Consider the following 72,089-nt stretch of genomic DNA (forward strand, 5'->3'; position numbering starts at 1 on the left):
TGCGTTATTTTTATTGTTCACTACGAAAAAAAAAAGACTATATATATATATATATATATACATATATATTTATGGGTGTATCGAGACTAGATGGTCATTATGGATAACTAAGGTGCACTAAAATTGGGTGAGCAGGCAAGGCATGTCACCCAGGTTGTGTGACAATTATTTTATATATATGTATATATATATTCCATCCACCATCCCTCCTTTATGGAGAACTACGTTATTTTTATTGTCTATTGCAAAAAAAAAAACACAAAAAAACTATATATATATATATATATATACATATATATTTATGGGTGTATCGAGACTAGATGGTCATTATGGATAACTAAGGTGCACTAAAATTGGGTGAGCAGGCAAGGCATGTCACCCCGGTTGTGTGACAATTATTTTATATATATGTATATATATATTCCCTCCACCACCCCTCCTCTACGGAGGACTGCTTTATTTTTAATATCCATTGCGAAAAAAAAACACAAGAAAAAGAAAAAATATCTATATATATACATATATATTTATGGGTGTATCGAGACTAGATGGTCATTATGGATAACTAAGGTGCACTAAAATTGGGTGAGCAGGCAAGGCATGTCACCCCAGTTGTGTGACAATTATTTTATATATATGTATATATATATATTCCCTCCACCACCCCTCCTCTACGGAGGACTGCTTTATTTTTAATATCCATTGCGAAAAAAAAACACAAGAAAAAGAAAAAATATCTATATATATACATATATATTTATGGGTGTATCGAGACTAGATGGTCATTATGGATAAATAAGGTGCACTAAAATTGGGTGAGTAGGCAAGGCATGTCACCCGGGTTGTGTGACAATTATTTTACATAAATGTACATATATATATTCCATCCACCATCCCTCCTTAACGGAGAACTGCTTTATTTTTTTTGTCTATTGCAAAAAAAAAAAAACACAAAAAAAACTATATATATACAAATACATATATATTCATGGGTGTATCGAGACTAGATGGTCATTATGGATAACTAAGGTGCACTAAAATTGGGTGAGCAGGCAAGGCATGTCACCTAGGTTGTGTGACAATTATTTTATATATATGTATATATATATTCCATCCACCATCCCTCCTTTATGGAGAACTACGTTATTTTTATTGTCTATTGCAAAAAAAAAAACACAAAAAAAACTATATATATATATATATATACATATATATTTATGGGTGTATCGAGACTAGATGGTCATTATGGATAACTAAGGTGCACTAAAATTGGGTGAGCAGGCAAGGCATGTCACCCAGGTTGTGACAATTATTTTATATATATGTATATATATATTCCCTCCACCACCCCTCCTCTACGGAGGACTGCTTTATTTTTAATATCCATTGCGAAAAAAAAACACAAGAAAAAGAAAAAATATCTATATATATACATATATATTTATGGGTGTATCGAGACTAGATGGTCATTATGGATAACTAAGGTGCACTAAAATTGGGTGAGCAGGCAAGGCATGTCACCCAGGTTGTGTGACAATTATTTTATATATATGTATATATATATTCCATCCACCATCCCTCCTTTACGGAGAACTGCGTTATTTTTATTGTTCACTACGAAAAAAAAAAGACTATATATATATATATACATATATATTTATGGGTGTATCGAGACTAGATGGTCATTATGGATAACTAAGGTGCACTAAAATTGGGTGAGCAGGCAAGGCATGTCACCCAGGTTGTGTGACAATTATTTTATATATATGTATATATATATTCCATCCACCATCCCTCCTTTATGGAGAACTACGTTATTTTTATTGTCTATTGCAAAAAAAAAACACAAAAAAAACTATATATATATATATATATATATATATATATATATATATATATACATATATATTTATGGGTGTATCGAGACTAGATGGTCATTATGGATAACTAAGGTGCACTAAAATTGGGTGAGCAGGCAAGGCATGTCACCCAGGTTGTGTGACAATTATTTTATATATATGTATATATATATTCCCTCCACCACCCCTCCTCTACGGAGGACTGCTTTATTTTTATTGTCTATTGCAAAAAAAAAACACAAAAAAAACTATATATATATATATATATATACATATATATTTATGGGTGTATCGAGACTAGATGGTCATTATGGATAACTAAGGTGCACTAAAATTGGGTGAGCAGGCAAGGCATGTCACCCAGGTTGTGTGACAATTATTTTATATATATGTATATATATATTCCATCCACCATCCCTCCTTTATGGAGAACTACGTTATTTTTATTGTCTATTGCAAAAAAAAAAACACAAAAAAACTATATATATATAGTGGACCATCAGTTGTCTGCGTGGATTACGGACTACCTCACCAGGAGACCCCAGTATGTGAGACTCCGGGACTGTGTGTCTGAGGTGGTAGTCTGTAGCACGGGGGCCCCACAAGGAACAGTACTCGCCCCTTTTCTCTTCACCCTATACACTGCGGACTTCAATTACAACACGGACACTTGCCATCTACAGAAGTTTTCAGACGACACTGCCATTGTTGGTCGGGTGTCAGAGGGGAACGAGCTGGAATACAGGGGGGTCATCGATCGCTTTGTCAGCTGGTGTGAACTGAACCATCTTCATATTAATGCCAGCAAGACGAAGGAACTGGTGATTGACTTCAGCAAGAAGTCTTCTCCTACTACACCGGTGAACATCCAGGGTCTGGACATTGAAACGGTGAAGGAGTACAAATTCCTGGGTGTTCACCTAAACAACAAACTGGACTGGTCTACAAACACTGAGGCAGTTTACAAAAAGGGTCTAAGTCGTCTTCACCTGCTTAGGCGGCTAAGATCCTTTGGGGTGAACAGGACTCTCTTAAGGTCCTTCTATGACACTGTGGTAGCATCTGCTATCTTTTATGCTGTGGTCTGCTGGTGTGGTGGAATTGCAGAGAGGAACAGGGGGAAATTGGACAAACTGGTGAAGAGGGCCAGCTCTGTCCTGGGCTGCCCACTGAAATCCATCGAGCAGGTTGGGGATGAGAGGATGCGGTCTAAGCTAACATCCATTATGGACAACACCTCCCACCCCCTGCATGAGACTGTACGAGCTCTGAGCAGCTCATTCAGCAATAGACTTCTACACCCACAGTGTAGGAAGGAGCGCTACCGCAGGTCATTCTTACCAGCGGCTGTCAGACATTATAACAGTTTAGCGTGAGTATTTTTTTACTCATATATGTTTAACTGACATATCACATGCTGTAACCAGGATCATTCACACCCCACCCCACCCCCGCACTTGTGTACATATCTCTGTACATTTTGTACATATCTCTGTACATCTTTATTTATTTCCAAAACTTTTGTACATTTGTATTTATATCTTTGTGTATCTACCTGCTCCTATTGTTCTATATTACGTTTTGTGCAAGAGCTCTGTAACACCTAAATTTCTCATTCGTGGGATAATAAAGGTTTATTCTATTCTATTCTATTCTATTCTATATATACATATATATTTATGGGTGTATCGAGACTAGATGGTCATTATGGATAACTAAGGTGCACTAAAATTGGGTGAGCAGGCAAGGCATGTCACCCCGGTTGTGTGACAATTATTTTATATATATGTATATATATATTCCCTCCACCACCCCTCCTCTACGGAGGACTGCTTTATTTTTAATATCCATTGCGAAAAAAAAACACAAGAAAAAGAAAAAATATCTATATATATACATATATATTTATGGGTGTATCGAGACTAGATGGTCATTATGGATAACTAAGGTGCACTAAAATTGGGTGAGCAGGCAAGGCATGTCACCCCAGTTGTGTGACAATTATTTTATATATATGTATATATATATTCCCTCCACCACCCCTCCTCTACGGAGGACTGCTTTATTTTTAATATCCATTGCGAAAAAAAAACACAAGAAAAAGAAAAAATATCTATATATATACATATATATTTATGGGTGTATCGAGACTAGATGGTCATTATGGATAAATAAGGTGCACTAAAATTGGGTGAGTAGGCAAGGCATGTCACCCGGGTTGTGTGACAATTATTTTACATAAATGTACATATATATATTCCATCCACCATCCCTCCTTAACGGAGAACTGCTTTATTTTTTTTGTCTATTGCAAAAAAAAAAAAACACAAAAAAAACTATATATATACAAATACATATATATTTATGGGTGTATCGAGACTAGATGGTCATTATGGATAACTAAGGTGCACTAAAATTGGGTGAGCAGGCAAGGCATGTCACCCAGGTTGTGTGACAATTATTTTATATATATGTATATATATATTCCATCCACCATCCCTCCTTTACGGAGAACTGCGTTATTTTTATTGTTCACTACGAAAAAAAAAAGACTATATATATATATATACATATATATTTATGGGTGTATCGAGACTAGATGGTCATTATGGATAACTAAGGTGCACTAAAATTGGGTGAGCAGGCAAGGCATGTCACCCAGGTTGTGTGACAATTATTTTATATATATGTATATATATATTCCATCCACCATCCCTCCTTTATGGAGAACTACGTTATTTTTATTGTCTATTGCAAAAAAAAAACACAAAAAAAACTATATATATATATATATATATATATATATATATATATATATATATATATATATATACATATATATTTATGGGTGTATCGAGACTAGATGGTCATTATGGATAACTAAGGTGCACTAAAATTGGGTGAGCAGGCAAGGCATGTCACCCAGGTTGTGTGACAATTATTTTATATATATGTATATATATATATATTCCATCCACCATCCCTCCTTTACGGAGAACTGCGTTATTTTTATTGTTCATTACGAAAAAAAAAAGACTATATATATATATATATATATATATATATATATATACATATATATTTATGGGTGTATCGAGACTAGATGGTCATTATGGATAACTAAGGTGCACTAAAATTGGGTGAGCAGGCAAGGCATGTCACCCAGGTTGTGTGACAATTATTTTATATATATGTATATATATATTCCATCCACCATCCCTCCTTTATGGAGAACTACGTTATTTTTATTGTCTATTGCAAAAAAAAAACACAAAAAAAACTATATATATATATATATATATATATATATATATATATATACATATATATTTATGGGTGTATCGAGACTAGATGGTCATTATGGATAACTAAGGTGCACTAAAATTGGGTGAGCAGGCAAGGCATGTCACCCAGGTTGTGTGACAATTATTTTATATATATGTATATATATATTCCCTCCACCACCCCTCCTCTACGGAGGACTGCTTTATTTTTATTGTCTATTGCAAAAAAAAAACACAAGAAAAAGAAAAAATATCTATATATATACATATATATTTATGGGTGTATCGAGACTAGATGGTCATTATGGATAACTAAGGTGCACTAAAATTGGGTGAGCAGGCAAGGCATGTCACCCAGGTTGTGTGACAATTATTTTATATATATATGTATATATATATTCCCTCCACCACCCCTCCTCTACGGAGGACTGCTTTATTTTTAATATCCATTGCGAAAAAAAAACACAAGAAAAAGAAAAAATATCTATATATATACATATATATTTATGGGTGTATCGAGACTAGATGGTCATTATGGATAACTAAGGTGCACTAAAATTGGGTGAGCAGGCAAGGCATGTCACCCGGGTTGTGTGACAATTATTTTATATAAATGTATATATATATATATATTCCATCCACCATCCCTCCTTTACGGAGAACTGCTTTATTTTTAATATCCATTGCGAAAAAAAAACACAAGAAAAAATATCTATATATATACATATATATTTATGGGTGTATCGAGACTAGATGGTCATTATGGATAACTAAGGTGCACTAAAATTGGGTGAGCAGGCAAGGCATGTCACCCAGGTTGTGTGACAATTATTTTATATATATGTATATATATATTCCATCCACCATCCCTCCTTTACGGAGAACTGCGTTATTTTTATTGTTCACTACGAAAAAAAAAAGACTATATATATATATATATACATATATATTTATGGGTGTATCGAGACTAGATGGTCATTATGGATAACTAAGGTGCACTAAAATTGGGTGAGCAGGCAAGGCATGTCACCCAGGTTGTGTGACAATTATTTTATATATATGTATATATATATTCCATCCACCATCCCTCCTTTATGGAGAACTACGTTATTTTTATTGTCTATTGCAAAAAAAAAACACAAAAAAAACTATATATATATATATATATATATATACATATATATTTATGGGTGTATCGAGACTAGATGGTCATTATGGATAACTAAGGCGCACTAAAATTGGGTGAGCAGGCAAGGCATGTCACCCAGGTTGTGTGACAATTATTTTATATATATGTATATATATATATTCCATCCACCATCCCTCCTTTACGGAGAACTGCGTTATTTTTATTGTTCATTACGAAAAAAAAAGACTATATATATATATATATATATATATATATATATATATATATATATATACATATATATTTATGGGTGTATCGAGACTAGATGGTCATTATGGATAACTAAGGTGCACTAAAATTGGGTGAGCAGGCAAGGCATGTTACCCAGGTTGTGTGACAATTATTTTATATATATGTATATATATATTCCCTCCACCACCCCTCCTCTACGGAGGACTGCTTTATTTTTATTGTCTATTGCAAAAAAAAAACACAAAAAAAACTATATATATATATATATATATACATATATATTTATGGGTGTATCGAGACTAGATGGTCATTATGGATAACTAAGGTGCACTAAAATTGGGTGAGCAGGCAAGGCATATGTCACCCCAGTTGTGTGACAATTATTTTATATATATGTATATATATATTCCCTCCACCACCCCTCCTCTACGGAGGACTGCTTTATTTTTAATATCCATTGCGAAAAAAAACACAAGAAAAAGAAAAAATATCTATATATATATACATATATATTTATGGGTGTATCGAGACTAGATGGTCATTATGGATAACTAAGGTGCACTAAAATTGGGTGAGCAGGCAAGGCATGTCACCCGGGTTGTGTGACAATTATTTTATATATATATGTATATATATATTCCCTCCACCACCCCTCCTCTACGGAGGACTGCTTTATTTTTAATATCCATTGCGAAAAAAAAACACAAAAAAAACTATATATATATAAATACATATATATTTATGGGTGAATCGAGACTAGATGGTCATTATGGATAACTAAGGTGCACTAAAATTGGGTGAGCAGGCAAGGCATGTCACCCAGGTTGTGTGACAATTATTTTATATATATATGTATATATATATTCCCTCCACCACCCCTCCTCTACGGAGGACTGCTTTATTTTTATTTCCATTGCAAAAATAAAAAAATGTAAAACACAAAAAAAAACAAAACGAAAATAATAATAATAAAAATAATGTGTTTGAATGTGTGTGAACTATATATAGATGTATATATCTATATATATATCTATATATACACATACATATACAGATACACACACACACACACACACACACACTCACATAAACACATACACACACTGTGTACAGTCTTATGCAAAAGTTTGGCACCCCTTGACAAATAACATCTTTTCAATTACAAAAGCAACAATATCAGTTAATACAGTCTCTTTAGGAACTGGGGGAAAAATACACAATATTTTCAGCAAACATTGATGAATAGTTACTTTTTATGCCATAAATTGAACAAAATTACAAAATAAAAACATTATTATGGCACTCTGCAAAAGTTTGGGCACCCTACGTAATCAGTACTTAGTAACACCTCCTCTGGCAAATATCACAGCTTACAAGCGCTTCTTATAGCCAGCTGAAAGGCTTTCAGTTCTTGTACTTGGGATTTTCTCCCATTCTTCCTTGCTAAAGGCTTCTAGTTCTGTAATATTCTAATATACCAAGGGCTGTATTGTCAAATAGGAGATCGCCAGCATTCTCCCACCTGAGAAAACTGTACTACAATGCCCTTGATAGTGTGTAGAAACACACTCGTCAGTTCTAGTCCTCCTGTAACAACGCAAAAGGACTGGCAACCCTCAGGTATTTATGCGTGCGATTGTATGATAAATTCACCCTGACAGTCTCACACTTCTCTTAGCACCAACAGGTCTCATGGAATATATAAAAGGCAACTGCAACAATTATACTCGGCACTAAACATCGAGGCACGGAAATGCAGCAGAGCTTGTGTATTTCTCAGGATGCATTCTAGTAAAATGCCCGGAAAATGAGCTAAAGACATATTTCAAGGGGCACTATATAAAACCGATGGAAATTTTACTGATTAAATAAAAGGAAAAGCATCGTTTGAAAAATGTTTCTAAGATTCAATGCATCGCTTTTTGACCACATCATAGCGATGAACACATCATTGTTCCTGACAATGCCCTAATACAGAAATAAAACTTTATGTTGGTAAACTCAAAAAGCCTTCACCTGTCACACTGGCTAACGATCTCAAACGATTATAAAGCAGCATTTTGAAAAGCGCTGTTTTAAAATAACAGGTACAACACTTACCTTGTCTTCTGGCCAAATGCTTTTCACGGCTTGGCACTCCAACGGTGCTGAAACGAAATTTGTATTTCCTCCCACTTCGTTGGCCCTTCAGTTCTTCTTTTCTCCCTTTGGATGTTTTTTTTACTTTGCATGTTTTTCCTTCTTCGGATATTATTTTTTTTGCTTATTTTTTTCGTCTTCTTTAAAAATTGATTTTTTTCGTCTTCTTTAAAAAATTATTTTTTTCGTCTTCTTTAAATATTGTTTTTTTCCATCCTTTTGATGTTGTTTTATGGAACAAGAGCCGTACAGTGTTACTTTATCAGGAGGTAGCGCCAACTGAATGCCTTGAAGCAGTACCCAGCTCTTTTATAGGGAGCGTCAACCCGAAGTCAAGTTCTAGAACGTTGCACTCACTTTTCATTGGTTTCCCAGCTATGCTGTCAGAATAATGTTTGCTGATTGGTCGAAAATGTTAAAACGTACCCGAGTACTGTAAAAAAACTCAAGATCTTGCTACCCTACGGAGCACCCATAAGGTGATTTTTTTTTTTTTTATACGTTATATGGAGCTATTTGTAGCAGGCCGTAATTAGACTAATCCACCCTTTGTCAATAAAGCCAACAAGAGAACAGGTTGCCCAAAGTTTGCTCAGGTACACGCCACAGCACAACCTTAAAAACACATCCAGCACAAATCACACTAGTGAATGACACAGCAAATCACAGCAATAAAAAAGACCCCTATGGGCAATCCAGCACCCAGACTACAGGTGCCAAAAGGCCCAGCCTGCCTAACAATGAACCCAAAATATACATACAACAAAGAAAAAGACACAAACAAAAAAGAAAATAAAACTAGCCAGCTGCTCCCACTAAACCCCGCTCCCGAGGCCACTAAGCCGGCTGGCTTGATAATACACGATACAACCTCAGATAAAACATATTAAAGCAACACCAGGGAGGTTTACATCCAGATCCTTAAAATTATCGACCCGTAATTCCACCTTGAAAACCCCTAAAGAACAATAGTTTACCCCATAACTCACTGCCCCATTCAAACAAAAAAAAAAAACAGGTTTTTGGGGTAACCTTTAGGTCAGCTCTTCAAAACCAGGTATGAGGACTCTTCAGCTAATCAGTCCTCTAATTAGAAATCTAATTAGGGAGTTGCAGCGAAAACCTGCATACACACCGGCCCTTTGCGGATAAGATTAGTCACCCCTGAAACAAGCAAACAGAAAGGCTGCTACACTGCAAATTCAATATGCCCGCCGATGCTCCACCAAATCTATCAGGACCCTGCCTGTCTTTCCCGTGCCTGCTCCTTTGCCAATATGCCCTACCATCGGAACATGCACAGCCATCTCGCCCCGGCTATGCCTCCAGTCCTAACTGCAGTTCCTATACCTGCCTATAATTGCCTGGCTACAATCCATCCCCCAAAATGAAATTGATGACCCAACGATCACAGCTAAGAATTCTATCCTCAAACCACTGGTCTTCCTCCCCAACTGAACGATCATTCACTGACCGTGGTAACTTATAAGGGTTGGTATGATGACCAGTGGTGGACCACACCGAACGTTTAACTGGTCTCTACACCTCGGGGGGGACATAACCTCCTCCATTATATGAGGCCTACTTGTGGATGCTCTATTGCGACCCCTCCCACCTGCCCTGTCCCCGTAAAATCACAGAGTCCTCATCCGATTCCATTTCTGTTGCCCCTGTGGGCAACCCAGACTCAGGAGACATTACCAGAACATCTTCCCCTGACATAACAACCCCCTGTGGTACTGGACGCAACTCTGTTCGGTGAACTTGACGGACAACCCCGTCCCCCTCCATTGGAGTTGCAGAGTAAACTGCACCCTGATCTTGGGGACACCGAACTACCATATACAAACAGGCATCCCAATGATCCTGTATTTTACCTCGAACATGGTTCCGCAAACACACCAGCTGACCTTCATCAAACCCCTAATCATTAACCAACTCATTGTGTTTTCGATTTCGTGGTGTGGCTTGTTCCTCCAACTAAGCCTTCACATACTCTTGAAGCACCTGCAAACTTTCCTGATGGTTTTGTACCCATTCCTCCAAAGGTCCACCATCCTGACTGATCCCGGCAGGAGCCTGAAGATAGTGTACCGGTAATCGAGGTTCACAGCCAGACCTTAAATAAAAAGGCATCATCCAGTCATTTGGTGGGGTGTAGTATTGTAAGCTTCTCTGCTGGAGGAAGTGTGCGAAGCAAATTGTGCAAAAAAAATATTAAAGCAACACCAGGGAGGTTTACATCTAGATCCTTAAAATGATCGACCTGCAATTCCACCTTGAAAATCCAATTACCATATAAAGGATACAAGATGTAAAGATGACAAATGACATGGCACACATTTGTTGTTTAGACTGTTGTGTCAGGTTAATTGAAAGCTGAAGGATCTTAGTGTTTACTAGTCTAAGTAACAGAATGTCTAAACACTGTGCTTGCCTTTATGGGTTTTTAAGCAGAACACATAGGTATAGAAACATATTAACATTACGTTTCACGATTCACTGACTGGAGAATAGGAGAATATACACATCAATATTACTACTTAAGTTAACTAACCCTAATCCCAACCCCTATTGGCAGGGAGCCCGCCAGGGTTCAGGTGAGATATAAATCTGTAATCTGTATCAACGGTTTTGCTATCCATACCCACCCTATTAATGTTATCTTCCCAGGGTTTCTTGTTAGACAAGCTCTGTGTCTCTCTATACCCCCATTTACTGCGCGACTGATTGTCCATTTATAAAGAATCAAATAGGGTGAAGATGGTTTTAGTTTACAATTACTCTGGAAGGTGACCAGATTTGAAAAAAACTAAATACCATGCCTACGTGTATGTAATCTCCATCACAGTCCCCATTTTCTCCATAATCCTCGTTTTGATAGTGCCAATTTGTGTAATGTGAGTTGTTTTTTTTGAAAAAACTGTTATAGAAGAACATACTGGATGCCACATGTGTACAATTACCCCTTTCTAATTAGTGGGGTCCGTTGTGTCAGCTACAGCCTTTACAAACATACAGATGAGTATACAGTCTTACAGCACTTTTGTTTTCCTTTTGTATTTAATGGTTTTCCATTTAGGGGGCAGCATGGTGGTGCAGTGGTTAGCACTATTGCCTCACACCTCTAGGGCCTGGGTTCAAGTCTCCACCTGGGTCACATGTGTGTGGAGTTTGCATGTTCTACCCATGCCATCGTGGGGTTTCCTCCGGGTACTCTGGTTTCCCCCAGAGTCCAAAAACATGCTGAGGCTAATTGGAGTTGCTAAATTGCCCATAGGAGTGTATGCGTGAGTGAAGGGTGTTTGAGTGTGCCCTGTGATGGGCTGGCCCCCCATCCTGGGTTGTTCCCTGCCTCGTGCTCATTGCTTCTGGGATAGGCTCTGGACCCCCCGCGATCCAGTAGGATAAGCGGTTTGGAAAATGGATGGATGGATGGATAGTTTTCCATTTGAGGAATTTGCAAAAAACTGCAGTGCATGATGGGTAGGATCTAAAGGCTGCCTAACGTCCTTAATTTGTTTGCAATTTCGCCAGGTAGGCTACCTTCTTTAAACTGCGTTTTGTTAGACTACACATTTCGAGATGTTTTATTGTAGCCTTGGTAAATATATATATAGTTTAGCCTAACCCAGCCACTTAAGGGAGCAAGCCAGCTCAGGTAGGTGCCAGTCCCAAGCCCGGATTAATAGAGAGGGTTGGCGTCAAGAAATAAAGAGAAATAAAGACAACTAATACTCCTAGTTTGCGAGATCTGACTGCAATGGCAGCACTGCTACAAGGGCGTGGATAAATCTATACAAATATCACCTGCATGCACATTACTTCTTTTACAATAACCAACTCCCGATCCATACTGTTAGTCGTGAAAAAAAAACTATCGTGTACATAGAGGCCCTGTGTAAAAAGATAACTGCCAAGGAAAAGATCAAAAACATTTATTTCAAGGATTCAAAGTTTTTATGGTCATGTACAGTGTACAATGCAATTCTTATTTGATTAACTTGAATGTCTCCACAGACTAGACGATTAAACAAATAAAGCAGCGCAACATTACAGTAACTAATAACAAATAAACAAAGCTCACGAGTACTATTACAGTATTTATATCATTTATTTAAACTTAATTTTACCAGGTAAATTAACTGCAAAGCAGTTACCACTGCTTTACCTGCTTCTCAGGAGAAATAGCAGATATACAAACGTCATGTATGTGACTAAATTCTTAAGCCAATAAGGGCAAAGTTGTGTCGTCATGAAGACGGATCCAGTTTGTGCAGCCGGTTAAGAGGTGCAGCGTGATCTGTCCTGCTCTCGCGAGGTTTTTGTACGACGTGACATGGTGACATAATGCAGCGGTTGATAAAAATCTAACCATGATGCATTGCGTCAAGACCAGAATGTATTGCTTTAGGCCAGCGCTGTATATGGGTACATGAAGTGGAAAGCACCCAATAACAAACATAACATTTAAAAAAAAATCTACAAACTAGTGGGAATATAAAATAAAATAAATGTGTCTGGGCAAATTGGTAAGTTAAATTAAATCGTTTTAAGCAGTGTTAAGCAGTGTGTGGTTTTAAACACGAGTAGCATGTACCGTGTTGACGGCGCATGAACGTATCTTGGCAGCACATGTAAAACTTAGATTTGCAAGCGGGATGTGAAACAGCATTTAGGTGTTTAAAACAGCGATAGAGTGCGTGTTTGTTCACGCAGTTACAATGTTTGGTTGTTATTTCTGTGGAACATCAGTGCAAACCCTTAGGGAACATGTTTTACATGTCAAACTTCACCGTAATGAACCACGATGCGTGTTCAAGTGTGGCGCTACAGATTGCCACAATACGTTTCGTTCATATGGGGCATTTAAAAGGAACATATAGCCGAAGGACGTGTTGTGACATGTCCGGTGACAGGATGCGACCATACGTTCACTGTAAGGTCGTCGTTTACAGCCTACATGTCCAGGAAACACAGACAATGTTCTGTGGACAGTATAAGATATCTTTATAAGGAGACAGTTTCTCAGTTTCTTGAAACTGAACCGTTAGTTACAGGCCCTACAGAGAGATTTAGTGAGACTGATGAAGGTGAAGTCCATCTTACAGAAAATTTCAGTGACCTTTTTCTTAGAAATATTTGTCTTTTCTACTTGAAATTACATGGGCAGTTTCTTCTGCCAGCATCAACTATACAAAATATTATTGAAGAGATGCTAAGCATACATGAACTAGGACAGACATATACTTTGAATAAATTAAGTGCATTCCTGAAAAGTGACTTAACTGAATTAACAGATGAGGTTATTGGTAGTATATGTGATGTTGTGAAGGAATCTGACCTTTTCACCATTAGTCATGAAGGACCAATGAGAACCAATTTTTCAAGAACTAGGGCTTTTAAACAGATGTTTAGATACACAGAACCTGTAAAGTTGTACTTAGGAAGGGATGAAACAAGGTCACAGAGGTTTGCCTGCTATGTTCCATTGAAAGACACTTTGAGACATTTACTGGAGTCAGACTTATGGCAGAATTGTGCTGCACAGGGTACATACGTACCATACACTGATGTGCATTGTGATGTCAGTGATGGTCAGGTATATAAAAACAATGAGTTCTTTTCTCAAAACCCATCATGTCTAAAACTAATTCTATATCTAGATTCTTTTGAGGCGGTGAACCCATTAGGTTCAGCAAAAAGCAGCACAAAGTAGTAGCTGTATATTTGTCTCTGGCTAATTTACCACCTCATATAAGATCAAGTACAGACCACATGTCACTTGAAATGCTGTGTCAAGAAAAAGACTTCAAACACTTTGGCCATGACAAAAGTTTGAAGACCTGGAAGACAATGGAATAACGGTGGCAGAGGAAAAAGTTAAAGGGACTGTTTTGTGCATTGCAGGGGACAATTTGGGGTCTCATAATATCGGTGGATTTACAGAAAGTTTGAGTTTTTCTGAATATTTCTGCAGGTATTGCCGGACAACCCGAACAGATTTTCAAACAGATCCAAATGCATGTGGACCTCAGCGCACTCCTGAGCACTACAAATCTGCAGTAGACATTTTACAGTCTGAGGAACAACAAAACGTTGAAGGTATAATATCTGAGTCCATTTTTAATTCATTGAATTACTTCGATGTTTGTATGCCTGGCCTGCCACCTTGTTTAGGCCATGACATTTTTGAGGGTATCCTTTCCTATGATTTAGCCCTTTACCTGAAGTACTTCATCAAGCAGAAAAAGTGGTTCACTTATTCAATTCTGAATAGACGCATTAAGAAATTTAAGTACAGTGGCTCTGATGCGTTGAGTAAGCCATGTGCAGTAAACTCCAATGGAGTAAAGCTTTCTGGTCAGGCTGTTCAGAACTGGAATTTTCTAAGACTTCTTCCTGTGATCATGTGTGACAAGGTGAAAGAGCCCACAGATGATGTTTGGCAGTTGACCCTTCAGCTAAAAGACATTGTGGAGCTGATTTGTGCACAGAAAATTTCATTGCCAGAGGTTGCATACCTTGACGTTCTTATCCAAGAATATCTTGCTTGTAGATTTTCTCTCTTTCCAGGACATAGGTTAGAGCCTAAGCATCACTACTTGCGACACTACCCTGCACTGATTTTAAAGTTTGGTCCTTTGATCAGGTTGTGGACAATGCGATTTGAAAGTAAATAAGGCACCAGGGCAACAACAGTCAGAACAGCATCCATTTCACAGCTAGTTTTAAAAATTGCTTTAACGCAGAGTGATTACAGGAAATAGGTGAACTGCTTAATATTAATTAAATTATCAAAATGTGCTAATAATAGACATATTTGTCAGTCAGACATTGTGCTTTTTAAAGAGCAGAAGGGATACATTAAATCACGATTATATTGACCTTACTGTATATATTTAAAATTTTTTCCCCTCAATGATATAAATATTTTCCCCCCTGACACATAATTAGTGTAAGCACACAAACACGTTGGCTGGTTATCCTATTCATTCAGTTCCACGGACAGTGACCTGTGTTACTGTACTGTGACATCTGGTTCCTTCATTGGCTCTGAATATATTTCTATAAATGACTAAATGGCTCTGTTGTAGAAATTTCCAGCCAGAGACTTGGTTCTTATATAACGAGAAGATTTTATTTTTACTCGAACTGAGAAGCTACAGAAAATCAGCTCTGCATGTGATCTCCCCTTTACTGCTCAAGCAGAGCACACGCAATTCAGCAAGTCCATACAAACAACTTCTCAGGACAGTTATAGGGCCTTCAGGAAGAGTCAGACTGCAGTGCCATTCAGAGATACCATTGTCTAAGACTTGCACTAAAACATTCTATGCACTTGGGCATATTTAAACAAAGTAGTATGGCACCTGTGTCAAAATCCATCCCTGCCTTGTCCTGTTCACATGTCACTGGCCATCCTATTCTCTCCTCTGTCTTGTACCCCTTAGCCCATAGTGTGTTTGCCTGCTCATCGGGTCGCCATGTGGCTTAACGGGCCAAGTGGTTGGCCACCGTTCCTGACTCCCCTTTTGGTTGTGGGTTTTGAGGATATCAGAGGGTCTGTGTTTTCATGATTGTCCCCCAGGCCACCATGCAGCTCAGCCCTTGATTCCAACTACAGTAGAAATCAGGTGGTTCTCAGTCTACTAGGACTGTATAACAGGATTCTCCACCCATTCTACCTTTACTCCTTCAGCCGCATACATGAGTCAGACCTATAGGTTATTCAAATGTCGTCCTGCCAAATTTACTGGACAGGAAGTGGACACTGCAAATGAATCTGTGAATACTCCAATACCTACATCTTTACAAGTTACCTGAAGTGGTTTGGTAAATGATTGTTAGGTTGGAAGTCCTTCTTGATGTCTGTTTGCAGCTCATCCACCAGCAGCTGCACGAGTTGTCGCTCCCAGAGGGAATCCCACTCTCGGTCCGCTGGAGGGTCCATCTCACTGTAGCTGGAGTATGTTGCCATCAGTCACTTGGCGTGGGGCTCACAGAATTTACCAGGCTCCTGTTTAATCTGATGCACCTTAGTCCAGTCCATGCATCTGGGGAACTTCTCTGATAATCTCTGGCAGATTCTTTGCAGCTATGCTTGATATTGGGTACTTGCCGCAACTAAGTAATGGGTTGTTGAATCAAAGTCCCCTTCCATGTCAACAATAACCCCATTTTAGGGTTTTGTTAAACAACTGGTCTAATTTGGATGCAGAGGTTCTGCATGGAAGGCCCAGTCTCTGAAGGTCTGTAGCATAGCGAGGCCTGTTCTGCCTGGAATCCGGCAGGTCACTGGCAGCATCCCCCAACTCCTTCATCTATAAGGTCGGGAAACCAGAACGTTTACTCTCCCTTGTGGATAAGGACATACCAACGTTGGGGCGAGAAGTTCTGCTGCCTCCTCCTGCTGCCTGAGTCTTCAACCAAGTCCAAAACAAAAGTATACAATGTTAGGAAGGGTAATTCAATGGTATGAGACTGAAACTAGAAACTGTAAATCGGATGGAGTTAAATAGCAATACTGTGGAAGAGGCATGGAAATTTTTTAAAAGCACATTGTTGCAAGTGCAAAAGGACTTCAAATCCGTTTCCAGAAAAACTAAATCTAGGAAACTGCAACCAAGCTGGTGTCATGACCTGCTTGTACGATCCTCGTGTGTGCCATGCCCCCTCATTAACCATGTGTGCTGCCCCGATTGTAACCAGCTGTTTTCTGTCAGTTTGAGTAGTCCTGTGTATTTAGTCCACGTTCAAGTCTGTTTCCCCAGTCCTGTCATTGAAATCTCTCGCTGTTGGTACCTGTTTTCATCAATAAGGTGGGATTTCTTCTTGATGTCTGTTTGTAGCCCGTCCACCAGCAGCTGCTGCTGTATTTATCACACCAAGTAGGGAACGTATATTGCTAAATTTTCCTTAGTTCAATTACGCTTGACTAAGCTAATTAAGCCGGCTATGTTGTTTACATTCAGAAGGATGCCGCCATATTGGGTTATACACAGATGCCACGATAGCTCACACTCACATTCCCTCTTCATTATTTTTCTAAATACACTCTATCCTGCCTTGTCTCCTGCAACAAGATCTCACTCCCTGTATCGAGTAAAGTCTTTCTAATGGTTGAGCAGATTTCTGCTTCTCTCCTAACCATGGACATCCAAAGTAAGATGAAGCAAAATGTTAGGAAATTTGATAACACATGGTTACTCTTTTGGTAACAGTGACTTTGGTTTTATTTTGATAGATGTAAACCACATAATATGGTCTTAACCTTGTTAATCTGTCCTAAAAACAAACTTTTGTGTTACGGGAGAAAAGTGCACAGCTGCTCGGATCAACCCCAGCTAAGCAGCGCATATGGGAATCTTTTCAAAATACCATGTGAGTCTTATGCAATTTACCCAAGTAATATAAGCTCTTTAGATGATTCTCAAATAATCAATTCCCATCAACTTAGTGTCAGAACACAAACTCGGTGGCAAAAAAGTGAAGCATAACAGACTAAGTTGTGAAAATGAAATCTGCATGTGATGAAAGGGCATGTGACTGTATCTCGATGATTATAATATCAGATCAAACGGAGTTGGCGGTATGGCCACACTGCTGGTCCCATGTCAGTAGGGTATAGCACACCCCTGGGCCCGGATACCACTAGGATGTCACTGGTGTACCACTGTGCCGTCAGAGTGTGGTGTGTCACTCCACAGCGTTGGCAGGATTGCTCTTCTCCCTGCGGCGCCACCATACGCACACGACGGTCATCTGTGGTACTGCAGAACTGAGATGTATCGCTGAACATGGTAGGACGCCAGTCGTCATCAGTCCATGCCTCCCAGTGACTACACCACTCCAATCGCAACAGTTTCTGTGCTATTGTGAACGGCAGCCTATGCATGGGACGGTGAACCCGTAGTCCAGCTGATGCCAGTCATCGTGGCACGATGATATAGTGTGTTGTAGAGAGTCCAGTAGTTGTTTTCCAGTGAGTTTCCTGTGTGTAAAGCCAGTTTTGGGGTCAATGTGGAGCCTGGTCCAGTCATGAGCTGGGGAGACGTGACCAAGGACTCATTCACAGGCTGCACTGTTATTCTTGTGTCTTTTCATTCAAAACTCTTTCTTTTTTTATTTCCCCACAGTGTCCATCATCTTGAGCAGCACCAGCTGTCATTTAGCACGAAAGATGCCTGTTCAGTTTTCCATCTGAACAAGGGCCCTCTGGACCCAGGTGTGCACTATATGAGCACTTTGTTCCTGACTCCTTATCAGTGTTTCCATTTACACTCTCAGCCAGTCTTTAATCTGCAAAGTTCCGCTTGGTGAGATTTATACAGACACGAGTAAAGAGGATCTTTTCACTTTTCCCAAATTCCCTCTGAGTCTGTATTTTCACCTCTTGAATGCTGGGATTTGTAGGCCCAGCTCTTCACCATGTATAACAACATCACCCTCAACGCTAGAGAAACCAAGGAGCTGATCCTGGACTTTCGCAAACGGGTGACTCCCCAAAGTCCTATCTACATCGCAGAGGATGCTGTAGAGGCTTCAACAGCTTCCAGTTCCTCGGGCACACAGCTTCTGGCGGTCAAAGGCATCGTCTTCAGGTGCTGCCTCAGAAAAGCAAGCAGCACCTTGAGAGACTCTAGCCACCCAGCACTGTCCCTTTTCACCTTCCATCCATCCATCTGCACAAGCATTTCCAGATTTAGAGACAAGTTTCCTCCCCATTGCTGTTAACCAGCCAGTGACGCTGACATTTCCTCACACTGCCACTGTTACCTCATTCTGTACTGTTACTGTGTCTGTCTATGCTGGTGCCATTACTTTAATTTTATTTATATAGTATTATCACTGATTATACTGTTGAGGTGCAACTACAGACAATTTTTCTTTGAATTAATCTAGCGACTATTTTCCCAAGCTGTTGATTCATCAAAACTATTATTTTTCCTCCAGAAAATCAGATTGACCGTTTAAGTTAATATTATTTTAAGAACAACACAAACTACGTCATTGCGGGGTTTTAGATAATGGACACTATACAGATATTTTTTTCGCCCACCATTCAATAAGCAGATAAGTAACTTGTCTAAAATATTTAGATTTGTATTGTGATGCCCAAAAGTTAGTAATCTGTATAAAATCAGTGTATCTTTGTTTTTTAAATTTGGTTCTGTAAATCAATGTAGAATAAGCCCAGATTTTAACCTAAAAATTTTCCTCAAATGTTTATTCAGTGGAGATAAGTACAACCTCTACAGGCCTACACCCGTTTTGGCAGTGTCTCCGGATCCCATGACAAATAATGCCTTCAGTACATCCTCCTCAACCGACACTGAAAGCAGAAGTGCTATGGGCTTTGCAAACGGTTTGCGGACATCACTCCTATACGTCCAATGATGACATTCACACCGTCTCCAGGGCGATGTTCCCTGACTCGCAGGGTCACTTGTGGTAGGGATAAAACCGCTTTTCTTGCGCGATTTGGACTCGCTCCATATATTAAAAGGGAGCTTCGTTGTCATGTTTGACGTAAGTATGAACAGGACCATCAAAAGAAAACAACTGGATGTGCATGTCAGGTATTGGGTAAATGGCGAGAATGGCTCTTGAGTGCAGTCCTGGTTCTGGGATCACAGTACATGAGCCAATCCACCGCTGAAGACTTACTGGAGAAGTTTAAGGTAAGCCATTCAATAACATTTAAACTCATTAACGAACCCATGATTTTTAAATATCCATGGTTTATCTTTCCATGTGTTTAAATGGGAGAACCATATTTATTGGTAAGCATATTTTAAAGATTTTATTGCTGCTTCATGGCTTTTGCTGCAAAAAAATAATTTATTGAGGAAATAGAATGTTTAAGTGTTGTGTAGCAACATGTACAGCTGGTCCTGCATCACTCTGTCGGGGCTTATTCCACGAGAATGACCGCCTCACTGAACATTATCCCTTACATAAGATTGTTTCATTAGCAAGTCTTCTGTACTAGTGTATGCTTATGTCCTTGCACTCCTTATGTTGCGTGAACTTAATATATGAAAACTATTTGACTGCAATATCTCAGTATAGTGCTATAAATATCTAACTGTTTTTACAAATTTTTTTTCTCCAGTAATTTCAGGAGTGTACAAAGGAGCTCAATGTAAAACATTTGCTCTCCTTGTCGGTGGATGGACCTGCGGTCATTTGGATGTTCGCAGAGCTCTTGCAAAAAGACCATGGTGAGCAATTTGCTGGGACCCAGTTAATTGTAGGAAGCTGTGGCCTACATACCCTTCACAACTCATTCAAGATTGGTTTTGAAGTGTGGATGGTGGAGAAAGTTCTCAAAGCCCTACATTTTCTTTTCCAATCTGCACCAGCCAGAAGAGAGGACTTCACAGCTGCAACATCATCCTCAAGATTCCTTCTACCTTTCTGTGGGCAATGGTGGCTCGAACATTTGCCAGCTGTCAAACGAGCATTGGAAGTCTGGCCCTCTGTTGTGAAATATGTGGACCTGGTGAAGTCAGAAAAGGTGAAAAACCCAGGGGCATCTTCTTTTGACTGCATTTCTGAAGCCCGAATGGATCCCCTTCTTCTGGCCAAACTACTTTTTTCATGGCCCTATCACAAGCATTTCAACCATTTCTTGCTAAATACCAGACAGTTGTTCCCATGATGCCCTTCCTTTGGAAGGACTTGGCAGAATTGATCCAGGTAAATATTCACCACCACAGTAACAACAGCAATAAATGAACATGCAAAGACATGTGAACTTAACTCTAATTTAAATTTTATTTTCAGACTCTCCTTCAGCGCTTCATCAAACGAGATCCCCTGCCTCTCACTCCATATAAGCTGGTCAGACTTGATGTCAGTGATCAAAAACTCTGGCTCAGTCCAAAGGAGGTGGATATAGGAATGGCTGCAGCAATCTCATGCAGAAGTTTGCGCAGGAGAATCGTTTGGCAGGCAGGATATCTGCTGGTAAATCATAGGAATTAGAATAGGATAGTTCAGAATATTATTGTTAAATTATGCTTTTCTTTTTTCACATCTAACTGAATCAGGGACGGATTACAAACCGGACCAGCGGGGCCGCTGCCCAGGGGCCCTTGGGGTGCAGGGGGCCCGTGGGCCCCAAGCCCAAAACAATTTGCAACGCTTATCAACAATGTATTTTCGTTTGTCTATTTTAGAGGGCCTACATTCTTTGATCCTCTGCCTACAAGGGCCCCTGACCCTATAGGGAGGGTGTCTGGCTGCCAAGGGCCCTTGACTTATGGTGGTTGTGGTGGTGGTGCTGGTGGTGGTGGTGTGGGGGGGGGGCTCGCGAACGTTTTACCCAGGGGCCCACACAACCCATAATCCGTCCCTGAACTGTATAGTGTTAACACGTAGATTTTAGCAGTATTTAGAAGACCGACTCTTGGTGTTTGAAAAGAAGCATCAGCCCAGTTAACATATTTTCTTTGATGAGCCTAGAGATATCTCAAGATTAAATTAAAATGATTGCACATTTATGGTATCATAGGAAAATTGGGTTATAAATCACTTTCCTATTCTACATGTGATTCTGTGTATTGACATTGTTGATCTGCATCTAATCTACTGTAATTACAGGTGATGCAATATCCCAGCAGTCTGATAATCACCTGCACAATGAGGCAAAAGGCTTGGATTTTATATCCTTCATTCCTTCAGCACCATCCAAAGTTGATGTCTTTTTCCATCAAAAAGTTAGTGGGCCTTATCCTGACCTCTGGATGTTCTGCAAGAACTTGCTGCTACTGTCCTATGGGCAAGCCGAAGTGGAACGAATAGAGGTGGAGACCTGCAACTTATCAGAGGGAACAGTTGTTGCACAGAGGCTTATATGCGACCATGTCAGAGTGTGTGGGGGAGCAACCAAAGCGCCTCTGACCAAAGGTGAAAGATGAGCAAAAAGCAAAAAAGAAAACTTGAGGAACTCAAGAGGAAGAGAGTCTCACTGGAAAGTGTATGTGAGAGTTTACAAAAGGATGCTGAGCACATGGCAGAGGAAGCAGAGTGTGCTGCTGGAACCAAAAGGGCAACATTACTTACCAAGTCCAATACTCTGAGAGCAGTTGGTGGTCTTAAAGGCAGATACTGAAGAGTGGGCTACTGAACTGTGACTCCTAACACATCAAGAGTGAATCGGTGGAAACAAAAATACTTAGGTTCTTTGCATTTTTGGAGTATTTTACTTTCTGTGCTTGTTTGTACATTGTTCACAGCCACAATATTTTATAATTACAAGGTAGTTTTATGTTAGAGCTCTTGCTCCAATAAATATGTGCCTTGTAATTAACTAAATTCTAGGCTGTTCAGTTTTTTTTGCCGTCGTGATGGTCGTGGGTTGTGAAAAAAGCCTTCTTCTTAGGGGTACCGCTGGGGCCAGCCGGGCGTATGTCGTGGCTTCAGTGAGTACTTATGTTTGTCATGCTGCCTGTGTACTTTATAGCGGCACAACATATTTCTGCAAATTGCATGCGTCAAATTGTCCGTCTCTCTTAAAAAATATGAAGTGTCACCAAAATTTTAGACAGGGGGAATCAATCTCAATGAAAAATATTTGTCAAGTATTGTTGGTAACGTTTCTAAATAATAAAGACATACTAATAATTATATATTAATAAATCGGATGAACGATGCATCCCAAATTGTATCCGCCGCGCAATTCTTAATCAGGGCAATCGCATCGTGGACGTTTATGCAGACGCCCAAAAAGACTTACTTAAGAAAACTGTTGCATGATAATTTGTACCATTTTCAAGGGTGGGGGGCGTGCAGTAGATGCCCCCTTTTTTTGTGCTTCTGCCGTTCAAACCGAGCAGCACTGAGTTTGTCACGGCACCTGACGCCAAATCTACTGCTTAGCTGCTACAGACAGAACTATCTTCAAATCACCACTAGGGGGTGTCAATGCTGCAGCTTCGTTCTATGGTTGATCTTTTTCAAATACAGTTTTTTTTCTCTCTCTCCACATAATCAACTTAACTGATTAGCGTTCTTTCATAGTAATGGTTTTTAATCCGTGTTAATCTTCTGAACAATGACTAGTAAAGGTTCTATGAGGTTGTCCTACTTACTATGGATTTTAAGTTTTTTATCAAGGTGTTAAAACGTACCACAGTTGCCAGTCCTGTGTTTTATGTCTAGCAATTTGTACAGTTTCTTCAGTATAAACACATGCCATCATCTGTGAGAATCTCCTCCAGAACTCTGCATTTCCTCAAGATCTTTTTGTAATATTGCATCATGGCACTGCTCAGAACAACACAGATGGGGCATAACAACACAAGGGAGTACAAGACAACATGGTGCAGAAACAGTGCGATACAAAGCAGGACAAAACTGGATGATATGTGGTCAGTGGTGGATAAAGTGCAGAAACAGCTGTACAGTGCAGCTGCCGTGGAAATGACTGTTACAGGGGATGCAAAAGCTGCAGGTTTGAATTGTTTGGGGAATGAAGCTGTTCATGAATCTGCTAGTCAGTGTTTGTGGATGGTGGTCAGAGTCCTGGATTATAGACTGAACCTTGTTACTGCGGCAGTTAAAGTACAGCTGGTCAATGGAGGGCAGTTCAGTGCGAATGATGTTCTTAACAGACTTCACAATGTACTGCCTTCCTGTCATGTGGCTCCACCATACCATAGTACTACTGTAAGAACTAGGGATGTAACGATACATTCAACTCACCATTTGATACGATTCACGATTCTGAGTTCACGATACGATTTTCTCATTTTTTGCAGAATGAGCTGCAGACAAATATATTCAAAAATATTCTTATATTTATCTTTCTGAACTGTTGACACTGTTGTGAACAGTGCAACTGAATTTGAATAAAATACTGTTGAAAAAATCCCAAATCAAAATAAGTAAATAAAAAAAAAAAAAAAATCAAATAAATAAGCTAAGGTTTGCATGGCAGCTTTTTAGCGTGCTTTGCCCTTTTAATAATCTTCGCTCAGCTCACGGTGGTGCCAGTGGACCTGTTTGTGTATGTTATCAGTCTTTTACAATGTTTGCATGCAGTTTATGTCTTGTCTGTGCTTTTCTCGCCGTTTCCTCGTTGTTTGTGATCACCAGAAAGCTAATATGCTGCCGGAGCCCCCGGCGAAAACGGGGAGAGCATGCGAACTCCACACAGAAAGGGCCCTGGACCGAAGCCAGGATCGAAGCCAGCACTAACCACTGTGCCGTCCTCCGTTTCAAATTCATTCGCCATCTCGCGTTTGGTCAAAACCAAAAACTGACGTACGATGTCAACGTGATACGCAGTGACATCTGACGCCAAACTCACATTGTGAAATCAAATGTAATATTACACCAGTTTTTCTGTTGAAGTACTGTGAAGTACTCCTACAATAGTGATTCATTTTCCACATCAGCCGGTTTAAATCTTCATGCATTTGCACCGATTTTTAACTGAATTGTGATTCATTGTTACATGCCAGGGCCAGCAGCTCTGCATGGCTCGACCCTCATAAACATTCTCCACACATGCTGTTCAGGCAGTGGCCACAGAAATTCCCCCAGTGAACTTTATGCTTTCTGTCGGAGAGTATTCTGTGTTCTGGCCTTAAACCCTGCATTCTACTTTGCAGACTTTGATCCTCTTAACAACAATTGGCATTTCTGGTGGCTGAATATCCATCCATCCGTCATCCAACTGCATGCTTAAAAGCTGTGAATAATAGTAATAATTCTTAAAATTGCATCTAGAATTTCAGCCTAGTTACTCAGCTAAATCACTATTTAAACCTAAAATAATTTCTATATGTGTGATAGAATCAAAAAATATTTTGTTTTACATATAAATCTTCACAAGGTGTATTACACATGGTATTCCCCAGACACCGCCACCCCAACAGATGCTTTGTTTGTTAAGACAATAGCTCAGAAAGTGGTTGATAGATCTTTTGCAGCTTTTACCAAGGTTTGTACAAGCCAAAATTAAATTTTGAAACGGATCCCTGCCACACCCTGCCCTCCTGAACCTCCCGTTTCCTCCCTAGTGTGGTATAACGTGCCATGCCTGTTCCGCGTTTGTTTTACCTCTCCTTCCTGCCCTTGTGTTACTCATTTCAGGTGCCTCTAGTTTGCTCCCTGCTTAGCCTTGTATAAATGTGCTTCTCAGTCCTGCCATTAATGTTGCTGCTGCTGTTTGCCTGTGTGTTCTTCCCTGCTTATGATTCCCCCGTGATCCAGTTGTCTTCATATAGATAATGTAACTCTACTGCCTCAGTCCAGTATTATCTCTGACCATCATCTTATTGCGTTCAATATTTCCCTTGCTCAAAATATTAGCCCCCCGACTCGCTTCTATATGCCAAACGTACAATCACGTCAAATACAGCGAGTAACTTTATCGATAATCTCCCTGAGCTATCGTTTTCAACCAAACTAATGTCGAATTCTGCTGAACTTGATAGCATTACGGATTATTTAGCATCTATGCTTAATTCCACTAGAGAAAATTGCTCCGTTAAAAATAAAAAAAAACAGAGTAAATAAAACTGCTCCTTGGTATAATGACCACTTGCGTACTTTAAAACTGGAGACACGGAAATTAGAACTGTAGGGAGCCGCCCACTGGCCCAATGGCGGAATCCAATGGCGCAGCCGAAGGCTGTGAATGCGTGTTGGTCCTTCCAAGCGCTCCTAGGAATTACTTACCCTTTTTAATATGCAAAATATTCTTTTAGACACATATCTGACTCCATTTTATTAAAGACCTTATTTCAGTATATTGTAGTCATGACATTTATGTTGTTTGGATTACTTCGAGACTTTAGATTACCAACTCTAGTTTACCCCCGACGAAGGAGTCCGCCAGATTCGCCTCGGCCGACAGGGCGACCCGTGGGCTTGTTCCACAGGGTTTGTCTTAAAGGTTCGGAAATTGCCACCATTTAAGACAATGTCAGCCTCTGATTATTCAGGTCCCTCGACCTATATAATTTCCCAAAGGCTCAGTGTCTGCCAATTACTGAGCTTGTGGGTGCCTCGGAGATTAAGCCGATGTTTACCCAAACCTCACGTACGTCCACCTCAGAGGCTCAACCGGGGGCAGCCCGTATCATAACGTGTGTCAACCTCAGCGGCTGTGAAGGCGCACCTTCTGTTGCGGTAGTTTGTACAAGGTTTACTTTTGGCTCGTCTCGGGGACTCCGCCGATGCCGCCCATTGTCTTACCATGTGAGCGTCTCAGGGACTATGCCCGGTGCCTAGGAACATAGTGTGTACGCCCCTCAGAGGGTAGACCTGTACCTTTCATCAGCATGTGTTGACCTCATAGGTTGCGTCAGCCCGTAACTGAGCGTGTGCGAACTCCAGAGGTGTAGTTTTGGTATCCACCTAACTTAACTTGGGCAGTCGAGTTTGGGACCCGGATAAAGGGGATTTAATCCAGAGGCTGCAAGATAGTATTTACCACCATAGTCCTAATAAGGATAGAAGTCCAATCTGGAAAGTTTATGAAGAAGTTAGCAAATCAGACAGTCATAAAGTAATCGAAACAACATTTATTAAACATACTACAATATACAATTATTGACATGTGGACACATACTTGTAAATACATTTGGACACATACAATATTAAACAATCACATTCCTCAGCTGAGAGTGAACAAAGTTCTGTGGAAAGTATCTGACTACAGATGGACTTTCGCCCAGTTCTCTGCGGGAGCTCTGATTACAGAGTGACTCCCCGACTACTTCTGAAGCCCTTCCTTAAGTATCCAGACCAGGTGATGGCATGTCTCTGAAGACTGATCAATTTCGGTCAATGGTTAATTTTAGGGGCATTGCTGACCTTGGTTCTCAAGTCCCCAGCCAATCAGATCACTTTAGGGGGTGGTCGTAATTCCCTTGTTCTACCATGTGAGAGGCTCTCTCAGTTTGGTGGGTTGAGCCGAAGTTTCTGTATTTCTCTTAGGAAAAGCTATACTGCCTTAAATCTGAGAATATAATACTCCTCGTCTCATGCCTATTCAAACGAGACCAAACATGCGTGTATTTGTCCCTAACATCTATGTGTGCTGAGTTATCCTGTTTATAGTGGAAAAGGTGTCTGTGTCTGGAGGCTGACAGCTGTTGTTGCTGTGGATTGATTGTGGAACTCTGGTCACTCCGGGGGTGAAAGGTCTTGCTTTTTCTGTGTTGCTCCAGTTATTCCTATCCAGTCTCTCAGGAGCCGGCAGGCCTTTGCCTTCCTTAAAAGGGGTGGTTTGACGAGTTGAGTCCAGTCTTGCCTGGGCCAGCGGAGCTCTGAAATAGACTGATGCAGGCTGATCAGAGTTGGGGCCTGCAGGACCTATAAGTTTTATGTCCTTACAGAACGTAAGTGGCATCATACTAAACTAGTGGTGTTCGAACTAGCATGGAAAGAGGCTATGGGTAGCTACAAAAAGGCTCTTAGTGCCGCCAAATCATCTAGTATCTATCAGAACTAATTGAAATAAACAAAAATAATCCTAGATTCCTATTTACTATGGTGTCCAAGCTGACTAATAACCAGACCACTGGTTATTTTCCAGTGACGACTTTATGAATTTTTTTGACCAAAAATATGCTCAATTAGACAGAACACTTTGAATATTCCAATAACTACATTCTCTGGCCTTGACACGGCATGTGCTAATGCTGCAATCACCCTATTTGAAGCATTTACCAGGGTTAACCAGTCAGAACTGATGTACTTAATTTTATCTTCAAATTCATCTACTTGTATGCTAGACCCTGTTCCATCAAAATTATTCAGAGATGCTCCCAGCATTGATTGAACCGCTACTAGCAATAGTTAAACTAAAACATATGATCATATTACCCCAATTTTATCTTCACTGCACTGGCTGCCAGTTAGATTTCGTGTTGACTACAAAACACTGCTCTTAACCTATAAAGCTGTAAATGGTCTTGCACCGCAGTATGTGAGTGACCTCATTTGCGTTCCGAATCATACACTTAGATGACGAGATGGAGGTATTCTATCCGTATCCAGAATAAAGAACGTTACCTTTGGGGGAAGAGCATTTGCGCATAAAGCACCACAGCTATGGAATAAACTTCCTATTAGTGTTCGGAACTCTGCTTTTAAGTCAAGGCTTAAGAAGTACCTCTTTAGCCAGTCTTTTGGATAGTTAAATCTTCTTTTCTAAGGTGAATGTCGTCCTGCCACTCTCGCCGATCACTTAAGCTGTGGATGGGAGGTGGCTTGACGCCAAAACCCCTGTAAACCCTCATGCCTGTGCTTCCTTCCAGGTCTCTCTTTTAGCCAGGCTGTCATAGTTGCTTTAGTCCTGCCGGTTAGGTGTAGGGCTATAACTCTTCTCCATCTTCTCTTTTCCGAGCTGATACCGAGCCGACTACACCGTGTGAACCCGCACCTGGACTCCTGGATATAACTACATGAAACCAACTGGGACTTTATAACTATATGAACTCTAATGAATGTCAATGTAAATGCAGTTTCATGCTCCCTGGTCGCCCAGAGGAGGATGGGGTCCCCTTCTGAGTCTAGGTTCCACTCAAGGTTTCTTCCTGCTAGAGGGAGTTTCCTTGCCACTGTCGCCTCAGGCTTGCTTGGTGCGGTTCTGGCCGGTTAAATGTAAAGTGCTTTGTGACAATGCATGTTGTTAAAAGCGCTATATAAATAAAATTGAATTAAATTGAAGTGCTTCCTCAGATTCATTTTAAAATGTTCTCCAGCTAATTTCCACTACGGCCACGAGTTCTAGTATTTTAAATTAATATTGAAATGGTCATTTGGCTGAACAGCATCCCGACCTGTTAGAATCTTATATACCTAGATCATGTCCCCCCTTAGTCTCCTTTTGCTTGAGGCTAAACAGATTCAGCTCAGCTAACCTCTCCTCATAAGACATTCCTCTAAGAGCAGGAATCATTCTCGTCATCCTACGTTGCACCTTTTCCAAGGCAGCAATGTCCTTCTGAAGGTATGGTGACCAAACCTGCACACAGTCTTCTATGTGGGATCTTACCAAGGAATTATATAATCGTATCACTTCCCTTGACTTACATCTCTAGGTGTGTGGAGTTTAATCCAACATCCTATTGGCTTTTTTTAATGCTTCCCCACACTGGCAAGAGTGGGACATGGAAGCATCAACAAACACACCGAGATCTTTCTCGTAATCAGCTACCTTTATTTCAGTGGAACCCATAAAATATCTGTACTTTATATTTCTGCTCCCTGCATGGATTACCTTACATTTATCTATGTTAAATTTCATCTGCCACGTATGAGCCCAGTCGCTAATTAAATCCAGATCCTGTTGTAGCCTCTCTGGACATGAGACATGATCTAACATCAATCAGAAGATACCACACCAGCAGATAATGATTTCTGGAATAGTAAAGTTAAAGGTTGGCTAATAATACCCCTCATCTCTTTTAAAACTATAGATAAGATGCCATCAGGGCCTTGCGATTTATTTATTTTGAGCTTAGCTAGGCTTTGTACCACATCATCCTCAGTTATACATATATTGGTCATAGACATCGTTGTATTTGTACTAATTGGTGGTAAGCTATTCTACTGTGAACAGCCGTTGTAAAATAATCATTAAATTCATTTACTATATCAATTTCATTTTCAATTATAAGGCCCTTACTATCCTGCAAATGAGTGATTTTCAGCTTTTAGAGCTCTTTCGGTGTTAAAATATTGGAAGAAACTTTTAACGTCATCCTTATAACTGTTATTAACTAAACCTGTACACTTAGATACTCCTGCTTTATTTTGAAATCATTAGTTAATTTCCATTTGTGGAAGAAAGCCCTTTTGCTCCTGACTTTATTCTTAATTTTCGTAGTAAACCACCTGTGACATCGCGTGCTGGACGAACAGGCAGGAAGCGAGGAATCAAGGATCCGGGAAACGGAGAGTCGGGAATGAGGGTTTATTGACGAAAACAGGTACCAACAGCGAGAGATTTCAATGACAGGACTGGGGAAACAGACTTGAACATGGACTAAATACACAGGACTACTCAAACTGACAGAAAACAGCTGGTTACAATCGGGGCAGCACACATGGTTAATGAGGGGGCGTGGCACACACGAGGATCGTACAAGCAGGTCATGACACCAGCTTGGTTGCAGTTTCCTAGATTTAGTTTTGCTGGAAACAGGTATGAAGTCCTTTTGCACTTGCAACAATGTGCTTTTAAAAAATTCCCATGCCTCTTCCACAGTATTGCTATTTAACTCCATCCGATTTACAGTTTCTAGTTTCAGTCTCATACCATTGAATTACCCTTCCTAACATTGTATACTTTTGTTTTGGACTTGGTTGAAGACTCAGGCAGCAGGAGGAGGCAGCAGAACTTCTCGCCCCAACGTTGGTATGTCCTTATCCATAAGGGGGAGTAAACGTTCTGGTTTCCCGACCTTATAGATGAAGGAGTTGGGGGATGTTGCCAGTGACCTGCCGGATTCCAGGCAGAACAGGCCTCGCTATGCCACAGCCCTTCAGAGACTGGGCCTTCCGTGCAGAACCTCTGCATCCAAATTAGACCAGTTTTTTAACAAAACCCTAAAATGGGGTTATTTTTGACATGGAAGGGGACTTTGATTCAACAACCCATTACTTAGTTGCGGCAAGTACCCAATATCAAGCATAGCTGCAAAGAATCTGCCAGAGATTTTCAGAGAAGTTCCCCAGATGCATGGACTGGACTAAGGTGCGTCAGATTAAACAGGAGTCTGGTAAATTCTGTGAGCCCCACGCCAAGTGACTGATGGAAACATACTCCAGCTACAGTGAGATGGACCCTCCAGCGGACCGAGAGTGGGATTCCCTCTGGGAGCGACAACTCGTGCAGCTGCTGGTGGATGAGCTGCAAACAGACATCAAGAAGGACTTCCAACCTCACAATCATTTACCAAACCACTTCAGGTAACTTGTAAAGATGTAGGTATTGGAGTATTCACACATTCATTTGCAGTGTCCACCTCCTGTCCGGTAAATTTGGCAGGACGAAATTTGAATAACCTATAGGCCTGACTCATGAATGCGGCTGAAGGAGTAAAGGTAGAACAGGTGGCCAATCCTGTTATACAGTCCTAGTAGATTGAGAACCACCTGATTGCAACTGTAGTTGGAATCAAGGGCTGAGCAGCATGGTGGCCTGGGGGACAATTATGAAAACACAGACCCACTGATATCCTTAAAACCCACAATCAAAAGAGGAGTCAGGATGGCCAGTGACATGTGCTGGCTAAATGGGGACAACAAAGAGAGAACAGAACAAGGCAGGGAGGGATTCTGACACAGGTGCCATACTACTTTGTTTAAATATGCTGGAATGTTTTAGTGCAAGCCTTAGACAATGGAATCTCTGAATGACGCCACAGTCTGGCTCTTTCTGAAGGTCCTATACTGTAACCGTCCTGAGAAGTTGTTTGCATGCACTTGCTGCCTTTACACTTGTTGATGTGCATGTGCCCTGCTCGAGCAGTAAAGGGGAGATCACATGCAGAGCTGATTTTCTGTAGTTCCTTAGAATAAAAATAGAACATTCTCTTCAAATAGGAACACATGGTGCGTTCGATTATTTCACTCCAACTCGGACAAAAACGTCACGAAAAACATCACTTCCCGTTGGAAACGCCTCTTTTATGACGTTAATGTCTGACAGAATCTTCTTGTCCGAGTTGCCCCTGTGACGTAATTTCAACATGGTGGCTTACACACTCAACATTAATTCTATTTTACAAATCCTTAAAAATGTTTATTTTGTTAAATTTATTATTATCCCATCCATCCATTTTCCAAACCGCTTATCCTACTGGGTCACGGGGGGTCCGGAGCCTATCCCGGAAGCAATGGGCACGAGGCTGGGAACAACCCAGGATGGGGGGCCAGCCCATCGCAGGGCACACTCACACACCATGCACTCTCACATGCATTCCTACGGGCAATTTAGCAAGTCCAATTTGCCTCAGCATGTTTTTGGACTGTGGGGGGGAACCGGAGTACCCGGAGGAAACCCCACGATGACATGGGGAGAACATGCAAACTCCACGCACATGTGACCCAGGCGGAGATTCGAACCCGGGTCCCAGAGGTGTGAGGCAACAGTGCTAACCACTGCACCACCATGCTGCCCATTTATTATTATTATTATTATTATTTATAATTATTAGTAATTATTAATGTAATTGCACGTGTTCGATTTAGAGAATACCATATCGTGACCGTAACCAGTATCCTAACATGCAATATCAGATTTTTACCAGACTTGTTAGTGTTTTTGGTTTGTTTGTAGTTTGTTTGCCTCTCGAAAAAAGAATATCGCTATGAATGTACTAAAATACTTTATAAAGCTTTTAATGTGGTTTGACTAGTTCTTGTTTCTTGTTTGTTTGTCTGAAATAATAATCTTACTCCATAACTGCTAAAATATAAAGCAACAACACAGCAGCGTATTCATGGAGGCAGCCATGTTTGTTCCGAGTTGTGCTAGCTCGAACGGGAGATTGTTGGATGTGATGTCACCCAACTCGGAATTTCCAAGTTCCGAGAGAAAAACGAACGCACCACAATACTCTGGCTGGAAATTTCTACAATAGAGCCATTTAGTTATTTCTAGAAAAATATTTAGAGCCAATGACCTGATGTCATTGTAACACAGGTCACTGATGTCATTGTAACACAGGTCACTGTCCGTGGTGCTGAATTCTCTACTTGATGGGCTGGTGCTGAATGAATATGACAGCTGGCCAACATGTCTGTGTGCTTCCACTGACTGGCACCCAGACATATAATGACTTTTAACAATGAGAAGGGAAACGTCCAGACAGGAAATTAGTCAACAGTAATTAGTAATCACATATAGTTCTCATTTATCATGATGTAAAATTCAAAAACCTTTTTTTTATTATTAAGGGATAAATGTAATTGAGTTTTAATGTATCCTTTCCGCTCTTAAAATCGCAAATTATTTCTGACTATTAATCTGCACGTTTTAATAATTTCATTAATATTACCTAATTGGTTTGTCTTTTTTATTAAATTTTAAAACTAGCTGTACAATTGTTGATGTTGTTGCTGTTCTGAATGTCATTGGCCTGCTGCCTTACGTCTGTCTAAACATGAGTGAGGGGATGGATGCACTATTCTATGGGGGCCTCTGTAGAGAATAAATGATCCTAATTTTATATTGAGAGAGATGGTTAATTCCTTTTTAATCCATACTGCGTTCAGAGCCCCTGTTCTGCCGTTGATCACTGCTGCATATCATCCCCAAACCAATGGCCTGGATGAGAAAACGAATGATGACATAAAACGGTAAGTCTGTTTGTGAGGTTGTTTTAGAACTGTGTGAGACAGGCTCTATTCTTTTAACATTACATCATGAATTAGTGATATTATTGACAATCAATCCCTTAATATACAGTATCTCACAAAAGTGAGTACACCCCACACATTTTTGTAAATATTTTATTATATCTTTTCAAGGGACAACGCTAAAGATATGAAACTCTGATAGAATGTAAAGTAATCAGTGTACAGCTTGTATAATGGTGTAAAGTTGATGTCCCCTCAAAATAACTCAACACACAGCCATTAATGTCTGAACTGCTGGCAACAAAAGTGAGATTAAAAATGATTTGTGGCAAGATCGGATCATGTGTGTTGAAGAGTTTCTTATGACTGACAAGTAGTTATTTAAAAACATATCTTGAAACAGCAAATTACATTGTTCTTAATGCTTTTAGAAAAATAACTCTTTATCATGATCTGTGAATAATAATAATTTGCTATGAATGTTTTTCCACTTCAGCTTTCCACAATTATTCTTCCCGATGAGAAAAGCTACGGCACGTTTTTTGATGAAAAAAATAAAGTAGTTGAGACAATAAGCAACAACAGCTGAAAACATCTCCTAGTCACAGGAAAAACAGAAGCAGGCATGTGGTAAACGAATACAAAAGAGGTACCAAAACACAGTTTATCATGTTGGAGATGAGGCGCTTCTGTTCAACATGAGGAAGCGGGGACGGAAAGGAGGAAGAACGGAACCGGATTTTACTGGACCTTATGTCATCCAGGCAATATGTGGCAAGCTGGTTACACTGTCTAATTCTGAAGGGGCAACTTTAAAGAACAAATACAATGTAAACCACATACAGAAGGAGCCAAACTGATGTCCCAAGTCAGGAATCACACAAGGTGCCAGAAGAGTATAAGACCAGTAAACCTCCCTCTAGCGCAGAGCTTCTGACAATAGAGAAGGATGCTGACAGTTAAAAAAAAACTCATGTCTGTGTGTTACGAAAGAATATCAATAAATGTTTCCGAAAGGGGCTGACTCATTTGGTAATTATTTACGGCTTATGTTATGGCTGCCAATTTACAGTCTTTACTGAAGTCTGACTTCTTTTGAGTCACCTTTAATATAGATTGGACACTCTCTATGCAATGTGCAATACTTACATAGATGGTAAATGTTTACCTGCTTGCACAGATGGATGATTAGGTAATTAGTGTAAGTGTGTGTGTGTGTGTGTTCAATCGCATGTATGTCCAAGGTCCATAATAAATAATATACACTGATCAAGAGATGCCCAAAAGTGGATAAAAGAGGACATTAGTGGGTGTATCACTTAGTGTAACGCGTGCAGGATAATGAGCAGGACTGCAAGCCATATAATGACCCATGTCTAGCTCTTAATACAGTATGCATACAGTGATGTATATACAATGGACAGCTACTATGAGCAGATAGCACAGTACAGGTGCTTAATCTGTATGCTATTTCCATTCATCCATCCATCCATCCATCCATCCATCCATCCATCCATCCATTGTCCAAACCGCTTATCCTACTGGGTCGCGGGGGGTCTGGAGCCTATCCCAGAAGCAATGGGCACGAGGCAGGGAACAACCCAGGATGGGGAGCCAGCCCATCACAGGGCACACTCACACACCATTCACCATTCACACTCGGCTCTTTTTCTGGTGTGTGTGTGTTTAAATAAAAATAAAAAATTCTGCACTTTCTTAACGGAGTTTTCAGACAGATGGTATTCATAGCCTGGGTCCTTATTGAGCTAGCATCGGAAATTCATCGCAGAGTCTCAAAGCACTTATGTAAGTCGCTCTGGCTAAGGGCATCTGGCAAATACTGTAAATGTAAATTCACTCACACATGCATACCTACGGGCAATTTAGTAACTCCAATTAGCCTCAGCATATTTTTGGACTGCGGGAGGAAACCCCACGATGACATGGGGAGAACATGCAAACTCCACACCCATGTGGCCCAGGCAGAGACTCGAACCCGGGTCCCAGAGGTGTGAGGCAACAGTGCTAACCACTGCACCACCATGCCGCCCCCTGTATGCTATTTCATTCTATAAAAAGAAACTTACTGTACTGTACAATAAAGTATTTCACCACTGCTTCTTCCTCAGCTCCCACTGTTTGCTAGCACATGCCTCTTTTGATTTCTTAGTGCAATCTGTGCTTTATTTTTTTTTTGTGAAATGTAAGTGCAGTATCTCTTTATTAAGTGCTATGGTTTAATATGTACATTATTATTTCAGTACTGTGTATACTGTCCTTAATGTCTTGCCTCTCTCGTATAACTTGAGATACGCCCAAATTGACTTGCAACAAGTGGTCCTGGTTCCAAATGCGGAAGGCGATGGATACCTGTATTTTATATGCTGTAGTGTGCTGGGTGTCAGACATTGCAATGCACCTTGCTTTGATCTTGATCCCTTAGATCAGAGGGAGGTAATCTTATCCAGAAAGGGCCACTGTGTATGATGGTTTTCACTGCAACTCTCTGAACAGCGAACCTAACGGTTATCCCAATACCTTGATCTTGCTAGCATATTTAAATGTGTACCTATTCAGGAATAGAGTGGTGAAGGCATTCAGAGGAGGACTGATGATTATCAGAGGGAACAAAGGGGCTGGGTACTTGTCAGTATCCAGTAGAACCACCAGACTCCTACACTGAATGGTTCTGGATGTGGCACAGACGTTAATCCCTCTGTATTAGGGGATCCGTCTCCAGTTTGTACTCTTCTAGTTAATAGGTAGATTATCAGGCAGATTTTCACCCTAGTCCAGTACTCATTGACAGCCTAATACATCGTGTTTCAGTTTGTCTTGATAGTCAATACATATCACAGGATGTACATTACTCTGATGGGCAGGCCCTCTTACGTATGATGGAAATTGCAATACCTACTTTTGGCCACGAGATGGCAGCAAGAAAATAGAAAAATTATTTTCCCACGGTTTACTAGCAGCTTTTAGATGTTAATTCTTCATTATAATAATTTGACTAGGTCCAATGTATTTTTAATACAAATAATTACCACACAAAGCTGCTAGTAGACCGTGGGAAAATATTTTTTCTATTTTCTTGCTGCCATCACGTGGCCAAAAGTAGGTATTGCAATTTCGGCAAGAAATCATTTGTTTTCAAACTGTAGTACCTACTTTCGGCCACGAGATGGCAGCAAGAAAATAGAAAAATTATTTTCCCACGGTTTACTAGCAGCTTTTAGATGTTAATTCTTCATTATAATAATTTGACTAGGTCCAATGTATTTTTAATACAAACAATTACCACACAAAGCTGCTAGTAGAGCTGCTCCGGTTTCCCCCCACAGTCCAAAAACATGCTGAGGCTAATTGGAGTTGCTAAATTGACCGTAGGTGTGCATGTGTGAGTGAATGGTGTGTGAGTGTGAGCTGTGATGGGCTGGCCCCCCATCCTGGGTTCTTCCCTGCCTCGTGCCCATTGATTCCGAGATAGGCTCCGGACCCCCTGTGACCCAGTAGGATAAGCGGTTTGGACAATGGATGGATGGAAATAGCATACAGATTAAGCACCTGTACTGTGCTATCTGCTTATAGTAGCTGTCCATTGTAGATACATCACTGTATGCATACTGTATTAAGAGCTAGATAAGGACAGTGGGTCATCATATGGCTTGCAGTCCTGCTCATTTTCCTGCACCCGTTACACTAAGTGATACCCCCACTAATGTCCTCTTTCATCCACTTTCAGGCATCTCTTGATCAGTGTATATTACTTACTATGGACCTTGGACATACATGCGATTGGACACACACACACACACACACACTTACACTAATTACCTAATCAACCATCTGTGCAAGCAAGTAAACATGTACCATCTATATAAGTATTGCACATTGCATAGAGAGTGTCCAATCTATATTAAAGGTGACTCGAAAGAAGTCAGACTTTAGTAAAGACTGTAAATTTCTCAGCCATAACATAAGCCGTAAATAATCACCAAATGAGTCATCCCCTTTCGGAAACATTTATTGATATTCTTTCATAACACACAGACATGAGTTTTTTTTCAACTGTCAGCATCCGATCCAAATGGGATTCCCATTTCCTTTCTGTGGGATCCAACAGAACACGGGCTGACCATCAGTCAACATGTCTTCAACCGTGCAGGACAGGACCCAGTCCAGGCCAAACCTCACAGTGCTGGTGTTAATAAAAAAATGTAAGGAACATGCAGCTGCAGCTCACACACAAACACAGTCCACAGCATCCAGAAAAAGGTCAGGCCTTTTTCTTCTTTAGCTGACTCCGCCCAGACCTCGCCCCCTTTCTGGGCGCCTCGCACTATGCCTTTGAACTGGCCCTGCAGCTTGGCCCGTTTCCTGTTTCCCAATGCAAGTCATAAGATTCACCCGTAAATGATATTTTGAATCGGAACGATATTTATTACTATTGTTTAGATTAAATATATAACGGTTTAATGATTGAATATAACTTGATATTGTTGTTTGTGTTGTTTAGTTTGAGGTTCTAGTTTCTGTCTTTATCCGCTTTGATTTCAGTAGGCAGCTGGTTCATCCCAGACTCAGGGTCTCTCTGCTCTTCATCAAACCCACACCCCCAGTTTGGGAGCACCCTCTCCCTCTCCTCCCCCCACGGCTGTGACCGTTACTCCTCCTTGAGGAGTAACCGCTTTGCACCCTATCCCAGCCCCTATACCCACAGGAGTGCATCACCCAGTGACCAGCCGCCCTGCCTGTCCCCTCACACAAGCACACACTGAAATCATGGTCCTAAGCTCTCTGTGTGGGTTACCACGATAGTACAGCACACCGACGATTACCCTCTGACTGAATCAGAATCAGCTTTATTTGGCCAAGTATGTTCACACATATTGGGAATAGTCAGACATTTAATCAAAATAATTAAGACAAGACATAAACATACAGTTCTGTTGATTATGCGACGCATATAACCTCTGCATTCACAGCACTGCTTCAGTTATCGAAGAGCAAATTTCCAAAACTCACTCAGTCCGATAACCTAAAGTAATAAGTCATAATCCTCTTCATACGTTGCAGTAATGGGAATGAAATCTCACTCAGTGTTTATGTAATGGAGCGATGGAATTTCGTGAAATTTCCAAAAGTCCACAGAAATATTCAGAAAAACATTCCTGCAGACTGAGTTTTTGATATTTGCTTTTCAATTAACACAATTTTCTTCAGTCTGAGGTTTAACAGAATTCAGCCATATGCGGTTCAAAAAAAACTACACAGAACAAAAACAGAAAGGACTTTACATCTGTATGAAAGGAAAGTTGACACAGGCTGCAGCAGTGAACAAATCAATCAATGTATTAAAGTTAGGCATTAAGTAACTGGAGGCAGTATATACATAACATGATAACATGCCTTTTCTGTATTGACCATATTAAGGACGCTGTAACACTGCCCACCACATACCTGCTTCATTTATTGTTTTATACTTGCAGCTGCTTATTCAGACAGCTCGTCTACCTGTCTGTCCATGTTGCCGTCCCATGACAACTGGTCCAGCCTACAGGTGCCGTCCCATTCCGGCATGTTACCCATGAGTCATAGCGGCACCTCCGGGAGCAGCTCCAGGTGAGCCCGTGCCTCCCCTCCCCCACCTGCCCCCATGCTGAGTCTCGGGCCCCCGTCTTCCCTCTTGTTCTCGCCTATACCCACATCCTGGCCTGTGTCTGCATCGTCTCACCTCGTTAACAGGTCTTTCGCCTTCTTCTGTCCTGATCCATTCAGGCCCATCACTGCATTCTGGGACATGCTTTGATTTATGTCGCCATAGTTACTCTTTGTTTTCCTTTGTACTTTGCACTCTACAAGTAAAATGAATAAAAAATAGGCATTATTTTGATATTGTTTTAGTACAGTGACACTGTAGTATATTTGTTGTTGTTTCCAGGCAACACTGCATGCTGATTTAACGTCTTTCCTTAATCTCCACCCCATTGCTCACACACAGCCAGTATCCCAGTTTGTGGTCAATGAGCTCCTGCTCACTCACCCCAGTCTCCTAGTCCAGTGGAATGTCCAACAGCTTGGGCTCTCAGTTCCTGCGCAGCTCTACAACTCATTACCCAGGGCTCTTGCACCCGGCCACAGTGCCCCTCTCAGGTTCCCCGCTGTATGACAGCACTGCCCCATCGGAAGTTCATGAAGCCTCACAGTACGACGCCTCTCCCCACGCGCGCTTAGCCACCACCGGGACTCCCATCACTCCTCCTTCCCTGTAGGGCGGCGCACTTCCATTATTATTGCAGTTTCTACTGTCACTCTGTTGCTTTTCCTGGTGCTGGACTTTTGACAGATAAATATATTATTTGTTGCATTCAATGACAAAAGATTGGTCTGTTTAACACCCTCAGTCTCCACCCTATGAGCCCCTTGTTGGCGGCAGAATCAGGAAGATGTCGGAGAAAGCAAAGGTAAAGTGAATAGTCACCTCGACAAAAATGTGGAAACCGCTTATGGTGATCATGCCTGTGTGGGTGAAATGGATCACCACAGTATAAGTGGATGATGATTATAGACGATTTTTCCCTTTTTCTTTATGTCTGGCAGTTTACCATCTAATAGGCATTTTTTTTCTTTGGGATGCGTCTAGGTCAGATACGACCAAAATATTTTTCTCATTTCAGAAGTGAAAAAAAAATATTGCTCTCAGATTCTGTTCAGTTGTAGTTTTTTAAAATAATGTACCTTGATTTGTGTTTGTTTAAAATGCCATTACCTGCTGCTTACTGGGCCGCTGAAAATGTCTGGCCCAGCTAAATTTTTTGGTTTGAAAATCTGGCCCAACTACTTTCCAGACCTGGACTAGCCCTACTGAATCATACACTAATGTTATTCTGTTATGTGAGCTGTTGTGATAGGGAGATTTGCAGGATGCTGCACGACGGGTGGTGTCCCTGCTGCAGAATGCCCTGTCTGAAGCAGCACCTAGAGACAGTGAGGGTTGTTGTTATCACCTTAATATTGTATATACGCAATCTGTTATTTCTTAACTAATATAATTGTAATGTATTCTTCTGTTATATTGTGCACAGCCAACAAAAAAGAGAAAAATGCAAAACCAAAGGAAGGCTTTCTTTTCTCTTAAAAGTCTTTTTTCTAAACCAACTGAGAGTCAGTTAGAGGGGTGTTCATTATTAGTATTGTTGCTGGCATTTCTGAAAATGTGCCAAATTTGGTCAAGTGCCTATTTTTCAAATGCAGTCCCTGGCCAAGATGAAGAAAGTTCATGAAGACTACATGATAATATTAAGCACTGACATAACAAACAACATTTTTACATGCAAAATATACAGGAAATATACACTGCAACAAGCTAGGATAGACAAATAACCAAATACACTTGCAAGCCTGACCACTTTAGACCCCAGATTAGAAAATTGGTGAATGAGCATATATTTTTTCCAAGTTTTGTTTTGTTTTCAAGTTCTCACAAAAAAAAAAAAAAAATTGTGAAGTTCCTCATCACTGATGGAATTATATGTGTCCCTAACACAGAGCTCATACTCTTTCATTCTTCTTAAGATTGTTCTTCTTGAAACACCCATCAGTGTGGCTATGCAAGGCACAGGAAGTTGAGTATGGAACATTTCTTTCAAACGTTGTTCTTCAATCAAAATCTTGGGTCGTCTATTGGTGGCAGCGACTTCCGGTGTGACACATGGGGCTGGACGTTCCAGATGTGCCCTCACAAGGTCAAAGAGCTCTTGCAAAGCCAGGGTGATAGCAGGAGGTACTTCAATGTGATTAGACAGGGCCTGCAGAAGATACAGCTCCTGATGACAAAGGAACTCCAGGTAATCCAAATTTAGTGGAGTCGCGCTGAATCCCATTTCTATTTTATGCAGAAGACTTTCGAGAAGGTGGTATCTGAGCTGTTCACAGAACAAATTATAGTTATTGAGGTGTCAAGATCTGGTCTCTGATCCACACACTAGGCCTACCATTCAAAAGTTTTAATTATGAAAATGAAATGTTTTTGTTTTGTGAGGTGCTTGTTCATGTATGATGATGTAGTGGCTGCTCTGTTTGACCGTGGTAAACCTTGTCACAAACAATATAAGTGAAGAAGTATGACATTAGATCTAAGGACCAGAGTCAAATAAAGTTAAATAAAATCCATAAAAAACACTTACTCAGTGGAGATTCCAATGTAGCAGGCAGACAGCTTTATGGCTTTAATAATGAGTGTATTTAGCAGCTACAAGGACAAAAGATATTAAAAACCTCTCCATTCTAATGCTAATTTAATAAACATTAACAGATAGCACTTAAGGTGGTTTCGCCTATAGTCTGCTAACACTAACCCGAGAACTAATATCTGACGAGCGCTCTTCCCAGGATTTGAATTTATTAAATTGGCTGTGTGATGTTGTATTAAGAAATGATATTCACAATCATACATTCACAGTCGTACATTTGCCCATTCTTTTATATATGGTAAGACGAAGTGGGAAATTCGAGCGAGCGAGTGCTGTGCAGACGCGAGCACGTAGAGGGGATGGGTTTTCAGCACTCGAGCACACACACGCCCGTGGTTCTACTTTTGGCACTAATTTAACGCCGAGCGAGTGAGTGAGTGCTGTGCAATCGCGAGCGCGTAGAGAGCATGGATTTTCTGTTCGCGAGCGCATGCGCGCGTGGTTTTTATGCGCACGACTTTTGGCATTAATTTAACGCCATAGAAATGTGTGTTTAAAAGGGGAGGAGATCGGGTTGCAGCGCTGGTGTGAGCGGTTTCTCCGGGCAGTTCGCTCGAGCCTAACGTGGCTTGGGGAACGTGGTGTACCCGTCACCCATGCCAGGGAAGAAATCAAAACCGAAATGCTAGGAATATGGACTTCATCTTACGTCAAGCGTTTTCCTCTCCATTGACGCCCATAAAAAAAAGTCCATATTCGTAGCATTTCGGTTTTGATTTCTTGTCAGGTAAGTCTTTATAGCCAGATACATTCGCGAGAAATTTGGTGATTTGTGGTGGCTGTTTTGATACATTACGTTGCGTTACGCATTTTCACATTAAGCGTTTTAGAATGTCCCGTGGCAGGTATCTCCTTCTATTGCCCTAGGGAGGGTTGTAACCCTTGTCTGTATATTAATAAAGAATAATCCATCTATTCCTGTCTTATGTATCTGGACCTCCCCAGCAATTTAACGAAATTTGGTGGCAGCGGTTACAAGTGAACCCGTTTAAGTTTAGCGCTCATACTTCCGTCCATATGTTTAAGACCCACCTTGGCTGACATGTCCTGATTTCATAATCTTCAAATTTGTAATCTTTTCTCCTTCATCTAACTCCATGTTTTTAACTTCTTGTCATTTTCTTGCCGTTTGACTCATAGAAAATTATCAGACTTAAATGACACGTCAGCCTGTGCAGACAGCGATTTCAGTGTTTTAATAAATTGGCCAGCAGGTGGGGGCAGTGCTCAATTTCATTAATGCCATTCAGAAAACTTTCAGGCTTTATGTCTTAATGAACAGCCTAGAGAAAGACAAAGCATTATATTACTGATGCATACAGCAGATCCCCAACTCAGGCTGTGTTGCATATTCTTAACAGTGCTACAGTATGTTCACACAGCCAGTACAAACAAACTTGCAAGATCTAGACCAGGGGTCACCAACCTTTTTAAAACGGAGAGCTACTTCACAGGTACTGAGCCATACGAAGTTTGATATCAGTTTGAAACGCCCTCCTAAACATGTCTAAACTTCATGCATGATAAACATGTTTTAAATGCTTTTTTATATTCAATTTCAAATCTATATAAATGCAAATGTGATAGATTAGAAACAGGATAAAATTAAATTTTAGATGATGTTCGCTGGTGAGTTGTGCTATTTTATAGAACAGGTCCACGGGCAACTCATGTGGTCATTGGGGGCATCCTTGGGGCACCATGTTGGTGACCCCTTATCTAGACCTACCACATCAGGTAGGAAGGTGCCTATTTCTACCAACTATTCAGACCATCAGACCCAAACCATACATTCAGTCATGCACAGGCACTCCACTAGAGGGCTCTACATTCTGTCCTACATCTGCTCACCTGTTAGACCCACACTCAGTCTCCATCCTGATTTCTACCTACTACTCGGACTATCTCACCCAAACCAGTCCTGTGGCCTGTTCTATGAAGCGGGCTTACTGGCTTATCGGGGTAACTTGTCGGATTTCTTGATCGGGACCTCCAACTGCTCTGCCATAGAGAGCATCCTAACATGCTGCCTTACGGTGTGGTATGCGGGCTGCTGGTGGCCTCCTACTGCTCTGCCATAGATAGCATGCTAACATATGGCCTTACGGTGTGGTATGCGGGCTGCTGGTGGCCTCTATGACTTTTTTGTAGACAGTCCATCTGTGTGGTGCTGTTTGCACGAATTGTTTTGGGAAATGCACTTACAGTTTTGCAGATGTTAAGGGTGATTCCAGAAATGCATCAAAGCAACTGAGGAACTGCAATGTCGCTGTACAGTTCCTTATAATGGGCGCCAATGTAATGTGTAGAGTGGCAAATAAACTGATTCACTATTTACTATCATGTACATCATTTAAAATGCTTGTTTTTAAATGCAAATGTGTGAATATAAATGTAAGCAGTAAAGCTACAATCTGCTCCTGTTTATCTGATTGTTCTCATTTTAACTGGATGTTAAGGAGTAAATTAATAAACGTCATGTAAGTGCACATTAAAATGCTTTTTCACTATTACTTAAATTCCCATGTGAACAGCCAATCAGATCAGCCTGATGTGTGTCTCTCTGTTTCCTCTCTGTTTCCTGCCCTTTCATCCCGACCACGACCATGATCTCTCACTTAGCAGCAGAGCAGTTTATTCTAAACAGTGGAACCACAAAGATGTTCAGACTCTTTGGTCTTCTCATTTTCATTAGTAAGATAAGATAAAATATAAATTATTTTTGGATTTTAATATTTTCATTTATCTATATGATGTGATCAGTGGAATTTGGCCATTTAATCTTCATCATAGTTAATAGTTATTTAGATTACTATTATATGTCTTATTTGATTATGATTTTTTTGTTTTTCTGTTTTTGCAGACACTGCACTGACTGCAGATGTTGTTCAGCCCAGTCACCTGATGAGGGTTCACCTTGGAGACAGTGTGACCCTGACATGCTTCTGTCCAGAAGATGTTTCTTATGTTGCTTGGTTCAAACAAGCTGTTGGTCAGAAGCCCCAGCTCATGGCGAAAGCACTTCTCTACGTACCTGGTGAATTTTACAAGGAATATAAAAGCATAAAACGTTACTCCTTACTGAATGCAGAGGGGAGTTTTAACCTCACTATTTCTAACGTGGAGCCGTCAGATTCTGCAGTGTATTATTGTGCTGCTGTGTTTCTTCATGAGGTCACCTTTGGGAATGGAACCTTTGTCATAACCACAGGTAAATGAGATTCCAGCTATTTTCATATTTGATTTATTATAATGTCAGTAAGATTGTTCCCTGCAAAATAATTTTGACAGTTTAGTTGTTTGTCGATATAAAATTAGCAAAGATACCTTATTGTCTGCTTTGTTCCATAAATGTTTTTCTAAACATCAAACAAAATCATTCATTATTATTATTATTATTATTATTATTATTATTATTATTATACAATTTGTTGCATTTTGCTTGCTGTCAGCCAAAACGCCTAACCTTCTCTTTATACAGATGTTAATGTTACACATTGCAGCCTCTTTAAAAGAAATAACATAAAAAAATGTTTGAGTTGCTATATACAGTATAGGACTGTGCAAAAATCTTAAGCAACGAAAGAAAATTATTTTTTGACGTTATTTATCTGAGCAGTCAGTGTGTATTCACGCTGAAAAAATAAAATAATTTAACATATGAACTAGGGATGTGCACCATTCAGAACTGATTTGAGAATGAAATTCTCAAATACGTATCCTAAAATTCAGGATTTTGAATATGTATATGAACTTGAATTTCAGTTCATTTTGTTAATCTGAATTACATTTGAATTGTGGTTGAAAACAGGTTGTGGCATTGAAATTTATATTTGAATTTAAAGAAGAAGAACGAAAAAGGGTTTGGATTCAAATTCAAGTTCATATACGTACTGTAGGTGTAGCTTTTAACTAAAATATGAACTTTAATTTAAATATGAATTATACATAAACACATTAACATTGTTATACATCATTGTTATAAAAATGTCGTTTTGTTCAGAATGAAATAATGCAACATTTGAAGTGTCACCTAAAATAATAATTAAACTGTCATTTTGTGCACCATGGTGGATCTGCTCATAGGAAGAGCTGAGTGTCTCTCCTTAGAAGTCAGTGTTGGCTGCAGTGACTGCAGTTTCTAACCTAAGAAACGTCCCAAACACTTTTCCTGCATCAAAAGTCAAACTAGTCCCTATTTCTGCCATGAAAGCTTCACATAATGTCACCGATACCTGAGCCAACCATGTTTATCAGAGGATGCCAACCCTTTGGCTGCAGCTTTCTCTGCACACGCTGAGAGAGTCTTCAGTGTAGCAGGAAAAGATTTCAGGCCAGAAGATTGCAGATTAAATCATGAAACCTTTGAAGATATTATGCTGACTAAATGTAATAATAATGAAAAATTAGCAATGTGTATTGGAATGAAGCATAATTGCATTTGCCATGACGTTTTGCTTTTCGCTGTAGTGCTATGGTTGAACAGAAAAACTTACTTTTGTGCGCATAAGAAAATAAATAGGAGCAACTACCAAACCAAGTAATTCCTTTTACTATGTATACTTTTTCTTTAATGTTAAAAGATAGACAAACTAGTAATGGGCAAACAGCTCTTCGGCTCTTGAATTAAATCATGCAGGTACTACAGCAAAATGCTCAAAAATACCAAAACACATCAAGAACTAAATATGCAAAAACAATAAATACCTTCCTGTGGAAAAGGGGCAACATAAACCAAATGTAAAGTCACGAAAATCATGAAAATATAAAGTACACTTTACACACTTCATTTCTTTGAATTGAAATTAATTATATTCATCTACCTTCATACATTAATACAAGACATTATATAATTATAATGTTTGTTATCATATAATTTTTATTTAGGTATTATGTAGGTGCAGTTAATGTATAGTGTTACCTGATATATACTAATAAGCAGTAATACAATAAAAAGAGAAAAGAATGTCAACTGTTCTCCAAGAAGTTACTGATTTCTTGGATGGCTAGAAGAACATCGATTCAGTTCCCAAAAATCTGTAAGAACAATTTTTGAGGATCTGTATTTTCCATTGTTATTCTCAAAGCGCTGTCATCATGACTATTTTGCTTTTCAGGTAAAGACTCCAACAGCAGGACTGTGGTACAGCAGCCTGTGTCTGACACATTGCAGCCAGGAGACTCTGTGAGTCTGCAGTGTACGATAGAGACTGGGAGCTGTGCAGGAGAACACAGTGTTTACTGGTTCAGACATGGATCAGGAGAATCCCTTCCTGGAGTCATTTACAGCCACGGAAACAGCAGTGATGAGTGTGAGAAGAGCCCTGAGGCTGGATCTCCTACACGGAGCTGCGTCTACAGCCTCCCCAAGGGGAACCTCAGCCTCTCCGATGCTGGGACTTACTACTGCGCCGTGGCCATGTGTGGGGAGATGCTGTTTGGCAATGGGACCAAGCTGGATATAGATGGTAACACCCAGTGAGGGGAGATGCTGTTTGGGAACGAAACACAGCTAGATATAGATGGTAACACCCAGTGTGGGGAGATGCTGTTTGGGAACGGAACACAGCTGGATATAGACGGTAACACCTAGTGTGGGGAGATGCTGTTTGGGAACGGCACACAGCTGGATATAGATGGTAACACCCAGTGTGGGGAGATGCTGTTTGGGAACGGCACACAGCTGGATATAGATGGTAACACCCAGTGTGGGGAGATGCTGTTTGGGAACGGCACACAGCTGGATATAGAGTGTAACACCCAGCGTGGGGAGATGCTGTTTGGGAACGGCACACAGCTGGATATAGATGGTAACACCCAGTGAGGGGAGATGCTGTTTGGGAACGGCACACAGCTGGATATAGATGGTAACACCCAGTGAGGGGAGATGCTGTTTGGGAACGGCACACAGCTGGATATAGATGGTAACACCCAGTGTGGGGAGATGCTGTTTGGGAACGGCACACAGCTGGATATAGATGGTAACACCCAGTGTGGGGAGATGCTGTTTGGGAACGGCACACAGCTGGATATAGATGGTAACACCCAGTGAGGGGAGATGCTGTTTGGGAACGGAACACAGCTGGATATAGATGGTAACACCCAGTGTGGGGAGATGCTGTTTGGGAACGGCACACAGCTGGATATAGATGGTAGCAACCAGTGTGGAGAGTATATCTGCTTCAAAGTTTTATTTAGCTTATTCTGCTATTAAGACATTTATTTCTTATTTTAATGTAATGAATTTTCTAATTTAAGTGCTTAAATTTAATTACACAGATGTTAATTTAATAATTATTTCAAATTTGACAATAGAAATTGTTAAAATGCAAATAAAGTTCATGTTAAAATTGGACTATTTACAAAACAACTGCTGTAATGTGTTATAGATTTGATCTTTAACTAATGTAATGTAAGCAAATGGGAAATGTGTCTCTATATCATTATGCTGAAATCTATCTCTTTGTTACAGGCTTTCAGAAGCTGCTGGATCCTCTTCACTCTGGCTTGCTGATAGTTTTATCTTGCAGCATTATTCTGAACGTTGCTCTCATTTGTATAAGATGTAAACTGACCTGTACGCACTGTGCAGGTACGCTGCCCGGCTTTATGCACTCAGAAGGACAAAATGTAGATTTTAACAAATTATAGAAATATAAAATTGTTTTATGATAGATAAAATTTTCATATTAAAACCACTCTTGCAGGTAATACAGTTTAAAAATCCATTATTAAATCTCACCTTATTTATATAAACCTTTTTGTACTGTAAGATTTACATTTTTGTATTATATCTTTCATATTTTGCAAAATCTATTGAAATATACATGTTGCAATAAGTTGCATATCAATAACTTTTATTACCAAGATCTCCTTTATAGCAATTTTATTATATATGATATATGAGAACAAATAACACATATCCAAACAAGCACACTTAAATTGACAGAAGTCATTTTTACTTTCATTTTTGAGACAAAAAGGATGTTGATTGCTTGAAAATTCTGAATGTTATCTGACCACTTTATGATACTGTGTGAAATTAAATAATATATTGATGTGTTATATATTTTAAACAGATGAAAAGAACAGTGATATATCAAAAGTGGAATGGTCACGCAAGCAAGTATGTAATAAATATTTCAAATTACAAATCGTCAGTAAAACAAATGAACCTCAGACTGATTTCCATCCTGGGATCAGCATTTTAAGTGCTATTTGTGCATATAAGTAATAGCAAACCGATTTTTTCAATCCAATTCTGCCATCTTTGTCTCCCCAGTGCCATGACGAGGACACACTGAATTACGCTGCCCTGAACCTTAAGAAGCCAAAACCCAGGAGACAGAAGAAAGACGGGAATAATGACACTCTGTATTCTGACCTCCGCTACAGAGATTATGAATAAAGATGCTTCTCATTCATGTCAGTCACACAGAGTGTTCAGGGTGTAGCTTTAATAATGTTCAGAGGAGGGCAGGGGAGCCAGTGCTTCTGAGACTGAATCACAGGATTTTACGGAGTTTGGTGTCAGTGTGTTTGGGGCGCATTTTTACTGGAAGTGCAAATGTTCAAGCCAGACTGGGGGCTGAGGGAGGGGGAGAGGGGAGCCACAGAGATTATTTCTTCATGGCATGGGGGGAATAAGCGGCTTTAATGTTGTGGAAAGGCTGAGTTGTTGCAATCAGTTCTTTGATGTGACACATGCTTACTTGTCTCCCTTGTGTACCATGCTGAATGGTTTGGGGCAAACGCACAGGGACTGATCGATTATATTAAACAGATGAAAGAAACTGAATGAAAATTTCAAGTGTTCTTAAATTACGTTTTTCATTTAATGTTGTGTACTGTATGTATTTTTGAGTATATACATGTACCTGTATATGTACCTGTATATATACCTGTGTCGTTAATAACGATGTGGATAATTAAGAAAGAGGAGTTTTGTTTCTTGCTCCCTGTCCTGTTACTTGGCTCACAAACATACACACACATACACACACATAGACACACACACAAACACAGACACACAAACACACACAGACACAGAAACACACACATGCACACACACACGAACACACACAGACACACAAACACACATGCACACACATACACACACACACAAACATACACACACAGACACACACATGCACACACACTCACACACACACTGCTACGGCTCTGTAAGAACACTAGCATGCTCTTTTGTGTGAGTGGGGTGGGGGGTGTTAAATAAGATGAAAATGACAATGGCTGTACTTTTGTTATGCCAGTTGTGTTTCTATCGTCATTGTATCATATTCCACAAGCTTTTTATTCTACAAGATGTACAAGCCAGTCAGTGTATTCAGTGGGGTGTTCAGGAGTCATTAGGTTCTGAAAAATGTCTTGCATTTAAAACATAATGTACTTTTGAATACTTAAGTATTTTTAGATGCAAATACTCCAGTACTTTAACTGAAGTAAAAAATGAACTGAAAAGCTTTGAGTATTATTTGACGAGGAGTATCTATACTTAACTCAAGTAGTGAAGTTGTGTACTTTGTCCACCTCTGTCCAAAAGTGACATACAGCTGTAAGCTGTTTTGGTTTGTTTGTCTGCTGAGTGCTTCTCTGCAGTGCTGCAGATGTTTCCACTGGTTAGATGCAGCTTAGGAAGACTGACCCACTGACTACACTGTGCTGGGCTCACTTTGCAAAGAGTAAAAACCACACAGAGAGAACAATACCTGCTCCTTGTAAGACCCTGTTTCCTCTCTGCCTCACCCAGGTCACGCTTTGAAGTATTCAGCCTAAATTATTTTATCCAAACAAGCCACCATTATTATTCATGCAGCTGGACATTTGACTGGAGCACATGATTGCTACATATCACTACCCTGTACATGGAACAGAATGTACAGCTTTCACAACAGAACAAAATTCTCATCAGTCCACATCTGAAACCACCACACATCTTAGGGATCCTATTTATAATGGTACATTTTTGTTTTATTCACATTCTTTTTCATCACACAGATAAACACCATCCATTAATCTTACAGCATGTATCCTGGTCAGGGTGATGGGGACGACACCACCTATATCGAGTGTGATTTAAGGCCAAGACCTTAAAAGGGAGAGTCAAGACTGAGGCTTGTTACAAGAGCAGTGGGGCACAAAACAACAAACAACATCATTATGAATGTAAAAGAAATGTATGTATTTATAAATATAGGGTAATAATAGAAACAAAATATAAGAATATATTACATACAGGAATATTATAGGAATATTAAAATTAACTTATACACAATCCTTAACTTATACACAATCCTATTGCATGTAACATTATTGCTCATGTGCAAGATATTAGCCTCCCAAAGGAAGCTGCCACACAGGGGAATAATGCACTGGCTCAATGCAACACTGCACATCAGTGAATAAGGAGGAACAATATTGCAGATCAGCAGCAGATAGAAACTGTATCAGAAGACAGTGAACAGAGGAAAAGTTCAATGAGCAGAGTGCAGATTATAAAGCCTGACTGCTGTGGGGCCCAATGACCTGCGGTACCGTTCTGTCACACGCCGGGTGTCTGAGTCTCTTACTGAAGGAGCTGCTCCGGGCCTCCATAGTCTGCTGGGGGGGGGTGAGAGGAGTCACATAAAATTGATGACAGCCTTGTTATCTCATCCATCTACTCTACAGTGCCAAGGGATGCTCCTCCCTGATGATGAGAGGAGTTTAAGCATGTGGACATTTGGGATAATGTAAGTTCATAACTGGATAGTCAGCTGTACGACTTCCAGTCTGTAGGCAGACTCATCGCCTTCAGTTATGATGGCAAACGCAGTAGTATCACCTGCAAAATTCAGGATCTTCACTGGAGCAGCAGTGATTTGTGTAGAGACTGAAGAGAAGGGGGAGAGCACAGAGCCTGGAGGAGCTCAGTGCTGAGGGTCAGCGTGTCTGATGTGTGCTGTAAGCATACAGATGTCCTGCATTTGTGGAACATTTTGTTTGTGCTGCTGTTTAAATGTGTTGTTGATGCTGCAGTCAGTAATTTTCCACTAGCAGTCTCACCTCCGCATTTTACAGGAAGACTGACCGACTGAGAGCAGGGTGTTTGTGTCTCTCGTCTCAGTGAGCGAAAACCACACAACCGTCAGGTCCTCAGCTCAGGCCCTCTGCTTCACTAGAAAAACCACAAAGGGTATTTTTATCTAAAAGGGGGTGAGCAAGTGAGATGTTATTGACAGCATGAATTTGTCTACTAACATTTTAAATTCAAACCTAAAAAGCAGTATGTCCAGGATGTCAATAATTACATTTAGTCAGTATGAACAATTTGGGTGCAATAATATAGAATAATGTAGAATTTTGCATAATTCAGTTAATACCAGTAAGATACCGATCATTAACACTATAAGGTCATGTTGCTGAATCTCATTGTTAAAGTTAAATGAATCTACGTATTTTTATACACACAAGACTGTGCTTAGTTCATCTTTCAGTCAAAATCACACAGTGAGGCAAATCTGAGCATCTTAATTGTTTTTGTCTGTGTGGAATGGCATCCCATGCAGGCCTGTGCTCTGTGCTAACTGGGACAGGTCCCACCCTCTCCAGAGCCCGACGAGAAGTAGTAGTCGCTGGATAAAAGAATGACAAAAGATAAAAATACAAAAGTCATTTTTGCTGTCTAACCTCTGATTACTGCATGACATTTCTGATGACTGATAAGTAGAAGATACGTTTAGTCTGTTTCTTGGTGGTAAGATGTTTCCAAAAGGAGAACTACAAAGAGCACAGTCATTTTCAAGGTTATTTCTCACTGGTCAGTGTGAAAGGCTGCATCATTACTATAATGCCGGGCTCAGCACAGTGACTTCACCTGCTCTGCACTGTAGACCACAAGCCAGGCTGCAGACCATCAGCCCTGAAAGTTAAAACAGGACTCATATGTGTGTCATGTGTTGTTTAATAAAAATTTACAGGACAGAACATAGTGGATTCAGTTTCCTTTGCTCTTACACTCCCAGTCCAAAGTGTGGCCACAACTGCTGTCAATGCATCTGTCTCTTTTTTCACTGTGTTATTCATCTTAATATCAAAAGGCTCCAAAGCAGTACAGTAATGCAGAACAAATATTGTAACTAACAAGAAAGTGGGGAGGTAATGGACAGAAGTGTTGGTTTTTGGTAACTCCACTCCTCTGACCTCCACTGTAATTTTAGGTTCCTTGGAACAATATTGTAAACCAGTCATCACACACCTAGGGGTTAAAGTCGACACCAACCTTAAGTTTGACACTCAGATATGGTCAGTTGTCAAGTCAAACTTTTTACAATTGAGGCAGTTGGCCAAAATAAAGGCAATTCTTTCTAGGCAGCACTTTGAGACAGTAATCCACTCTTTTGTAGGTATTAGTTTGGACCACTGTAACGCCCTCTATGTTGGGGTTAGAGGCTCCACTATTGCTCACCTCCAGAAGGTTCAAAATGCTGCCGCACATGGAAATATGAGCATGTCTCCCCCATTTTAGCCTCACTCCACTGGCTGCCCGTACATTTTAGGATTCATTTTAAAATTATGTTATTTGCTTTTAAAGCCCTCAAGGGTCTTGCTCTACCCTACCTCTGTGAGCTGCTTCACCCTTACACCCCCACCCGCTCTCTCAGGTCAGCTGATCAGCTGTTCCTGACGGTTCCTAAGACTCAGCGTGAGCTTAGAGGGGATCGAGCTTTTGCAGTCGCAGATCCTAAAATGTGGAATGACTTGCCTTTTCACATTAGAGAGGCCTCTTCTCTGTCCGTTTTTAAATCTCTTTTTAAAACTCATCTCTTCTCCTTCACCTTTGACACGTTGTGAGATGTTAATTTTAATAGTAAATTTTGTTTTAATCTTAGCCTTTTCTTTATTAATTGATTTTTTTAAATTTTATTAATGGCCTTTTACTCACATTTAATGTTTTGGTTCTTATTAAATTTCTTTTACTTCGTTTTTAAGTGTGTGAATGTTATTATTTATTCCTTTGTGCAGCACTTTGGTCCATAAGGTTGTTTAAAGTGCTTTTCAAATGAAGCTGGATTGGAATAGATTGGAAGATGGCTCAACAAATCTCTCTTCCAGTATGTAAAATTCGACAGAGGGGCGCAAGGTGACATTCTGTCAGGGGCCCAGAATTTTTAGCTACACCTCTGTGTTACTGTGTTTTTTTTGTCCTAGCCATCAATAACTCTGGAGTTGCTATATCGCCACCTGGTGGTGAAAAGATCAGACAAAAATATGTACACATGTGTCACGATCGGGGTGGTGCAGGCAGGCGATCGTGCGGGTAAGGCGTGCAAGGAGCAAGCGGACAGGCAAATACGGGGCAAAACGGGAGTTTAATCAAAGGACTTCGGACGGGAAACAGGTCAGACCAGGACTTAAAAACACAGAGTAAGCAGACAAAGCTGGAGACGATCAGGGAAGCACACGTGGATAATCAGGGGGCGTGGCACACATGAGGAGCGGACGGGCCGGGCATGACAACATGTTACCAACAGTTTGAAATTGAAGTGCAGAGTTAGCAGGTTTAATTAATCGTCCCCACGGATGCCAGTCATGAAATTTGAGAATTGCAAGTTAAAACACAGGAAAAAATCAGGAACACTACAAGATAAAATATTTACCAAACACTCAATGTGCATCCAGGGTGACAAGGGACAACTGGAGGATGATGTGACAATCTGACAGTGACATTCACAGCACTTTATATGTTGCCAAAAACAGAAAAGGGGATTAAAATCAAAAATCTGAAATCATGTATGAGGGTGGGGCTGCTTGGTGGTGCAGTGATTAGCACTGTTACCTCCCACCACTGGGACTCGTTTCGGTTCGAGTCTCCGCCTGGGTCACATGTGTGTGGAGTTTGCATGTTCTTTCTTGCTAAATTGGCCGTAGGAGTGCATGTGTGTGTGAATGGTGTGTGAATGTGCCTTGCGATGGGCTGGCCCCCCCGTCCTGGATTGTTCCCTGCCTCGTGCCCATATCCTTCCAGGATAGGCTCCGGACCCCCCCGCGACCCAGTAGGATAAGAGGTTTGGACAATGGATGGATGGATGTATGAGGGTGAGTCACAATGACAACAGCTGCTCTGTTGACTTGGTCCCAGGAGTCGTCAGCATTGGTCTGCCGGGGCCCCCGTCCTGTCTGTGGAAGCACCCCTCTTGTTGGCTGTTCTCTCTGCCTGGGTCCCCTCTCCTGCTGCCTCACCTTTGGGTTGAAGTGGCTCCCCATTGCTTCTGTAAAGCACTTTGTGTATCTTAGAAAAGGGCTGTATAAATGTAACATTCATTCATTTATTCAAGGTCCCAGCCAGAAGAGTGCAGTCCCACACTGTCCCCCGAATCACTTCACTTTAGCGCCTGTTACCAGTAAAAGTCAAGTCAAGTAGGTCTTTAATGTTATTTTTAACTTTACACGGTTGAGTATAGTACAGAGTTACAAAAGAAACAGCGTTTCCCTTGGATCAAGGTGCTACTTAAATTAACACAAGACTAACACATAACAGTCTAGCAACATACTGTATGGTGCATAATGAGCAAAAACTGCAAACATTGCAGGACAGTGCAAAAAGAGAGGACAACTGACACCAACGAGCACAAACAGCACAGTAAACCCAATACTGATAAGGTGCAGTTTGGTTGTGCAATGAGGTAGCAATAAAAATAAATAAAAGTAACTGTAAACATGGCTACAATAAGATAAAAAATAGTAGTTAAATAATAAAGTGTGTTAATGAGTGTATGTGTGTGTGGTATCAGATTAGTCCCTGAGAGTTCAGTAGTCTGACGGCATGGGGGATAAAGCTGTTTGAGTCTGGCTGTGAAGGCCTGAATGCTCCGGTACCTATTTCCAGAAGGCAGGAGGGTGAAACGATAATGTGAGGGGTGGGTGGGGTCATCCACAATGGTGGTGGCTTTGCGGATGCAGTGTGTGGTGTGAACATCCGTGATGGAGGTGAGAGATACTCCAGTGATCTTCTCAACTGTCATCACTATCTTTTGTAGGGACTTGCGATCTGAGGCGACACAGTTCCCAAAGCAGACCGTGATGCAGCTGCTCAGGGTGCTTTCAACAGTTCCCTGATAGAATGTGAGGATGGGAGATGGGCTTTTCTGAGCTTCTGTAGAAAGTAGAGGTGCTGCTGTGCTTTACATACTATGGAGCTGATGTTGAAGGACCTGGTGAGATTCTCCGCCACAGTGCACACAGTGAGTACATTGCACCTGCCGGTCCATGTTACATCACAGGAATGACCTGAGCAAACTTAGGCATCTTGGGTGTGAACTGGATCATTAGCACCTAATAGCTGTGCTTTTATTATAGATGCTCTACATTTTATTTACATAAATATTTCTCCTCTTTCCATATTTAGCAGTGAGGTCTGCAATGCCACTCATTTTGTGTCACACTGTTGGGTGTCAGCAGGAGCCAACTGACCTTCTATTTAGTTCTCTCACCTCGTCTCAGTGTCCTCCCATCATCAGCAAGGAAAGCTGAGCTATAGTCTACTTCTTAAGTTCCTCTTTTCTTCAGGTAATGAGCAGCTCCCTTTTTGAAGCTTGAGACTTGGTTAGTCTGTTGTTTGACTAAAGTGTTGTTAACTTCCACAGAACTGACCAGGAATGGTGAACTTCCTGTGCAGGGTCACAGGGGGTCTGGAGCCTATGCTGGATGATATGGGCACAAAGCAGGGAATAACCCAGGACCAGGTGCCAACCTGTTACAGGGCACACACACCACTCAGACATGGGCAATTTGGCAACTCCAATTAATCTTGGCATATTTTTGGACTGTCGGGCAAAACAGAAGAAACCCCATGACACCTGGAGAACATGCAAGATCCACAGACGTGACTTGAACCTTCCTCCCAGATGTGTCAGGCAACAGGCCTAACCAATGTGCAGCTCCTACGTACAAACAGTGAAATTAAACGATGTTGCTGATGTAGTTATGAAGACTGTAAAAATTAACAATGGCAAAAGTAATCAAGCAGATATTCAGATTCCTTCATGAATGTTTTTATGCATAAAAAGGAGAAACAAGAGGAATATCTCATCACAACCTTAATTTTGAACAGCTTTATTACAGGACATCATGGGGTTCACCTAAAACAGCTGAATAAAGGTCATTCTAACTGGTTCAAGATTTATTGTCATTAAGTGCAGGATATACCAAAATACAATGAAATCTGTACTTGTGTTTAATCCAAGACTGATGCCTTAATTGATAATACATACAAGTATCAGGTAGCAGAAATGAAAATGTACATAAACATGATGTCACGCCCGGCTCGTACGATCCTCGTGTGTGCCACGCCCCCCTGATTATCCACGTGTGCTTCCCCGATCGTACCCAGCTGCACCCTGTTGTTTTGCTCTGTCTTGTCTATTTAGTCCATGTATTGCCTTAGTTTCTTGTCCGTCATTGATGTTTGTTAATGTCAGTACCAGCGTTCCGTCCTGCCCTGCTCTTTCCCTTGAATAAATCCCCGTTTTCCCCGTACTTTGCCTGCTTGCCTGCTCCTTGCCCGCTGCTCTGCCCGCATGCTCACCTGTTTTACCAGCGCAAATCCTGACACATGACATAAATACACACATAAAATATATTCACTTAAAAGTGTCAGCAGTATGACATGTAGATGCTATTGGGTACGGAATAGGATGAAATAAATAATGATGTCAACTAGGGCTGCCACTGAAAATCTGTCAGCATCAATATTTTAAATCAACATATCAGTTTATGTATTAAAATAATAAAATTTTTAATTTCAAGTTATTTTTAATTATTTTAACAAAAAGATGGTTGTACACTGTGTAAAGTTTCGATGGCAAACCACACAGCACTGGTGCTATAACAAGGGAAAACATACAGGCACTATTCTGGATGATGGACCACCAGAATAGGCAAAACTCCACCGTATGTGTTGTCTATTAATGGTTATTAAAATACCATTAATACAGAGAGCTTTGTGTTATCTTTTGCCATTATAGTTCCTAAATACACTCATTATTAAAGCCATGAAAATGTTTTATTTTAAAATTTTTTAAAGGCTTTGCCCTTTCCAGGCCACAGTTGTAAATAAGAAACATGTTCTTAATCTGTCTTGCCTGGTTAAATAAAGGTGAATAAAATAAAAAAAATTGTCTGTTTGCTACATTACAATCTCCACTGAATAAACGTTTGAGGAAAACATGTAGGTTAAAATCTGGGCTTATTCTACATTAATTTACAGTATCAGTGTGTGCGTGTGTGTGTGTATGTGTGTGTGTGTGTGTGTGTGTGTGTGTGTGTGTGTGTGTATGCATGCATTGGGCTTGTTTGGGACCAGTTATATTACCGTAATATAAAAGTGAAAGGATGATGGAAACTAACGAAAAAATGAACTGAGCTAAAAGTGAAAACTATACCAAATAAACACGTCAGACTTTAATCAACAAAGTCACTCCACCGTCTTGTTACCTAGTTTAACCACAATATGTCCTCTTTTAAAAGATGTTGTAGATGCTAAGCTTGCCCTTTCTTCATAGCGACTACAGTACTTACTGCTTCCATTATTTACCGAAACAGCTGCATGTGGGGCTCTGCTAACTGAATTTAAAAAACATAAAGATACACTGATTTTATACAGATTACTAACTTTTGGGCATCACAATAAAAAAATCTCCTAAATTTTTTAGGCAAGTTACTTATCTGCTTATTGAATGGTGGGCGAAAATAATGTCTATATAGTGTCCAAATGCCGGCACCCATTATATAAAACCCTGCAATGACGTAGAGTTTGTTGTTCTTAAAATAATCCATCCATTCATCCATTTTCCAAACCGCTTATCCTACTGGGTCGCGGGGGGTCTGCAGCCTATCCCCGAATCAATGGGCACGAGGCAGGGAACAACCCAGGATGGAGGGCCAGCCCATCGCAGGGCACACTCACACACCATTCACTCGAACCCGGGTCCCTGAGGTGTGAGGCTAACCACTGCACCACCATGGCACCCCCAATAAGAACTCTATGCACCAATCTGAGTCTTTGACCGCGGCACTTCATCACAGAGAAGGAGGTAGAGTCGGGTGCTGAATGGTTATGATCCTCGTCTGCAGGGGGGAGAGGGGAAGGGGCAGGGGAACCACTGGCTACTCCTCCATCAGTGGCATAAGGAGGAGGCTGCTGTTTGGGCAGCAATGCTTGGGCAGGAGCCACACAGTTTATTTCTGGGTATCTAATTAGCGGACACCATTAGGTCCCTTCAGGGGCTACAGACAAACTCATTGACATAATAGAATTGTCACAGAAAAATTCTTTGTCACATGCTCAGTCGACATGGACTGTGTGCTGTTTACATATTTTTGGCACAAACGAAATCTCATATGCATATCGACGTATCTTTGGCACAAGTGGACCTCCATCACTTTAAAGAGGGTAATCTCTGATCAGGAAATTTACAACGTCAGAATAAACGGATTTTTTAACAGAAGTAACTGACATGCCCTAATAAGGAAATGCATACAATCAGAATACAATATCTGTGGTTTTTAACTGTGGTAACAATCTGATAATGAAAGGAATCAGATCAACATTTCTATAGCATGTAACAGAGCTTGCTCCCCTCCAGAACTCATTGTTCCAGTAGTTATCTGATATCATCTGCAGGAGCTATTCTTTTATTTGTATATTAAGCGTAATTATTCATGAATATTATTGATGATGTTTATTTGTTTAATGTTTTTATTTATTCGTATTTATTGTTTATAATATGTTATATATATAGTATTGTAACACTTGAAACTAGAGGTACTGCCTGCCTTAGTGATCTTTACTATTGTCTAAGTGTATTCCCACCTGTAGGAGGCAGCAATGGTTGTTATTAAAGGTGCTGAGATTACGCGGCTCAGGGCTGAAGGTGCAAAGTGAAACAGTCATTGACCGTATTTGCCGTGTGTGATGGTGTTTGCATATCGGCCCTTTTGCGCTAAACAAACCAGTTCAAAGTACTGTGTGTTAAAATATCATATGAATAAATCCACTCAAGAACTAAACTCAATATCGTATCCTCATCATTCAACGCGTCCGACTTTTGCACCTCTTACCACAAGGCAGTGGATTACATGGGGAAATTACAAACAAGGAGAATTTAATCTGTTTTTCCTCTACATTGTCGTTATTCAGAATATTACAGACTATGAACAAAAACGGACAATGTAAGAAAATAAAAAAATGTGTATGACAGAAAGCTAGAGTATTTTTGCAGTGGTGAGCACTAGCTGGTTTATGTACTAGCTCACACTCAAGAAACAGCATAAATGCTACTCATACACAGTTGGGGGGCAGGGGTCAGTCCTTGTGCCTGTAATGAGAAGGTCACCAGTTGAAACTAACCCAGCCTCAGCACGTCTGTGGGTCCTTGAGCAAGGCCCTTAACCCCCAGCTCCCTGGGCGCCCCAACAGGTAGCTGCACTTCGCGGACAACTTACTCCACAAAGAGTAAGTTGAGGGAGACATAAAAAACACAATTTCCCCACGGGGATTAATAAAGTCCATCCATCCATGGAATATTATTTAGCACTATATAACGTAGAATATAAGAATTATGATTTTATAAAAAGTATGCCAAATATCCATGATATAATCATTACAATGTAAACATTATAATGTAATCAACACAATGGAACCAACTGAGTATGTATTTGCACCTTTTGTTAGTCTGAGTTTCTGTTAGCTACTTTATGTTAGTCCTGAATCTATGAATATTCACTTTTATTAGCGTATATTTTATCACTATGTAAAAGGACAAATATATTATCAACCTTTTAGTGAGACAATGTGTAAACGGCTGAAACTACCAAGGTTTACTACTGAAGGAAAGGATTCACCTGAGTTCACCAGAAGTTCATGGCTGAATATTTTTAAAAAACCAAGTGGAGCTGCTCGCGCCACCATTATGTTCAACCGAGAGACCAAGCGGTAAAAGAAATGACTGTCAAACTTATCACCCAGGGGTGAACATAAATCTATACAAATATCACCTGCATGCACATTACTTCTTTTACAATAACCAACTCCTGATCCATACTGTTAGTCGTGAAAAAAATAACTATTGTGTACATAGAGGCCCTGTGTAAAAAGATAACTGCCAAGGAAAAGATCAAAAACATTTATTTCAAGGATTCAAAGTTTTTATGGTCATGTACAGTGTACAGTGCAGTTCTTATTTGATTAACTTGAATGTCTTCACAGACAAGACGATTTAACAAATAAAGCAGCGCAAAATTACAGTAACTAACAACAAACAAACAAAGTTCACGAGTACTATTACAGTATTCATATCATTTATTTAAATTTAATTTTACCAAGTAAATTAATTGAAAAGCAGTTACCACCGCTTTACCTGCTTCTCGGGAGAAATAGCAGATATACAAATGACATGTATGTAACTAAAAGCTGTGTCGTAATGGAGGCGGATCCAGTTTGTGCAGCCTGCTAAGAGATGCTGCCTGATGTGTTTTGCTCTCGCGGAGTTTTGGTACCATGTGACATGGTGACGTAATGCAGCAGACGATAAAAATCTAACCATGATGCATTGCGTCAGGACCAGAATGTGTTGCTTTAAGCTAGCGCTGTATGTGGGTGCATGAAGTGGAAAGCACCCAATAACAAACATAACATTTTTTAAAAAATGTTTTCTTCACCGGTGCAGTGAATTTAAATAAAGAGCTATGATGGTGCTGCAAATGGCTTTGCATAGTAGTTAGTAGTAGCATTAGCCGCTGTGTGCGGCATTAGCTTTCTACAGTCCTTACAGATGGTTCGTGTTTTGTCTGTCTCCCTTTCGCCATTTATATTTTCCGCCGGGCACCCAAAATGCTGCCACACAAAAGATTTAAAAGTGTCTGGGGTATCTACTATAGTAATTTAGTCAGACGCCGACATATTTGCAGCGCATTCGTGAAACGGCTTTTCGCTCCAAAGAGAAATCTCGTCATGTTGTAATATCGCGAGATCTCGTGACACGCGTTTCACTCCCACTTCTTAGTAACAGTCATGATTTGATAAAGTGACAACCTGCGTAATAATTGGTAATACAATAGAGTTTGCTATTGTTCAGGCTAGCAGACTGTTATGGCTTGAGGTTAATGGTGCCTGTTACTTGTGAATTTTCACATTTGCAAGAATCTTCTGCCTCGTGAACGTGAAACGGGTAATTATGCTAAAAGAAGAAAAAAGCAGAACCGCAATGTGTGTAATGCTGGTGCTGATTTTTCAGTATGAACACAGTAAAATTTATACAAACTACCTACATTCAAACTTGTATTCTTTATATAGTTTGGTTAATTACTATTTAAACGTTTTATCTGCGCTCCATTGTATATCTTGTATTGGAGACTTGTATGTACTTTTTGATTGGAAATGGTTAGTTGTATATACATTGACTATTTTTATGATTAATTTCTTTGTTTATTTAATTTGGCAACAGATTTGCACTTTTAGAAGTATTGCTGTTCATGTTCTAATGTTAAATTGTGTTATTTGTTCTAAGCCAAAGTACACTTGCTACCCAGATAAACAGCTTTAAACATTTCTTTGGACTGCCTAAGACTTTTGCACAGTACTGCATATCTTAGAACATAAGAAATTTACAGATGAGAGGAGGCCATTCGGCCCATTAAACTAGTTTGGGAAGAACTTAACTAATAGCTCAGAGTTGTTAAAATCTTATCCAGCTCTGATTTACTCCATAGAATAGTGCATCCATCCCCTCACTTATATTTAGACAGACGTATCCTAAGGCAGCAGGGCAACAACAGTCAGAATAACAACAGAATCATCAATTTCACAGCTAGTTTAAAAAATTTCTTTAACGCAGATTACAGAAAAAAAGATAAGCAAATTAGGTAATATTCAGAAAATTATTAAAACGTGTAGAGTAATAGACATATTTGTCATTCAGACATATTGTGGTTTTTTAAGAGCAGAAGGAATACATTAAATCACAATTATATTTAGTTTTTAATTATATATATATATATATATATATATATATATTATTTTTTAAAATGTACATCATTATAAATGAGAACTATATGTGATTGCTAATTACTGTTAACTAATTTTCTGTATGATCTTTCTCCCCTTCAGTCTTAAAAATCATTATATGTCAGGGGGCCAATCAGTGGAGGCACACGGACACATTGGCCGGTTATCCTATTTGTTCAGCGCCAGCCCAACAAGTAGAGTATTCAGAACCATGGACAGTGACCAGTGTTACTGTGACATCTGGTTCCTTCATTGGCTCTATATAGTTTTCTAGAAATAACTAAATGCCTCTGTTGTAGAAATTTCCAGCCATAGACTTGGTTCCTATATGACGAGAAGATTTTATTTTTACTCAGACTAAGAAGCTAGAGATAATCAGCTCTGCATGTTATCTGCCCTTTACTGCTCGAGCAGGGCTCATGCACATCAACAAATGTCAAGGCAGCAAGTGCATACAAACAACTTCTCAGGACAGTTATAGGGCTTTCATGAGGAGTCAAACTGCTGCGTCATTCAGAGACACCATTGTCTAAGACTTGCACTAAATCATTCTAAGTACTTGGGCGTATTTAGTGTCAGAATCCATCCCTGCCTTGTCCTGTTCTCTCTTGTTTGTTCCCATTTGGCCAGCACATGTCACTGGCCATCCTATTCTCTCGTCTGACTTGTAGCTCCTTAGCTCATAGTGTGTTTGCCTGCTGCTCGGGCCGCCATGTGGCTTAGTTTGACATGTGATCAAAATTTAGAGTAAACTAATACATGATAGCTTGCCTTAAAAAAAGATCAATGGCAGAACAGGGGCTCTGAACGCAGTCTGCATTAATAAGGAATTAACCATTTGTCTCAATATAAAATTGGAATAATTATTCTCTTCAGAGGCCTCCATAGAATAATGCATCCATCCCCTCACTCATGTGTATAGAGGCATATCGTAAGGCTCCGGCAACATCTTTCAGATCAACAACAGCATCAACAATTTCACAGCTAGATTTAAAACATACTTTAACGTACAGTGATTGCAGTAAATGATAAATAAATTAGGTAATATTAATTCAATTATTGAAATGTGCAGATTAACAGAAAAGGTTTTATAATTTTACATCATGATAAATGAGAACTATGCGTGATTACTAATTACTGTTACCTAATTTCCTGTCTCGACTTTTCCCCCCTTATTGTTAAAGGTAATTATATGTCTGGGTGCCAGTCAGTGGAAGCGCACAGACTTGTTGGCCAGCTGGTCTATTCATTCAGCACCAGCCCATCAAGTAGAGAATTCAGCACCACGGACAGTGATCTGTGCTACTATGATGTCAGGTCCTTTCATTGGCTCCATATATTTTTCTAGAAATAACTAATTGGCTCTTTTCTAGAAATGTCCAGGCTATATGAAGAGAATATTTTATTTTTATTTAGACTAAGAAACTACAGAAAATCAGCTCTGCATGTGATCTCCTCTTTACTGCTCAAGGAGGGCACACGCACATCAACAAATATCAATGCAACAATTACAGATGAACAATTTCTCGCAGCTTCAGAAGAAATCAGATTTCTGTGTAACTCAGAGATTGTCTAAGACTTCTGCTAGAACATTTTCTGCTTGAGCCAAATTTCAAAATAAATGACACCTGGGTGACCCAGGTTCGAGTCTCCGCCTGGGTCACATGTGTGTGGAGTTTGCATGTTCTCCGGGTACTCTGGTTTCTCCCCCACAGTCCAAAAACATGCTGAGGCTAATTGGAGTTGCTAAATTGCCCCTAGGTGTGCATGTGTGAGTGAATGGTGTGTGAGTGTGCCCTGCAATGGGCTGGCCTCCCAATCCTGGGTTGTTCCCTAACTGCGGATGCGGGTGGTTGCGCTCGGTGCTGCCTACAGCAATGATATTCCAGCAGACCAGGAGAGGGCAGATGTATTGCAACAAACACAGATAAAAGTAGTGAAGCAAGACCTGTAAAGTTTGTTTGCTGACTAAAATCAGTATATTGCCATTTAGTAAAATTTTAAATTGTTCCAGGCTTCTGTCTTCATTATATCAAAATTTTATTTGAAGGTTAACTAGTTTCCTATGCTATAATGCAGTTGTTCATTGCGAAGGTTTCAGTGCAGGACTGTATTCCATGTGCCAGGAGTGACTGACAGCTCCATTATATTGCCTGTATGTTGTTTTTCCTCAATCAGAAACAGACGAATGGCGAAAGCTGTCAGCTGGAGCAACGACCGATACTGGGCAACTTGGGACAAGTGGGGGGAGGTGATTGACTGGGGAGATGAGGAAGAGCTGTGCTCCCCAGCAGAAACACCCTCTGACCAGGCTGACGGTTAGATTGTGTCACACACCCGAAAGCCAATTGCCAAGGCAATTAGCTGGACGGATGATGTGTATTGGGCAGCCTGGGACAAGTGGGATGAGATCATCTGCTGGGGTGAAGAAGAAGAGTGCTCCCCAGCAACTCCACCCATGAACCAGCCTGGGAGGGATAAGGGGTTAGACATGTATGGGTTAGAGGTTTTTGTGTTAAATGAAAGGACAGTCTCCATAAAGCCTGCAGATGACCACCAAGACAGGCTGAAAATAGGAGCCGTAGTGGTCGACCTCTGCCAATTTGAGCTAGATGATGTAAATGGTAAATTTGAAATTGTCCAAATACAAATTGGAGAGGTCAAATTGGAGGAGACTGCAGAGAGTGGTTTTAATTCAGTATTTGAATTGGAAATTATGGATGTTGTTAGGGGGCGGCATGGTGGTGCAGTGGTTAGCACTGTCGCCTCACACCTCTGGGACCCGGGTTTGATTCTCCGCCTGGGTCACATGTGTGTGGAGTTTGCATGTTCTCCCCATGTCGTCGTGGGGTTTCCTCCGGGTACTCCGGTTTCCCCCCACGGTCCAAAAACATGCTGAGGCTAATTGGAGTTGCTAAATTGCCCCTAGGTGTGCATGTGTGAGTGAATGGTGTGTGAGTGTGCCCTGCAATGGGCTGGCCCCCCAATCCTGGGTTGTTCCCTGCCTCTTGCCCATTGCTTCTGGGATAGGCTCCGGACCCCCCGCGACCCAGTATGATAAGCGGTTTGGAAAATGGATGGATGGATAAACCTGGGACTATTAAAAGAAGGTGATGCTGCCTGAACCACCAACCAAGGCTGAGAGGAAAGGGAGGAACACTAGTCAAATGAAGGAAGAAAAGGCCACAGTATCTCATGGTCATGAATACAAAAGTCAGGGAGTGTTATGAAGAAGGCACCACACTTAAGACCATTGGTTTTATGCAGTGAATTACACCAGAGAGAGTTTTTGCATTTTAGCTGTGTTATGTAACATTCCTCAGACTTCATTTTAATGTTTTCTTCAACACAACAAAGTCCCACGGTAACAAAAGCGCTGAAGTCTGGATCGTTAATTGCAATGTGGGGAGTGCAGACCAGCTGGGGTGGGGGATTGTGCTCAGTCACGGTAAAAGGCAAACGGGTAAATTGTGAATATGCTCTTAAGCTAACTACAGCTTCTTGAATTGTGGGAGGCGTGTGTAACATAACGTTGTTCCACATGCCAATATCATTACGTATCGGTATCGCAAAACAAAATTTTAAATGTTAAGATTCTGTCATTCTGAAAATCTGAGTATTTAAGACATTATGTTCCATAGCGATTTGTGGAGATGAATGCCCTCGGACAGTAGCGTTCATTTCACAATTAAGTCTCTTTAAGTCAATGTTTTATGTTATGCAGGATGAATGTGTGATTTTTAATTAATCACCCTTTAAGGGTTATATGCTTACGGTGTTGTATACTATTCTCGGTGTACAAGTTATTTGTATGTATATTAAAATATGATTGGTGAGTAAACTCTGTATATTGTTTTTAAATAAAGTGATTTTGTTCCGAGCTACTATGTTATTTATATTTCAATTTTATGCGCAAAGTATAGTTGACGTTTAACTTTTCCGCCTGCGCTTTCCCGCGCTTAAGTAAATTATTGCGCTTGCTTGTGAGTAAATTAGTTCATTGCTTTTAAATAAAGTGAATATTGTTGCGGGCTACTGTGTTTATTCTATTTAAATTTTACGTGCAAGTCGGCTATTTCCTGTGCTGCAAAGTCTAGATGATATTTTACTTTTGCACGTGCGCTTTCATGTTGCATTCGACTGCGGATGCGGGTGGTTGCGCTCGGTGCTGCCTACAGCAATGATATTCCAGCAGACCAGGAGAGGGCAGATGTATTGCAACAAACACAGATAAAAGTAGTGAAGCAAGACCTGTAAAGTTTGTTTGCTGACTAAAATCAGTATATTGCCATTTAGTAAAATTTTAAATTGTTCCAGGCTTCTGTCTTCATTATATCTAAATTTTATTTGAAGGTTAACTAGTTTCCTATGCTATAATGCAGTTGTTCATTGCGAAGGTTTCAGTGCAGGACTGTATTCCATGTGCCAGGAGTGACTGACAGCTCCATTATATTGCCTGTATGTTGTTTTTCCTCAATCAGAAACAGACGAATGGCGAAAGCTGTCAGCTGGAGCAACGACCGATACTGGGCAACTTGGGACAAGTGGGGGGAGGTGATTGACTGGGGAGATGAGGAAGAGCTGTGCTCCCCAGCAGAAACACCCTCTGACCAGGCTGACGGTTAGATTGTGTCACACACCCGAAAGCCAATTGCCAAGGCAATTAGCTGGACGGATGATGTGTATTGGGCAGCCTGGGACAAGTGGGATGAGATCATCTGCTGGGGTGAAGAAGAAGAGTGCTCCCCAGCAACTCCACCCATGAACCAGCCTGGGAGGGATAAGGGGTTAGACATGTATGGGTTAGAGGTTTTTGTGTTAAATGAAAGGACAGTCTCCATAAAGCCTGCAGATGACCACCAAGACAGGCTGAAAATAGGAGCCGTAGTGGTCGACCTCTGCCAATTTGAGCTAGATGATGTAAATGGTAAATTTGAAATTGTCCAAATACAAATTGGAGAGGTCAAATTGGAGGAGACTGCAGAGAGGGGTTTTAATTCAGTATTTGAATTGGAAATTATGGATGTTGTTAGGGGGCGGCATGGTGGTGCAGTGGTTAGCACTGTCGCCTCACACCTCTGGGACCCGGGTTTGATTCTCCGCCTTGGTCACATGTGTGCGGAGTTTGCATGTTCTCCCCATGTCGTCGTGGGGTTTCCTCCGGGTACTCCGGTTTCCCCCCACGGTCCAAAAACATGCTGAGGCTAATTGGAGTTGCTATATTGCCCATAGGTGTGCATGTGTGAGTGAATGGTGTGTGAGTGTGCCCTGTGATGGGCTGGCCCCCCATCCTGGGTTGTTCCCTGCCTCGTGCCCATTGCTTCCGGGATAGGCTCCGGACCCCCCGTGACCCAATAGGATAAGCGGTTTGGAAAATGGATGGATGGATGGATGGATGTTGTTAGGTTGAAGAAACAGTTATACATCATCTTGTCATCATTTCTGTATGATCAGCAATGAATGTAAATACATATATACGTTATTTCTTATCTTCTAGCCACATACTCTTAGCCATTGTACCCTAAGTATGTGGTCAACAGATGCCTACTTAGATAAGATTCTCACTTCCCTCTCTTGCGCCTCCCACTGACTATAAATAAAGGAGCCAAGGGGAACCACCCTTTGTAACACATTCTGCTGTAGTTTGCATTGCAGAGAGTGTGGGTACCCTTGCAAGTAAAACTGTAAAGTGTGTGTCTCATAAATGTGGAGTTGGGGTGGAAATGCCGGGCGCTTTCCCCAACATAGAATTTGGTCCTTCGAGCCGGATCCGAGGATCCCCGAAGACGTCTCCAGTACGGCGAGAGAAGCGACACCGAAAACTGCCGGCAGTCACTCGAAGACGGGTGCAAGAAAGACCTGTGATGTGAATTCGTCATCAGGCCGGTGGTTAGAACTGCGCTCGACGTCTGGTGATGTCTGAAGGACCTCGGTGACGGAACAGAGACCACAATATACAGGTGAGAGATACGGCACCTAAGTGAGTAGGTGGCCAAGGCATGCGTATGGTTAAGTTTAGCCGAAATTAAACGGGAGAGAAAGTAGTTGTATGGTTAAGTTTAGCCGACATTAAACGGGAGAGAAAGTAGGCGTTGTGGGACAGAGTGTACGGTGTTCTATGTGGATGTGTTTTTATAGGTTTTAGATTAACCTACACGATCCACCCTAAAAGCAACAATGTTAGGTTGAAGAAACTGTTAGTAATCATTTGTTATCATTTCTGTATAATCAGCAATGAGTGTAAATATGTATATACATTATTTTGTTTTCCTTTACCTTCATAATTTAGATTATATTAGTTTACACGTATCCTGAGCACGTGTTTAAATAGTTGTCCACCTGAGGAAAACCAGAACTTCTTCTTACTCTCACAGTCCTTTCTTTGTTCTCACTCCAAGACCCCTGCCCCCCATTGACTATAAATAAAGGTGCCAAGGGGAACCACCCTTTGTAACACATTCCTTTGTAGCCTAGCATGCAGAGAGTGTGGTTACCCTTGCGCAAGTAAAACTTTAAGTGTGTTGTCTCGTAATTAATGGTGTGTGCAGAGTTGGAGTGGAAAGCCTGACGCTTTCTCCAACATATACTCTACTGTAGTTTGGTCCTGTGTGCAGAGTTGGAGTGGAAAGCCTGACGCTTTCTCCAACAACAGTGAAAGTCTGTACTCAACTCAAAAGCCTGGACTGCCACCTGACCGGACATTTCTCTGTGAGCTTTCATATGATGTTTCGTATTTTGTCACATAAACTGTGCTGTTTGTTTTTTGTATCCTGTGATATACCTTTCAGTAAAATACCTGAAATATTTACATAATGGTTACATTTGCCTTTTATTGTCTCATATACATATATGAAATGTCTCATTTCATATACATGAAAGTTAATTCATACTTGGATGAGCATCAGACATTTTTTATACAAAGAATGAGGTACAGCTGTCATAGACCTGAACACCCAAATAGCCAAAGGTGCCTTGTAGGTTTGTAATGACAACCATGCACATAAACATTAAACTATATGCAAACCAGTGCTGGGCAGTAATGCGTAACTTAGTAAGGCATTACTGTAATTTGAATCTTTTTTAGTAACGTAGTAACTTAATGCATTATAATTTTAAAATTAATAACTGCATTACAGTTACACTTTTAAGTAACTTTACGTTACCGCTACGTTACCAATAAAATCAAGTGCTTTAACATCTATATTGTAAAAACAGAAATAATAATTGACAGTAACCTGACAGTGGCAGGCAGATGTCTGTTTAACAGTCGCACATGCGACGTCATTTACAGGAGACCTACATGCATGCGAAACCAGCTCAAACAAAAACAAAGTGAACATGGCGAGTGAGAAGTACGTGTTCAGTAGCTGGAATTCATCTCGGCTAAAGGCAAGAACATTTTTGTGAGTTGTACGTTATGTGGGGGTAAGAAATCATTGTCAACTTCAAAAAATTCAACATCTGAAAGGGCAGCACTGCGCAGTGAAATTAGTGGAGAAAATACCAGGTGAAGCGACTGATGAGCCCAATGCCAGTACATGTCCCACTCCTGCCAAGCAGCAGGCTGGATTTCTCCTGTCAAACACCAACTATAAGTGGAGAAGACCTAAACAAACTTGTGGCTGGGTATATTGTGGACAGAATGCTACTTATTTCCACTGTGGATTCTCCTTCCTTTTGTCACATAATTGAGAAATTATCTATTCTACACGTTTGCCTACCGCGTAGAAAAACATTTGCTGCCTACCTGGATAGAGAATATGCAACAATGGAAGCTAATTCAAAATCAAAATACTAGTTTGAGTAGATCACAACAATACTTATTATACTGTATATTGTTCATCCCATAAAAGGCAGATTATCGGACTATAGTAAATAGCCTGCACTGTAGCCTAAATAGTAAAATAACAAAATAAACATGTCTAATTGTACAGCTACAATACATTTTTTGTTCTCTTCAGGCTATCCAGACTCGTTTTGCATATGTGCACTTCTTGCTGCTGTCAGTTGTCCAGAATTCGAACTCCGATGGTTAAGGGATGAGTGTAGGAAACAGGAACTGAAGGAGCTTCTGATAGCAGAGTGTGACACAGTTGCTCCTGTAGCAGAAGAAACTGCCAATGGGCACACAAAGTCAGCCATACCTGGTGATGGGATGGACTTTTTTGGTTTTGAACTCGAGTGTGAGGAGAGCTACTCTGCAGAAAAAGAAGTTATGGTGATGAGTATGTGCTTCCTCACCATGGACTGGGTGTCTGCAGGAATCCAAAGCGCTGCTGGACATTAACTCAAAGGCAGGACAGAACATTCCACACCCCACTGCAACGCTAGTCTCAGTTCCAGTACAGAAGCCACTCTTGTTCATGTTTTAATCCAGCCCTGTAATCGTGTCCATGTTTTTGTGTTCATCAAATTGTTTTCACAAAAATAAAGTGTGTCTTTTAATAAGGTTGTGCCCTTTTCTAAATGACCAGGCCAGATGGCAAAAGCTGAAAAAAGCATTTTACTATTTTCCAGTTTTTAGTTTCAAAGAACAAAAACCGAAGTTAGTATAGGCTGGGAGAAGACGCCCAAGTGGCTGCCTAGCGCCCCCTGTCGTGCTGACCTCAAATCATTGAAAAAGGGGCAGAGAGTGAAGAGCAGGTTGAAGATTAAGATGCTGAGGGTACCGGGTAGTTTTGGGTTCAGATCTAATCTGTTTCTAAGGAAATAAGGCTAATTGTTTATCTAATCATTTATGAATGACTATTACCTGCTCTGCTACAGTTT

The 72,089-nt window shown here is 40.5% G+C and overlaps 2 long non-coding RNA genes across 2 annotated transcripts; both read left to right on the plus strand.

The window, feature by feature from the left end:
• Positions 1-38,665: 38,665 nt before the first annotated feature.
• LOC125722744 (uncharacterized) lies at positions 38,666-40,032 on the plus strand. Its single transcript, XR_007386566.1, has 3 exons — positions 38,666-38,738; positions 39,494-39,626; positions 40,006-40,032. It is a non-coding gene; the product is annotated as an uncharacterized LOC125722744 (long non-coding RNA).
• Positions 40,033-48,642: 8,610 nt separating this feature from the next.
• LOC125722740 (uncharacterized) lies at positions 48,643-49,763 on the plus strand. The gene is made up of 3 exons (XR_007386562.1): positions 48,643-48,848; positions 49,336-49,382; positions 49,539-49,763. It is a non-coding gene; the product is annotated as an uncharacterized LOC125722740 (long non-coding RNA).
• The last annotated feature ends 22,326 nt before the right edge of the window (positions 49,764-72,089 follow it).

The sequence above is a fragment of the Brienomyrus brachyistius genome, unplaced genomic scaffold, assembly GCF_023856365.1.
Source record: "Brienomyrus brachyistius isolate T26 unplaced genomic scaffold, BBRACH_0.4 scaffold41, whole genome shotgun sequence".
Taxonomy (NCBI): domain Eukaryota; kingdom Metazoa; phylum Chordata; class Actinopteri; order Osteoglossiformes; family Mormyridae; genus Brienomyrus; species Brienomyrus brachyistius.